The sequence below is a fragment of the Heptranchias perlo genome, chromosome 19 (genome assembly GCF_035084215.1).
Source record: "Heptranchias perlo isolate sHepPer1 chromosome 19, sHepPer1.hap1, whole genome shotgun sequence".
NCBI lineage: Eukaryota > Metazoa > Chordata > Chondrichthyes > Hexanchiformes > Hexanchidae > Heptranchias > Heptranchias perlo.
Genome location: NC_090343.1, coordinates 3,724,268 through 3,796,356, shown reverse-complemented (window position 1 = coordinate 3,796,356; position 72,089 = coordinate 3,724,268). Strand labels below are relative to the sequence as shown.

The 72,089-nt window shown below is 45.7% G+C and overlaps 1 protein-coding gene across 1 annotated transcript; it reads right to left on the bottom strand.

Moving 5' to 3' along the window:
* Nucleotides 1-40,600: 40,600 nt before the first annotated feature.
* LOC137335398 (potassium channel subfamily K member 9-like) lies at nucleotides 40,601-65,448 on the bottom strand. Its single transcript, XM_068000750.1, has 3 exons — nucleotides 65,166-65,448; nucleotides 40,949-41,508; nucleotides 40,601-40,867 (listed from the first exon to the last, which is right to left on the bottom strand). The coding sequence occupies exons 1-3, from the start codon at nucleotides 65,446-65,448 to the stop codon at nucleotides 40,601-40,603; spliced, it is 1,110 nt and encodes a 369-aa protein (XP_067856851.1).
* Nucleotides 65,449-72,089: the final 6,641 nt, after the last annotated feature.

The following is a 72,089-nucleotide window of genomic DNA, read 5'->3' as shown; positions in this document are numbered from 1 at the left end:
TAGAATTCAATAAAGATAATTTCCTGTCTCCTTTCCTCAGTATTGACAAGTTCTACTTTGAGGTTTGTTGTCATGTTGGTGTCTTGTGTGTTAACATTTCCATCACTCTCCACCTCTGGCCCAATCCCTCTTTGGCCTACTCAACATATCAAACACTTTGATGCCAAAGTCAGTGTTTTCCCCTCGGCATATGGTTGTAGAACTCTGTGTAGTGGATCTGCTCGATCCTGTCGGCCAGTGACCCAGTCAATCGCAGTCCTACAACATCACTCAAGAACCGAATCTGAGACAAAGTGATGGATGGTAATTGCACAGTTTGATGTAAATGTTTAAACTGCTAAAGAAACTTTTTTTTCCCAGATAAATGGTGTGAAGTTTCTATTTAGTTCAAGAGTTTGTTGCCTGAAGGGCCTTTTACAGCTGTTTGTAAAACTGGAAAACAATGTGTTTACCCGAACTGAATATTTTACAAAATAAATTGAATGATTAAACTTTGTGGAAGTGTAAAAATTAATATTCTCACTTTCCAGTGGGAGGTTTGAGGCTTGGTATCACACAATGCTTAAGTTGGTTAATCACTGTGAGGAGTTGTTGAAACCACATTCTAGGCTGACACTCTGTGCGGTACTGAGAGAGCACTGTACAATCGCAAGTGTAGCACTGAGGGAGCGCTGCACTGCTGGAGGGTCAGTACTGAAGGAGTGCTGCACTGTCGGAGGGTCAGTACCGAGGGAGTGCTGCATTGTCGGAGGGGCAGTACTGAGGGAGCACTGCACTGTCGGAGGGTCAGTACTGAGGGAGCGCTGCACTGTCAGAGGGTCAGTACTGAGGGAGCGCTGCACTGTCGGAGGGTCAGTACTGAGGGAGCGCTGCACTGCTGGAGGGTCAGTACTGAAGGAGTGCTGCACTGTCGGAGGGTCAGTACTGAGGGAGCGCTGCACTGTCAGAGGGTCAGTACTGAGGGAGTGCTGTACTGCTGGAGGGTCAATACTGAAGGAGTGCTGCACTGCTCGAGGGTCAGTACTGAAGGAGTGATGCACGTCAGAGGGTCAGTACTGAGGGAGCGCTGCACTGTTGGAGGGTCAGTACTGAGGGAACGCTGCACTGTCGGAGGGTCAGTACTGAGGGAGTGCTGCATTGTCGGAGGGGCAGTACTGAGGGAGCACTGCACTGTCGGAGGGTCAGTACTGAGGGAGCGCTGCACTGTCGGAGGGTCAGTACTGAGGGAGCACTGCACTGTCGGAGGGTCAGTACTGAGGGAGCGCTGCACTGTCGGAGGGTCAGTACGTTACAGCGACTCCAAAAATAATCCATTGGGATATACTGAGGATGTGATAGGCTGCTATATAAACACAGGTTCTTTCATCCATGGGTTATTAGCCACATGATGAAACCTCGGCTCCCTCCAGGAAGATTCCAGATTTGATTCCTGGTCTCTGCCAGGGTGATAGTAAGGCCATTATGATGGACCTCAGCATCTGATGATCAGGGAGAGCAAAAATCTGCCCAATCCCAGCTACAAAATGCTATCCCATAACCCACGTGTGGACAGGGCATGTCTGTGGACAACGGCTAAGGATGGCATTGGTCAAATAGCTGGATGACACCCACGGTCAAGGGTCACACAAAGAACGGTCACTTGGGTGTGTCTTGATACCCGAGCACCTGTAAACCACAAACTCATTACATTGTTCCACACAATGCACTGGGACAGGACATGGAGACACACCACCTACAAGTGACATATTGTAGGCTTTCTATTCAGTGTGGAGGGATAAAGCTCAGACTACGTGCTGCTGACTGGAAGCCTCACCCGCTGAAAGGGCATATCGGAAATTCACTGCACATGATTTTCTGACCAGCTTCCAGTAGACGAGGCCCCTCAACACAGCCCAAGGTCGAAAAATTACTCACTGGAAATAAAAATAGAAAATGTTGGACATACATCAGTGTCTGAAAGGCGAAAAGACAGAATCCTTCTTTAGAACTGACTTTCTCAGTCCTGAATTCTACACCCAAAGACATATTGACGAGCAGTTAAATCATATTGGGTCAGTGTTACTTGTTCTTGTGCTGTGTTCAATGCCTGGTGGCTGCAGTTTTTTGGCCCGTTCTCTGTCCATGGTGCTGAATTCAGTATCCGATGGGCTCGGGTCAGTGGAACTTGTCTCTGAGCTGTGAAGAGTATCCTGTAGGTATAATGTAATGGGTCAGTGTTATCTGCCTTCACCGTAGGGTTTTATCTGTTCACAGCACTGAACTTGTTACATTCATCTGATGTCTGACGTTTGCAGCTTTGGGATAACAGAGGCTGTAATGCTCTGTGTGTCCGGGATTGTGACTGAAATTCCCGGCACCTGCTGACTGGGAGGGTGAGACTATACGTCGCTATCTTTTCGAGCTGCACATCAAGTGATTCTACATGAGCTCCATGACATCAGGAAACTGCTTCTCCGAATAAACTGAGAATGTGTTGTCCAAAACGTTGAAATAAATGGAGAATATATCCACATATCCAAACTTGCCGAAGACCCTAAGATAGACAGCATTGTAAGCAGTGTGGATGGAAGCATAAAAATACAGAGAGATATTAATAGATTACTTGAATGGGCAAAACTGTGGCAAATGGATTTCAATGGATGCAAGTGTGAGGTCATCCACTTTGGACCTAAAAAGGATCGATCAGAGTACTTTCTAAATGGTGAAAAGCTCGAAACAGTGGAGGTCCAAAGAGACTCAGGGGTCCATGTACATAGATCATTAAATGTCATGGACAGGTACAGAAAATAATCAAAAAGGCTATTGGAATGCTGGCCTTTGTATCTAGAGGACTAGAATATAAAGGGGGCAGAAGTTATGCTACAGCTGTACAAAACCCTGGTTAGACCACACCTGGAGTACTGTGTTCAGATCTGGGCACCGCACCTTAGGAAGGATATATTGGCCTTGGAGGGAGTGCAGTGTAGATTTACTAGAATGATACCTGGACTCCAAGGGTTAAATTATGAGGAGCGATTACACAAATTAGGGTTGTAGTCCCTGGAATTTAGAACATTAACGGGTGATTTGATCGAAGTTTTCAAGATATTAAGGGGAACTGATAGGGGGGATAGAGAGAAACTATTTCCGCTGGTTGGGGAGTCTAGGACTAGGGGACACAGTCTAAAAATTAGAGCCAGGACTTTCAGGAGTGAAGTTAGGAAACACTTCTACACGCAAAGGGTGGTAGAAGTTTGGAAAACTCTTCCGCAAACGGCAGTTGATGCTAGCTCAATTGTTAATTTTAAATCTGAGATTGATAGATTTTTGTTAACCAAAGATATTAAGGGATATGGGGCTAAGGCGGGTGTATGGAGTTAGGTCACAGATCAGCCATGATCTTATTGAATGGCAGAACAGGCTCAAGCGGTTAAATGGTCTCCTCCTGTTCCTATGTTCCTAAGCAATGTGTGATTAGTTATGTCCAATTGATACATGGCACAACATTTATATACTGGCTGAGGAGAAAACTATGTACACAAATCTTGGAAGGTGGCAGGACAAATTGAGAAGGCTGTTAACAAAGCATCTGGGATCCTTGGCTTTATATATAGGGGCATAAAGTACAAAAGCAAGGAAGTTATGCTAAACTTTTATAAATCACTGGTTAGGTCCCAGCTGGAGTATTGTGTCCAATTCTGGGCACCATATTTTAGGAAGGATGTCAAGGCCTTGGAGAGGGTGCAGAGGAGATTTAATAGAATGGGACCAGGGATGAGGGACTTCAGTTATGTGGAGAGACTGGGGAACCTCAGATTGTTCTCCTTAGAGCAGAGACGGTTAAAGGGAGATTTAATGTTCAAAATTATAAGTGGTTTTGATAGAGTAAATAAGGAGAAACTGTTTCCACTGGCAGGAGGGTCAGGACACAGATTTAAAGTGATTGGCAAAAGAATCAGAGGGGAAATGAGGAGAATTTTTTTTACACAGCAAATTGTTACGATCTGGAATGCGCCGCCTGAAAGGGCGGTGGAAGCAGATTCAATAATAACTTTCAAAATCTTAAAATAAGGGGCTGCTCTTTCAAAACTGAGATGAGGGGAAACTTCTTCACTCAGAGGGTGGTAGGTCTGTGGAATTTGCTGCCCCAGGAAGCTGTGGAAGCTACATCATTAAATAAATTTAAAACAGTAATAGACAGTTTCCTAGAAGTAAAGGGAATTAGGGGTTACGGGGAGCGGGCAGGAAATTGGACATGAATTTAGATTTGAGGTTAGGATCAGATCAGCCATGATCTTATTAAATGGCGGAGCAGGCTCGAGGGGCCGATTGGCCTACTCCTGCTCCTATTTCTTATGTTCTTATGTTCTTAAAAGGGGATTGAATAAAAACTTGAAGGGGAAAAATTTGCAGGGCTATGGGGAAAGAGCAGGGGAGTGGGACTAACTGGATAGCTCTTTCGAAGATCCGGCACAGGCACGATGGGCCGAATGGCCTCCTTCTGTGCCGTACGATAGCATGAATCTAAGTCAATCTTTTTTTTTCTTGAGTAGCCAGTGCTCTGAACATTGCTTGTCCCACTTAGCCGAAACCTTGACCCTCACTGAGAAATCTGTTGCCCATTCTCCTGTGTAGTTGCTTATATTCAAGAAGATTTGCGTGGAAAATAGGAGAAACTGGAATAAAGAAATGGATAAGAACTTTATGCAGGAATATAGGCAAAAGTTTTCCAGCCAGCCAGTGGGAAAAGGAAGCTAGGAGATATTTGACTTAGACTGATTACCAGGTCTTATCGCATTGATTGGTTTAAACTCCATCCTTTCCTTTGACTAATTCCGCCCCCTTCCCCCTCTAGTGCTCTTGACGCTGTAACTGTATTCGCTGAGATGAAATTGCAATCATACTTCGATATTTCCCCCAAATCCTCCGAGCTTGAGGCTTGGCGCTGAGAGTCAACAGACTATTTGACCGTGGGATCACGTGACCCTGTCCTCACCCAACACAAGTACAATATCCCCTCCGTAACCCAAGGACTCCGAGGGCCACCCTCGTCACCTCGCTGATACCCCAGCTGAGATAAGATGACTCAAGGCAAACCATGGATTCAGGTCAGGACCTTCTTACTCTGCAGGGTTCAGCTGCTCGCTGCTTTAACTGGCGAAACCATTGCGGGGAATGCCCAAAAAGTAAAATATACTGAGGATTGAGGTAAAGTTAGATTTCACTTTTATTTCTTCCCATCTCTTGAAAAAGAGAAGGCTGAGGGGTGACCTGAAAGAGGTCTTTAAGATTATGAAAGGGTTTGATAGGGTAGAAGTAGAGAAGATGTTTCCATTTGTGGGGGAGACCAGAACTAGGGGCGATAAACATAAAATAGACACTGATAAATCCAATAGGAAATTCAGGAGAAACTTCTTTACCCAGAGAGTGGTGAGAATGTGGAACTCGCTCCCACCAGGAGTGGTTGAGGCGACTAACAGATGCATTTAAGGGGCAGCTAGATAAACACATGAGGGAGAAAGGAATAGAAGGAAATGCTGATAGGGTGAGATGAAGTAGGGAGGGAGGAGGCTCGTGTTGAATAGTCCACCAAAGCTCATTGTTTAGGGGAACTTGGTTAATTAGGTGCAGTCCTCTCCTCTGGGAAGGAGAGCGGAGAAATACTCTAAAGAGAATACATGAGGAAATGTAACTTAACCGAGGATGAGGATTCAAAATCCATCTGTTTTTTTTTTGGTTAGTTCCGTGTTATAGGATCAGGCCAGTAGGGGGTGTCAGTGTGATATGATCTTATACCTCGATGTAAAATAAAGGAAAAACGGAGTCCACCTTCTGAGGGGAAGTGATCTTCAGATACACAGCAAACCTGCCCTACCCCGCAGACTTCCCTCACCGTTACGCTGCCTATTACCGTAAAAAGATTTTCCACAACATTCACCTGAGGAAGGAGGAAGCCTCCGAAAGCTTGTGAATTTAAAATAAAATTGCTGGACTATAACTTGGTGTTGTAAAATTGTTTACAATCGTAAAAAGAAAGAACTTGCATTTATATAGCGCCTTTCACAACCTCAGGACATCTCAAAGCGCTTCACAACCAATGAAGTACTTTTGAAGTGTAGTCACTGTTGTAATGGAGGAAATGCAGCAGCCAATTTGCGCACAGCAAGATCCCACAAGCAGCAATGAGATAATCTGTTTTTAGTGATGTTGGTCGAGGGATAAATATTGGCCCAGGATGCCAGGAAGAACTCTCCAGTTCTTCTTCAAAATAGTGTCCTGGGATCTTTTACAGTAACCTGAGATGGCAGATGGTCCCACTCCCCTGCTCTTTCCCCATAGCCCTGTAAATTTTTTCCCTTCAAGTATTTATCCGATTCCTTTTTGAAAGTTACTATTGAATCTGCTTCCACCGCCCTTTCAGGCAGCGCATTCCAGATCATAACAACTCGCTGCGTAAAAAAATGTCTCCTCATCTCCCCTCTGGCTCTTTTGTCAATTATCTTAAATCTGTGTCCTCTGGTTACCGACCCTTCTGCCACTGGAAACAGTTTCTCCTTATTTACTCGATCAAAACCATTCATGACTTTGAACACCAGTATTAAATCTCCCCTTAACCTTCTCTGCTATAAGGAGAACAACCCCAGCTTCTCCAGTCTCTCCACATAACTGAAGTCCCTCATCCCTGGTACCATTCTGGTAAATCTCCTCTGCACTCTCTCTAAGGCCTTGACATCCTTCCTAAAGTGCGGTGCCCAGAATTGGACACAATACTCCAGCTGCAGTCTAACCAGTGATTTATAAAGGTTCAGCATAACTTCCTTGCTTTTTACTCTATGCCTCTATTAAAAAAGCCCAGGATCACAAATGCTTTTTCAACAGCCTTCTCAACTTGTCCTGCCACCTTCAAAGATTTGTGTATGTGCACCCTCAGGTCTCTCTGTTCCTGCAGCCCCCTTAAAATTGTACCATTTAGTTTATATTGCCTCTCCTCATTCTTCCTACCAAAATGTATCACTTCACACTTCTCTGCGTTAGAGCTGAGAAAACACTGGGGGCCATTGTCACTTCCCTCGCCTGGCATCAACAGGGGCGGGGGGGTGCCTCACAATGGGGTAACACCAGGCTGGCACCATTTTGAAAGGGGCCTCCTGTCAGGTGTCCAAAGCGCCCACCTGTTTCAGGCAATCGGCCCCTTTTATTATGAAAATCGGGGTCCTACAACATAAATAGGCCCCCGATCGCCATTGTAGGTCGGGACTGGTGGGAGCCTGTGCTGTGCTCACTCTGACCCGTTTCACGGGCGATGGAACTGAAGAGGCCCCAGCCAAAGGCAAGTCTAGAATTATTCTTTGTAGGCCCTGGAAATGCAGGAGTGAACCCACAAAAATAATCTGGGTCTCTCCGCCCCAGGGCCCCCACCCTCTCCGCGATCGCAACCCCCCCCCCCGACCTTCCTGGTGGTAATTTTGGCCTGGTTTCCTTTGCCAAGTCTGGCGAGCATGTGTTGGGGACGCCCATTTGGTGCTTGTAGCTTGTCTGACGAATGTAAATGAGGCCGGAGCCTCAAATTCGGCCGGGGGAGTGAGGGGGGGGGGGGGGGGGGGTGGGGGGAATGGGGCCTCTTCACCGCTGGAATGGGCGGTCGACCAGTGCACTCCACCAGCTGCTCGATTGCCCCAAATTCAAAATCTACTCCATTATATTCTTCACTTTTGCTCCCAGTGTCAGCGCAGGTTAAATGCAGAATAGAGCTGCCTCTGCACTCTCCTAACAACGTGCCTTAACTTCATACTTAGGAGAATACCCCACTACGTCACCAGTGTGGCATCTCATATACTAGACCTCTACCAGCTAAATTGAGACTGCCCTAGACCATTTCACATAGGTGCCTCAGTAGCCAGTAGGAAGGACACTTTTAGCCCATTGGTCTAGGCTGCATTGGAGCCCAAGGCTCATGTGTATAAGGACTGGGTCTAACCCACCGTACCATGCAGTCTATAACTGCACAATACTTCCCGAAAGCTGTCAAAGTTTCTGACCATCGTCGCACTTGTCTAAATGAATCCAGACTCGCAAAGCAGTCAGACCGACACGTGCTCTCTTTCAGAAATTAGTGGTTGCGTACGGTGAAAGGAGCCCTCTCTCAGGAGGAGATCTTGAAGGTGTGGATTGGAGAATACAAGGACCATCTGTTCCAATTGTTGATTCAGATCAGTACCTGGGGGGGTTCCCAGTGGATGTTAACTTCAGTCTGGGACACAGTCCCTTGGGGTCGTGCTGAGAAGGGGCAATGGGCAGATTGGACCTTCTTGCCTCTCTTCAATGGCAGCATAGTCCCAGCTCCCGTCAAGCTTTTGGAGAACAAGACTATTTCCAAATGTTCTCCTGCGAGGTTCAGAACTCTTGGGCGTGCAACAGAACGGTCTCTTGCAGCCCAAGCGTCAAGTTGTGAGGAGGACTTGTGGCAAAAAGTGGCAAAAAGAGGAAGGAAGAGATCCAGTGATCCCGTCTTCACCGACCTATCACGGAGTACGGTGAAGGGGACTAATCTGATTTGCTAAACCGCTACCTAACCAGACAGGTGCACAGTATTCCAGGGCACTGTTGCTGGGAGGGGACAGAGATTCCTTCTATTTGGCTTCAGATAATCCTAGAGCTCAATGTCCAATGGGTAGGGATTTAGCTGGTGAAACCCCTGTAGTTTAGAAGCTTAGAGGGTTAAACTGCGAGCACAGGTTCCATAAACTTGACTCGTATTCCTAGAATTACAGAGAATCTGCAGCACAGAAACAGGCCATTCGGCCCAACTGGTCTATGCCGGTGTTTATGCTCCACACGAGCCTCCTCCCTCCCTTCTTCATCTCACCCTATCAGCATATCCTTCTATTCCTTTCTCCCTCTTGTGTTTATCTAGCTTCCCCTTAAATGCATCTATGCTATTCACCTCAACCACTCCTTATGGTAGCAAGTTCCACATTCTAACCACTCTCTGGGTAAAGAAGTTTCTCCTGAATTCGCTATTGGTTTATTGGTGACTATCTTATATTTCTGGCCCCTAGTTCTGGTCTCCCCCTCAACTGGAAACATCTTCTCTACGTCTACCCTATCAAACCCTTTCATAATCTTAAAGACCTCTATCAGGTCACCCCTCAGTTTTCTCTTTTCTAGAGGAAAGAGCCCCAGCCTGTTCAATCTTTCCTGATAGGTATAAGCTCTCAGTTCTGGTACCAACCTAATGAATCTTTTTTGCACCTTCTCCAGTACCTCTATATCCTTTTTATAATATGGAGACCAGGACTGTTCACAATACTCCAAGTGTGGTCTAACCAAGGTTCTATACAGGTTTAACATAATTTCTCTGTTTTTCAATTCTATCCCTCTGGAAATGAATGGGGAGACCAGAACTAAGGGTTCTTTGAGTATAGGAGATTGAGAGGTGATCTGATTGAGGTGTTTAAAATGTTAAAAGAATTCGATAGGGTGGATGCGGAGAAATTATTCCCGCTGGTGGGGGAGTCAAGAACGAGGGGGCACAATCTTAAAATTAGAGCCAGGCCAATCAGGAGTGAAATCAGGAAGCACTTTTTCACACAAAGGGTAGTGGAAATCTGGATCTCTCTCCCCCAAAAGGCTGTGGATGCTGGGGGTCAATTGGAGCTTTCAAGACTGAGATTGATTTTTCTTGGCCAAGGGTATCAAGGAATATGGAGCAGATCAGCCATGATCTAATTGAATGGTGGAACAGGCTCAAGGGGCTGAATGGCCTATTCCTGTTCCTAATGATCCCATGTTTCGAGTTCCACTGCACACTATGGAGAGTCCCTAAGTCTTGGTGGTTGCTCCCATCCTGGCCTTTCTCACTTGTAGACTTCATTATTCCAATGCTCCCCTGGCCGGCCTCCCATCTCCCACCGTCTGTAAACTTCAGCTCATCCTTACCGACCTGTATTGGCTCAACACCTCAAATTAAAATTCTCATCTCTGTGTTTAAATCCCTTAATGGCATCAGCCCCTTTGTAATCTCCTCCAGCCCCACACCCCTCCCTATCTCTGTAACCCCCTCCAGCCCTACACCCCTCCCTATCTCTGTAACCCCCTCCAGCCCCACACCCCTCCCTATCCCTGTAACCTCCTCCAGCCCTACACCCCTCCCTATCTCTGTAACCTCCTCCAGCCCTACACCCCTTCCTATCCCTGTAACCTCCTCCAGCCCTACACCCCTCCCTATCTCTGTAACCCCCTCCAGCCCTACACCCCTTCCTATATCTGTAACCCCCTCCAGCCCTACACCCCTCCCTATCCCTGTAACCTCCTCCAGCCCTACACCCCTCCCTATCCCTGTAACCCCCTCCAGCCCTACACCCCTCCCTATCTCTGTAACCTCCTCCAGCCCTACACCCCTCCCTATCTCTGTAACCCCCTCCAGCCCTACACCCCTTCCTATCTCTGTAACCCCCTCCAGCCCTACACCCCTCCCTATCTCTGTAACCTCCTCCAGCCCTACACCCCTCCCTATCTCTGTAACCCCCTCCAGCCCCACACCCCTCCCTATCTCTGTAACCCCCTCCAGCCCTACACCCCTCCCTATCTCTGTAACCCCCTCCAGCCCCACACCCCTCCCTATATCTGTAACCCCCTCCAGCCCCACACCCCTCCCTATCTCTGTTATCTCCTCCAGCCCTACATCCCTCCCTATCTCTGTAACCTCCTCCAGCCCTACATCCCTCCCTATCTCTGTAACCCCCTCCAGCCCTACACCCCTTCCTATATCTGTAACCCCCTCCAGCCCCACACCCCTCCCTATCTCTGTAATCTCCTCCAGCCCTACACCCCTTCCTATCTCTGTAACCTCCTCCAGCCCTACACCCCTCCCTATCCCTGTAACCTCCTCCAGCCCTACACCCATCCCTATCTCTGTAACCTCCTCCAGCCCTACACCCCTCCCTATCTCTGTAACCTCCTCCAGCCCTACACCCCTTCCTATCTCTGTAACCCCCTCCAGCCCTACACCCCTCCCTATCTCTGTAACCTCCTCCAGCCCTACACTATGCCCTGAAATCTCTGTTCCTCTGTGTCTGGCCTTGTGCCTCCCCCCGCTTCCTTACCTCCACTATTGAATCCAAAGAGCTTCTACAGTGAATCCAAAGAGCTTCTACAAATACATAAAGGGCAAAAGGGTAACTAGGGAGAGAGTAGGACCTCTTAAGGATCAACAAGGTCATCTAAGTGCGGAACCACAAGAAATGGGTGAGATCCTGAATGAATATTTCACATCGGTATTTACGGTTGAGAAAGGCATGGATGTTAGGGAACTTGGGGAAATAAATAGTGATGTCTTGAGGAGTGTACATATTACAGAGAGGGAGGTGCTGGAAGTCTTAACGCGCATCAAGGTAGATAAATCTCCGGGACCTGATGAAATGTATCCCAGGACGTTATGGGAGGTTAGGGAGGAAATTGCGGGTCCCCTAGCAGAGATATTTGAATCATCCACCGCTACAGGTGAGGTGCCTGAAGATTGGAGGGTAGCAAATGTTGTGCCTTTGTTTAAGAAGGGCGGCAGGGAAAAGCCTGGGAACTACAGACCAGTGAGCCTGACATCTGTAGTGGGTAAGTTGTTAGAGGGTATTCTGAGGGACAGGATCTACAGGCATTTGGAGAGGCAGGGACTAATTAGGAACAGTCAGCATGGTTTTGTGAGAGGAAAATCATGTCTCACGAATTTGATTGAGTTTTTTGAAGGGGTAACCAAGAAGATAGATGAGGGCTGTGCAGTAGACGTGGTCTACATGGACTTCAGCAAAGCCTTTGACAAGGTACCGCATGGTAGGTTGTTACATAAGATTAAATCTCACGGGATCCAAGGTGAGGTAGCCAATTGGATACAAAATTGGCTTGACGACAGAAGACAGACGGTGGTTGTGGAGGGTTGTTTTTCAAACTGGATGCCTGTGTCCAGCGGTGTGCCTCAGGGATCGGTGCTGGGTCCGCTGTTATTTGTTATTTATATTAATGATTTGGGTGAGAATTTAGGAGGCATGGTTAGTAAGTTTGCAGATGACACCAAGATTGGTGGCATTGTGGACAGTGAAGAAGGTTATCTAGGATTGCAACGGGATCTTGATCAATTGGGCCAGTGGGCCGATGAATGGCAGATGGAGTTTAATTTAGATAAATGTGAGGTGATGCATTTTGGTAGATCGAATCGGGCCAGGACCTACTCCGTTAATGGTAGGGCGTTGGGGAGAGTTATAGAACAAAGAGATCTAGGAGTACAGATTCATAGCTCCTTGAAAGTGGAGTCACAGGTGGATAGGGTGGTGAAGAAGGCATTCGGCATGCTTGGTTTCATTGGTCAGAACATTGAATGCAGGAGTTGGGATGTCTTGTTGAAGTTGTACAGGGCATTGGTGAGGCCACACTTGGAGTACTGTGTACAGTTCTGGTCACCCTATTATAGAAAGGATATTATTAAACTAGAAAGAGTGCAGAAAAGATTTACTAGGATGCTACCGGGACTTGATGGTTTGACTTACAGGGAGAGGTTAGACAGACTGGGGCTTTTTTCCCTGGAGAGTAGGAGGTTAAGGGGTGATCTTATAGAAGTCTATAAAATAATGAGGGGCATAGATAAGGTAGATAGTCAAAATCTTTTCGCAAAGGTAGGGGAGTCTATAACGAGGGGGCATAGATTTAAGGTGAGAGGGGAGAGATACAAAAGGGTCCAGAGGGGCAATTTTTTCATTCAAAGGGTGGTGAGTGTCTGGAACGAGCTGCCAGAGGCAGTAGTAGAGGCGGGTACAATTTTGTCTTTTAAAAAGCATTTGGACAGTTACATGGGTAAGATGGGTATAGAGGGATATGGGCCAAGTGCAGGCAATTGGGACTAGCTTAGTGGTATAAACTGGGCGACATGGACATGTTGGGCCGAAGGGCCTGTTTCCATGTTGTAACTTCTATGATTCTATGATTCTATGATTGGCGGCTGTGCCTTCAGCTGTCCAGGCTCTAAGCTCTGAAATTCCTTCCCTAAACTCTACCTCCCTCTCTTCCTTTAAGATCCTCCTTAAAACCCACCTCTGTTTTAACCACCTTCCCAATATCCCCTTCTTTGGCCTTGTGTCCATTTTGCCCCTTAAGCTTTGGTGAAGCGCCTTGGGACGTTTTTGTACCATAAAGGTGCTATATAAATGCAACAAATGTTGTCATAATATTATTATTATTACTTCGTGGGAAAATCCAAAAGAATCAGATCATGGTTATATTTCATAAGTTGTTTACCGTTTGACTGTTTACCTTTTTTGCTTTCTCACTCCACCCATCATTGCTGGGCTGTCCTTGCCCCAGGCTTCTGTTAGTGGTACTGGACAGTACTCAAAGGCAAGTCTTTAGATGCTCTTCACTCCCTGTGAGGAATCCATTTTCTCCGGCCTGGCATCTCCCCATGAAGCCATGATCGAAGGCTGAGATCAGCAACTGGTCATCCAGGGTCTCCCGGGCATGAACCTCACCTTCAACCATCCTTTGGCATGGAAGCGCCAATTGGACAGAGTATATCTTGGCAAACGGCAAGAAGAAAAGTTCCACACCAAATGGCTTGTTACAGGAAGTGATGTGTCGGGACTTCCCGGAGACGATCTAAAGGAGACACCCAGAGGGAGTCACCACTTTGTCCAGTGACCCACACACACAGATACTGACACCAGCATTTACGCCGTTGGACAGAAAGTACGATCAGTGTCGGGGTAAATTGATTATTCCAAACCTCAGCCTCCACCTGATGGTCATTGATTTTAGGTTGTCCAAGATCATTGATTGATAACCCAGTGTGTGGGGGACCCAGTGTGTGGGGGACTTGACCCCAGTGTGTGGGGGACCCAGTGTGTGGGGGACTTGACCCCAGTGTGTGGGGGACCCAGTGTGTGGGGGACTTGACCCCAGTGTGTGGGGAACCCGACCCCAGTGTGTGGGGGACCCAGTGTGTGGGGGACTTGACCCCAGTGTGTGGGGGACCCAGTGTGTGGGGGACTTGACCCCAGTGTGTGGGGGACCCAGTGTGTGGGGGAACTTGACCCCAGTGTGTGGGGGACTTGGCCCCAGTGTGTGGGGGACCCAGTGTGTGGGGGAACTTGACCCCAGTGTGTGGGGGAACTTGACCCCAGTGTGTGGGGGACTTAGCCCCAGTGTGTGGGGGACCCAGTGTGTGGGGGACTTGACCCCAGTGTGTGGGGGACCCAGTGTGTGGGGGACTTGGCCCCAGTGTGTGGGGGAACTTGACCCCAGTGTGTGGGGGAACTTGACCCCAGTGTGTGGGGGACTTAGCCCCAGTGTGTGGGGGACCCAGTGTGTGGGGGACTTGGCCCCAGTGTGTGGGGGACCCAGTGTGTGGGGGACTTAGCCCCAGTGTGTGGGGGACCCAGTGTGTGGGGGACTTAGCCCCAGTGTGTGGGGGACCCAGTGTGTGGGGGACTTAGCCCCAGTGTGTGGGGGACCCAGTGTGTGGGGGACTTGGCCCCAGTGTGTGGGGGACCCAGTGTGTGGGGGACCTGAACGCATGTCCTTATGCTGCGAGGCTCAGCACACCAATATTCTAGCACATTCTGTGAGTATTTTATCTGTTCTCACCTAAACATGGGAGCTGCACACTTTGCCCTCTGTTCGCCCTCCCCTCCTCTTCTGAAGGCACTGACTTGGATACAGTTCCTCTGGCACCGACTGCCCTCCAGTGCCAGGCCCGAGTGCCCATTCTTTGCCTGTGAGCCTAGAGAAAGAGGCCTAGGCTTTGCGGCCCTCTCCTGCCGGTTTGCCAGTGGTTGGGACCCGCATTTCTATCACTTTGGGGAGGGAGGGGTTCAATAATAGAAGGACCTGAGCAAACACTCAGAGTGTTGCCTGGGCCCAGGCCCAGAAACAGCAGGTCCAATTTGCGACAAATTTACATGAAATTATTGTGGTCACGTCTTCCTTCTGGAGGTAGGATCCTGAAGCCTATTGTAGCAAATCTACGTCCCCCTCCTCCCTCCCGCTTTCCCCTTCCATCCCCTTCCCTCCCCTTCTCCTTCCCCCACCTTCCCCCTCCCCTCCCCTTCCTCCTCCTTGCCTCCTCCTCTTCCCCCTTCCCCCACCTACCCCCTCCCCTCCCTTCCCCCAATCTTCCCCTCTCCTTCCTTCTCCCTCCTCCTCTTCACCTTCCCCTCCTCCCCTCCCCTTCACCCCTCCCCCTTTCCCCCTTGTAGTTTCCCCTCCTCCCTCCCCACTTCCCCTTCACCTCACCCGCCTTTCCCCTTCCCCATACCCCTCCCCTTCCCCTCCCCTCCCCTTCCCTCACCTTCCCCCTCCCCCACTTTCCCACCTGCCCCTTCCTCCTTCCCCATCCCCACTTCCCCCATTCCCCTTTCCCCTTCTCCCTCCCCACCTTCCCCCTTCGCTGTCCCCCTTCCTCTTCCCCCTCCCCATCACCCACCTTCCCCTTCCCTATCCCCACCCCCAGTCCCCTTCTCCACTTCTCCCTTCCCCCTTTCCCCTTCCTCTTTCTCCCACCTTCCCCCTCTCATTCCTCGCCACCTTCCTCCTTACCCCGTTCCCCCTCCCCCGGTTTGATGCAACTCCCCAGGCGAAGGCTGCTAAGACCCACCTCCATCATGCAAATGATCCCAGGCTCAGAAGGTCATCCAGGGGTGGATTTGGGGGGGGGAGGGGCCAGTGTTATGGTGGGCGGAAGTCCTGCTCTGCCAGAAATGACTCCCTTCCATCCCCCCCCATCAAATCAGAAAGCCTAGGCGCTCAACATTTGTAGGATATTCAACTACAAGGGGCATCACAGCAACGCCCAATCCCTCCTCCGTCAATTGTCCGCTCATTTTCTGGCAGGAACCCGCGATCAGGAGCAGGGATTCTGGCCCAGGCCAGTTGGTGTTTCTCTACCACCACAGGCTGTGCTCAGTTAACTCATCTCACACCAGTGGACTGGCCCTGGCCTGTGTAGCTCACTAACCCCACTGAGTTACTGGGTTACTAAGGGAGCCTTTGGATTACTTTTACCTTGCCTAGGCTCGACTGCTGTAGCTCTGACCCGAAATAAGAGAAACGGGCGACACGGGCAGAATATGCCTCCTTTATTGATAAAAATATAAAAGTGTCACGGTTATCCAGGCTATATCTTTTCCAAAATGTGTGCACACAGCAAATTGTTTACATCAAATAGAAAACATCTGCGTCTAATTACATTTGTACAAGGCTTCGTCTCGTCCTGGTGCAGTGACGGTGTTTTACAGGTCCCTATCTCATGCACACTTTCATACTCAGCATTAAATATCTACATCAGAAATTGGCCAGCACACAGAGAACCTGAAATACATTAGTGCAAGTGAAATCTCCAGTAATTAGCCTTTTTTTTTTGTGCAGGCACAGCAGCCTGATGCGTCAACACATCGCAGCTCCACACTCTATCTCCTACAAGCCGACAACAGCTTTCCGACAAACGGTTTGGTGATAAACCTCAGGTCCAGGAGTAGAGCTTTCCCATCGCAAGCATTGCTATCAGACTCTGAGACAGCGAGCTCTCTGCCCCGATTTGCCAGTGACAAATGGACTTGTGATAAAATGATGGTCACGTCCCAAATAGATCCAATGGGCTGGATTTTTGCACTGCAAGTGCCTCTTATCGGGCCCCCCAATCCAGAGCAGACCCCTCTCCCGGGCGTCTGGGGACCTGTGCGGGCAGGGCATGCAGCTGTGTATCCCCTTAACCGATCAGATTGAAGCATTTTAATAAGCAGCGCAGACACAGAACCAGGAAGTATAAGTTAGAATAGTGAATTCAACGTAAAATCATTTTCAGAAAGCGAAATAAAGAGAGGGAAAGAAATTGAAAGACAGAGAGAAAAGAGGTCAAAAGAAAAAGTAAAAAATATATTTTTTTTAAATGTCCAACAACAATTAACTCCTCACTTGTAAAAGTAAATTTTCAGTCCTAGAAAGTTTGCTTGGCAAATCATTAAAACTTACCACACTGTTAAAATTTTGGTTACACTTAAAAAAAAATGGATGTACCTTTCTCTGGGGCGATTAGTACGTTTCCCACAGGCAGGGGAGGAACTTCCCGCCGTTGCGGTCATTTCAATGGTTAGTCAGCCGGAGAGATCTCCTTCCCAAGAAACTTCTAGAGGAGCAGGGCATCTGGTAGAGGAACCTCCGGATTTCTGCGTTCAACTGCCGCCAGAAATAGCTCTACCGTTTACCCTGAAATAACAGCGAGCGCTGTTAGGCATCGCCGTTACTGTCAGAGCAAAAACCCGGGCCTTTCTGTTTTCATTTGCTCCCGAGGATGTGAGTGATGTTGATGAGGCCGCATTCGTTGGCCATCGCTAGTTGCCCTGAGAAGGGGTCTGGGCTTCCTTTTATAACTGAGGGGCTTGTTGGACTATTTCAAAGGGCTTTAAGAGTCAATCACATCGGGAAGAGGGAGGGGGTGCAATTTTAACCCAATCCGCCCGACGGGAAACTGATGTGATCAGACACGCGCCCAATTTTACTTTCCAATGAAGGCAGTGTGGGACTGTAGTCACATGTGGGCCAGATGTGGTGGGGGAGGATTCCCTTAACCTGAAGGACGTTAGTGACCCAGTTGGATTTTTTTTAAAACAGCTTTTCATGGTCATTTTCCCATTGCCAGCTCATAAATGACCAGATTTAGTAAATTCAATTTCACAATGGTGGGATTTGAACTCACGACGTCTGGTTTGCTGGTCCAGGACAATAACCGCGACATGACCACAACTTTACACACGATGGTTCCGCTTGTCTTTATATTTCAACAGAAACACAAACAGCTCTGGGAGGTGAAGGAAACCAATTCATTAACAATCCATTCATTTCCAGCTGCTGAAATCTCCGCTGGCTTCACTTGGCAAAGTGCGTTCTGTTGAGATAAAATGCAGCCAGCCACATATTGATGGCAGAGTCAGCGAGACCAGCCTTTCGATCCTGCTGGTTGTGCTCACTGGCTCCAGGGAAGCTGCAGGCTGCTTTTGGCGGGGCTCACAGACTGCCCGGGGTATTTGCGTTTTAGCATTTCGTCCCAGCTTGTCCTCTGTGCTCTTGAATGTGCTGACTCATACTGGAGTTCGGTTGACAGGTGCTATCTGCCTTCTGACAACTCACCACCTCACCAACCCCTCTCCCCTCCCTATCTCTGTAACCTCCTCCAGCCCTACAACCCTCCGTGATTAGTGCGCTCCTCCAATTCTGGCCTCTTGCGCATCCCCAATTTTAATCGCTCCACCATTGGCGGCCGTGCCTTCAGCTGCCTAGGCCCTAAGCTCTGGAATTCCCTCCCTAAACCTCTCCGTCTCTCTCTCCTCCTTTAAGGAGCTCCTTAAAACCTATCTCTTTGACCAAGCTTTTGGTCACCTGTCCTAATACCTCCTTATGTGGCTCGGTGTCAAATTTTCTTTGATAATCGCTCCTAAAGACACAATATAATCGCAGGTTGTTGTTGTTCATTGTTCATGTGTCAACCTAGACAGTCTACTTGACCATGGGGTGCATCACAGCTGAGCCTGACCCCGCCTTTGTCTGATGTCAGCATTGGCCAATTTTAAAAAAAAATCATTCTTGGGGTGCGGGTGTCACTGGCAAGGCTGGCGTTTATTGCCCATCCCTAGATACAACTGAGTGGCTTACTGGGCCCTTTCAGAGGGCAGTTAAGAATCAACCACGTTGATGTGGGACTGGAGTCACATATAGGCCCAGACCGGGTAAGGACGGCTGGTTTCTTTCCCTTGAGGACATTTAATGAACCAATTGGGTTTTTCATGGTCACTTTTACTGAACCCACCCAAGTACGGTACTGAGGCACACGGATCTCAAAAGTCCCAGATTCGATCCCTGGTCCACAATGATTAGTTATCTCAACCAAGACACCAGTGGGGCAGCTATTATTGGTCACTGCGTCCCTGGAGACAAAATAAAAATCACATCAGGTTCCCACTCTTGATTTCTATTGTGCGGCCTCCTGTGTGGGTGTTGGGTGGAGAAAGGATCCTGTTTAAAAAGAAAGAACTTGCATTTATATAGCACCTTTCACGACCTCAGGACGTCCCAAAGTGCTTTACAGCCAATGAAGTACTTTTGATGTGTAGTCACTGTTGTAATGCAGGAAACGTGGCAGCCAATTTGTGCACAGCAAGATCCCACAAACAGCAATGTGATAGTGACCAGTTAATCTGTTTTAGTGATGTTGGTTGAGTGATAAATATTGGCCAGGACACCGGGGAGAACTCCCCCTGCTCTTCTTTGAAGTAATGGCCGTGGGATTTTTTACGTCCACCTGAGTGGACAGACTGAGTTTAACGTTTGATCTGAAAGATGGCACCTCTGACAGTGCAGCACTCCCTCAGTACTGCACTGGAGAGTCGGGCCTCGATTATGTGCTGAAGTCTCTGGAGTGGGGCTTGAACCCACAACCTTCTGACTCAGAGGTGAGAGAGAGAGAGGGAGAGTGCTACCCTCAGAGCCGAGTCTGACACTTCTCTGCGATGCCACAATGATTAAATAGCCCGTCGACATTCACTGTCTAGATTCACACATGAAAATTTTGGCAAAGTACAAATGGACAGCTGGCACGGTTCAGGATAACGAGGAAGAGACGGGGAGGAAATATTAACATGTCGGGAGGAAGCAACATCCGCAAGAGTTAAGTGTAATACCTGAGCCTGCAAGAACAACGGAATCAGGGAGGTACACAACCCAAAACCAACACACGTATTTATGAAGAGCAATATTGCTTCTCCTTGAACATAACTTCAGTTATGTGGAGAGACTGGAGAAGCCGGGATTGTTCTCCTTAGAGCGGAGAAGGTTAAGGGGAGATTTAATAGAGGTCTTCAAAATTCCGTGGAGTTTTGATAGAGTAGATAGGGAGAAACTGTTTCCAGTGGCAGGAGGGTCGGTAACCAGAGGACACAGATTTAAGATAATTGGCAAAAGAACCAGAGGTGACATGAGGAGATATTTTTTTACGCAGCGAGTTGTGATGATCTGGAATGCACTGCCTGAAAGGGCGGTGGAAGCAGATTCAATAATAACTTTCAAAAGGGAATTGGATAAATACTTGAAGGGGAAAAAATTGCAGGGCTGTGGGGAAAGAGCAGGTTTAATCAGGGATAGTCATAGGAACATAGGAACAGGAGTAGGCCATTCAGCCCCTCGTGCCTGCTCCGCCATTTGATAAGATCATGGCTGATCTGTGATCTAACTCCATATATCTGCCTTTGGCCCATATCCCTTAATACCTTTGATTGCCAAAAAGCTATCCATCTCAGATTTAAATTTAGCAATTGGGCTAGTATCAATTGCCGTTTGCGGAAGAGAGTTCCAAACTTCTACCACCCTTTGTGTGTAGAAATGTTTTCTAATCTCACTCCTGAAAGGTCTGGCTCTCATTTTTAGACTGTGCCCCCTACTCCTAAAATCCCCAACCAGTGGAAATAGTTTCTCTCTATCCACCCTATCCGTTCCCCTTAATATCTTATAAACTTCGATCAGATCACCCCTTAACCTTCGAAACTCCAGAGAATACAACCCCAATTTGTGTAATCTCGCCTCGTAACTTAACCCTTGAAGTCCAGGTATCATTCTAGTAAACCTACACTGCACTCCCTCCAAAGCCAATATGTCCTTCCGAAGGTGCGGTGCCCAGAACTGCTCACAGTACTCCAGGTGCGGTGTAACCAGGGTTTTGTATAGCTGCAACATAACTTCTGCCCCCTTGTACTCTAGTCCTTTAGATATAAAGGCCAGCATTCCATTAGCCTTATTGATTATTTTCTGCACCTGTTCATGACACTTCAATGATCTATGTATCTGAACCCCTAAGTCCCTTTGGACATCCACTGTTTTTAACTTTTTACCATTTAGAAAGTACCCTGTTCTATCCTTTTTTGATCCAAAGTGGATGACTTCAGATTTGTCTACATTGAATTCCATTTGCCACAGTTAATTGCCCATTCACCTAATCTATCAATATCACTTTGTAATTTTATGTTTTCATCTACACTGCTTACAATGCCACCAATCTTTGTGTCATCAGCAAACTTAGATATGAGACTTTCTATGCCTTATCAAAGTCGTTAATAAATATTGTGAATAATTGAGGCCCCAAGACAGATCCCTGCGGGACTCCACTAGTCACATCCTGCCAATGTGAGTACCTACCCATTATCCCTACTCTCTGTCGCCTTTCGCTCAGCCAACTTCCTAACCAAGTCCGTACTTTTCCCTCGATTCCATGGGCTTCTATCTTAGCTAACAGTCTCTTATGTGGGGCCTTATCAAATGCCTTCTGGAAGTCCATATAAATAACATCCATTGACATTCCCCTGTCCACTACTTTAGTCACCTCTTCAAAAAATTCAATCAGGTAATGGATTTGTTCAGGGAAGGTCATGCCTTACAAATCTGATTGAATTCTTTGAGGAAGTGACAAGGAGGATTGATGAGGATAGTGCAGTGGATGTTGTCTACATGGATTTTAGTAAGGCATTTGACAAAGTCCCACATGGCAGACTGGTCAGAAAAGTAAAAACCCATGGGATACAGGGAAATGTGATGAATTGGATCCAGAATTGGCTCAGTAACAGGAAACAAAGGGTAAAAGTTGATGGATGTCTTTGCGAATGGAAATCCGTTTCCAGTGGTGTGCCACAGGGCTCAGTGTTGGGTCCCTTGCTGTTTGTGGTATATATTAATGATTTGGACTTGAATGTAGGGGGCATGATTGGCAAATGTGCAGACGACACAAAAATTGGCCGTGTGGTTGATAGTGAAGAGGATAGCTGTGGACTCCAAGAAGATATCAATGGGTTGGTGGAGTGGGCGGAAAAGTGGCAAATGGAGTTCAACCTGGAGAAGTGTGAGGTAATGCACTTAGGGAGGGCAAACAGTAAAAGGGAATATATTGAGAGGGGTAGAGGAAGTGAGAGACCTTGGAGTGCATGTGCACAGGTCCCTGAAAGTGGCAGTACAGGTAGATAAGGTTGTGAAGAAGGCATACGGAATGCTCTCCGTTATTAGCCGAGGTATAGAATACAAAAGCAGGGATGTAATGATGGAACTGTATAAAACGCTGGTAAGGCCACAGCTGGAGTATTGTGCGCAGTTCTGGTCACCACATTGCAGGAAGGACGTAATTGCTCTGGAGAGAGTGCAGAGAAGATTTACAAGAATGTTGCCAGGGCTTGAAAATTGCAGCTACGAGGAGAGATTGGATAGGCTGGGGTTGTTTTCCTTGGAGCAGAGGAGGCTGAGGGGAGACTTGATTGAGGTGTGCAAAATTATGAGGGGCCCAGATAGAGTTGACAGGAAGTACCTGTTTCCCCTAGCGGAGAGTTCAAGAACTAGAGGACATAGATTTAAGCTGATTGGCGGAAGGATTAGAGGGGACATGAGGAAAAACTTTTTTACCCAGAGGGTGGTGGGTGTATGGAATTCGCTGCCCAAATTGGTGGTAGAGGCAGGGACCCTCAACTCTTTTAAAAAATTACCTGGACCTGCACCTAAAGTGTTGTAAGCTGCAGGGCTACAGACCGGGTGCTGGAAGGTGGGATTAGAATGGGCACCTGGTTGTTCTTCGAGCCGGCGCGGACACGATGGGCCGAATGGCCCCCTCCTATGCTGTATCTTTTCTATGGTTCTATGGTTCTATGGGTGTGGGACTAATTGGATAGCTCTTTCAAAGAGACAGCACAGGCATGACGGGCCAAATGGCCTCCTTCTGTGCTGTACGATTCCATGATATATGGGGTAGGATAAAAAGAATATTGAAAGCAGACCATATGAGGCAATCCTGGGTGACATGACCAGTTATGAATGGAATATACAAGTTAGAGTTGAATAAAGATGCACAAAATAGAGAGTATCTTTTTTATATAAAAATTAATTTGTGTGAATAAATACAATAAAAGTTTCCTTACAATTTACTGTTGGTTCAGACCCACTGTACAAAAGATGGTTCAAGATCACAACAGGAAGTAGATTCCCAATGCTCAATTAATAATATAGTTATATAATATTATAAGAAAATATCGCAGTGCTGATTTTAACTTGCAATAGAATTTCTTATCCATTTCGTGTGGAAGGTACAAGATCACTGGGTAAAATCCAGGTACCCCATAATTATTCCTGAGCAGCGACCGGAAAACGAAAACAATCGAAGACCAAACGGAATATTCTGGAGTTGCGCAGCGGCTCGGGCCCACATCTGAACGAGGTGGGACCCATCGCTGAGTATCTCTGGGATCAGTCGCCCCCAAAACGTTAAACTTCCCCTTTTGCTCTTCCAGATGCAAACTCGGCCTAATGTTTATTTCCAAATGTTTTCTGGTTTTGTTTCAGATTTCCAGCATCTGTGTTTTTTTCCCTTTAACAGAAATGACGTGTTAACGTAACGAAGGTGTAGGCCAAACACCTGGAACTGTTGGACCTATTGTGGGGACGGGGGGGGAGGGGGTAGAAATGGTGTTTTGGGGTGTTAAACGGGCATGGTGCTGGCAAACTTGGCAGTGGCACGACCCGTGCACGATCTGAGCGTGTGTTTTGGCCGCCACTAAGTTCATCCGGCCCATTCTTTTAGGCGTTCCAGGAGGCCACCTAAAACAAGCATTAGGCCCTTTCCATATGTTAATGAGGGCCCTAAAGCCCATTTAAGAGGCCCCTCTCGGGAATTCCTTTGGGATGAATGGAGCAAGAGTTGGGCTGTTTTGGGATGAGTGGAACAGAAGTTGGGATGTTTTGGGATGAGTTGAACAGGAGTTGGGCTGAGAAGTGCAGGGGTTGGGATGTTTTGGGATGAGTGGAACAGGAGTTGGGATGTTTTGGGATGAGTGGAACAGAAGTTGGGATGTTTTGGGATGAGTGGATCAGGAGTTGGGATGTTTTGGGATGAGTGGAACAGGAGTGGGGCTGTTTTGGGATGAGTGGAACAGGAGTTGGGATGTTTTGGGATGAGTGGAACAGGAGTTGGGATGTTTTGGGATGAGTGGAACAGGAGTTGGGATGTTTTGGGATGAGTGGAACAGGAGTTGGGATGTTTTGGGATGAGTGGAACAGAAGTTGGGATGTTTTGGGATGAGAAGTGCAGGAGCCGAGCCTGCTCCACTCCGGATTCCTCAGTGGCCTTTGACAAATGGTAAGTTTAAATTAGAAAACAATCATTCTTGTACAGTGAGGAGGAGCAGGAATACTTCCCCTGTCTCCACAGTCCTTGCGAACGCACCCTCCCTCTTGTTACCATTTTAACCCTGCTCCTGGGACTCACCTGTGGGCTTCTTGCTGGTGAGGCCTAGCGGCCCGTGTTCACCTCAGTAAAGTGCACGAATTGCCTGTGGGGGAGCGACAGGCGGTTCCTGCAAAATATGATAATGAGGACCAATTTCAGGCCGGCCTTGGGACTCCCGGTCGGGGTTAGTGCGTCGCTGATTATGGACCCGAATAAACGGGCCATGACCGAATTTCCACCCCGCGGGGGGGAACACTGCCTGAAATCACCAAAAACGCCCGTTGCCCGTGTTAGATTGTCTGCCGTTTTGGTGCAAGGTGATTCCTTTGTACCGTTTGCAACATAAAGAAGTGTGAATTTCTGCAGGTGTTTGACATAACCTCCCGGAGTAACGGTGTGGGCGGCCATATTTAACTGTTTGCACCATCGCTTTGGGGGTTCCACCAATCTCCCACCAGAGACCCTCCCTCCTCGCTCCCAGTGGAAATTCTTGGCGGTTATCTCCTGTCACACAGGATACGTGACTCTCTATGGTCATTTAGTCACTTACCATGTCAAGAGGGAGATTTTAAAAGTCAAAAATAAATGAACATTACTTAATTTCCTATTTTAAAATGCATTCCCTTTGTAAGCTTCCATGTGCCATTTCTAATACCAATGCTGGGAGATGTAGTGGGTATAAATTCACCTGGAGTGGTAGCACAGAATAGGTACTGCTATTTTCGGTGCTCCACCTGATTTTCTTCCCCATGTCAAGTGGAGTGTAAAACGGCTGCCGTTTATCGCCGTTCTGCACTACTGCCCGAGGTGAATTTATAACCCTATATGGGGGGTCCAGCACAGATTCATCCTCCATTACCCCTCCCGACTTGTGCAGTAAAAGAGAGACTTACATTTATATAGTGCCTTTCATGACCTCTGGACACCCCAAAGTGCTTTACAGCCAATGAAGTACTTTTTTGAAGAGCAGTTGCTGTTGTAAAGTAGGACACGTGGCAGCCAATTTGCGCACAGCAAGCTCCCACAAACTGCAATGTGAGAATGACCAGATCATCTGTTTTTAGGTCTTGGTTGAGGGATAAATTATTGGCCCAGGACACCAGGGAGAACTCCCCTGCTCTTCTTCGAATAGTGGCCGTGGGATCTTTTACATTCACCTGCGGGGGCAGGTGCTTTAGCGTCTCATCTGAAAGACGGCACCTCCGACAGTGCAGCACTCCCTCGGTACTGGCGCCGGGAATGTCTGCCTAGATTATGTGCTGAAGTCAGGAGTGGGGCTTGAACCTACAACCTACTGACTCAGGGGTGAGAGTGTTTGTAGTATTTAGTAGCTGCTTCTCACTAGCCTCTGACCTCACAGGATGTGGGAAGGACAGGGAATCACAACTATAACATAGCACACAATATCGGAGTGCTAACAGATGCATCAAAATACCGCCCACAGTTTCCAACTGTTTGAACAATTAAAAGTCGTGTCAACAACACTGTCACACCCCAGTGGTGTTTGTACTATCATCGGGCGTACTGTGCCGCTGATATAAATCAAGAATCTTTAGCAGCTCTCATGCATTTTATTTAGGGCACTCGAAACAGGTTCTGATCATTTTCTCCTGCCTCTTGTCCTTACTTCCCTCTCGGGCTTCAGGAGTTCTCAATAACAACCCACGCCGGACAAAATCCATTTTTCTATATCAGTTTTCAAACTTGTTTCCTCCAAATGTACCCTGGGTCTCCGGCATGAGCAATCTGCTGGCTGTGGTAATTACTTTCAAAGCAGAAAAAAATAACCCCATCCACTCTAAGCTGCCTCGATATTGCACTAAATTAGTGACAGCATTGAAAACTGATGTTTTTGAAATGCTCTCCTATAATTTATGTTCCTCACACAGGACACACACATTTTTCACAACATGGCTGTTTGCATTAAAAAATAATGACACTACCTTGATGGAAGGCCAGACCTGAGGGAAGTTATTATAAGTCATTATTGTTTTCACTCCTAATCCAGTACCTACAGCCTTCCAACAAGATGCAACAGCAACTTGCATTTATACAGCGCCTTTAACATTGTAAAACAGCTGTAGGCGCTGCACACGAGAGTAGTCAGACAAAAATTGACACCGAGACAAAGAAGGAGATATCAGGAAGGGGTGGCTAAAAGCTTGGTCGTAGAGGTAGATTTTAAGGAGTATCTTAAAGACGGAGAGAGAGAGGGGCAGAGAAGTTTAGGGAGGGAATTCCAGAGCTTAGGGCTTGGACAGCTAAAGGCATAACCACCAATGGTGGAGTGAAGGGAGTGGAGGATGAGCAAGAGGCCAGAGTTATCAGATAAGTGGATCCCAGAAATATGAGGGGGGATATTGTACGAGTCAACTCATTGCAAAATTAAGGTACAAGTTTCTACCCTGACTCTGTGCTGAGTTAAAGGATCTTAACTGTGTCGCCAAAAGGGAACTACAATCGACCTGGGCTAGGGAAATGAAATCAATCAGGATTCCTGCTCCGCGAGGCCGATGCCTCGACTAGTAAGCGTACGTCTATATAAATCAGGGGAGGACATGATCAGCCTGGGTTGTGATGTCCTCCACTGTCTAAGACTCTCAGGACAGAGCATTACGAGAAAAGGCCATTGACCCATCAAGTCCACTCCATCCACTGACCATGTCCAAATTGTCCACCACGGGTCCTGCATATATTACAAGAGAGGCAAAAAACTGTCCAAAAAGATAGGGTGTGAAATGTTTCCTTGACCCTGACGGTAACTGAACTGAGATTAATCCAATCCCACAACCCACTCCACTCAACTCTGACCCGTTTGGTTCACAGTTCACTGAACTCCAGTTACTGCAGCCGAGTGGGAGAACTCTCGCTGAAAATTCGCCCCCCGAGAGTTAAATAAAATTCCTTTGAATGTCCAAAGGTTACTTCTCATCACAAGTTTTGTTCATGTGGTGATATTCCTTAAGGTGATGAGAATGAAAGAAAGTTCAATTCACAAAACAGTTCTGATCGTGATCCAGAAAACCGACAAAGGTAAATAAGTAATATATTTGGATGATTACATCAAATACCCTGTGTGACCCTGAGCTGAGCTTCAGACCCCATATCCTCTCCATCACCAAGACCGCCTATTTCCACCTCAGTAACATTGCCCATCTCCGCCCCGCCTCAGCTCATCTGCTGCTGAAATCCTCATCCGTGCCTTTGTTACCTCCAGACTCGACCATTCCAATGCTCTCCTGGCCGGCCTCCCACCTTCCACCCTGCGTAAACTCCAGCTCATCCAAAACTCTGCTGCCTGTATCCCAACTCGCATCGAGTCCTGTTCACCCATCACCCCTGTGCTCACTGACCTACATTGGCTCCTGGTCCGGCAATGCCTCGATTTTAAAATTCTCATCCTTGTTTTCAAATCCCTTTATGGCCTCGTCCCCCTCCCTATCTCTGTAACCTCCTCCAACCCTACAACCCTCCAAGATCTCTGCACTCCTCCAAATCTGGCCTCTTGCGCATTCCTGATTTTCATCGCTCCACCATTGGCGGCCGTGCCTGGGCCCTAAGCTCTGGAATTCCCTCCCTAAACCTCTCCGCCTCTCTACCTCTCTCTCCTTCTTTAAGATGCTCCTTAAAACCTACTTCTTTGACCAAGCTTTTGGTCAGCTGTCCTAATATCTCTTTATGTGGCTCAGTATCAAATCTTTGTCTGATAATCGCTCCTGTGAAGCGTCTTGGGATGTTTTACTACATTAAAGGCGCTATATAAATGCAAGTTGTTGTTATGTATATATATATATGTACATATAAACATATACACACACATATAAATATCTATATATATAGATTGGCATATATCAATAAAAAAATGACTATTATTTTTGGATTGTTTAAAGGTTAATATACACACCCCTGAGGAACAATGAGGAATAACTGAATTTACAAAATATTTCCTTACTGCTAAAATTTGCCGAGAGGAAGAAGCAGGAACATTTGTTGGATGTGGTCAGAAACTGTCTTGGGCAAAATTGTCCTCAGATGTTATTGGGCCAGAAATTACTGCTGTTGGGATGCCGTTCCGTAATGTCTCTCCGCTGGCAAATCGATGAAGCGAGTTCACGAATGCGCATGCGTGTACTAAAACCCGGAAATCGTGAACTTGTTCCCGTTGGTTCGCCAGCGGTTTGACAGCGGTGAATTAAAGGGGCACGCTGCGCTACAATCATGGAAATCATTCAAAAATCGCAAACTTCCCCATCTGCCCAGCTGGAACGAAAATACTTGCGCCACCAAAAGGTACGCTGAAAAATACCAACTCGACACCACACTACTTTTTAAAAGTGCAATGACTCCTAATGACGGCAAAGAAACTAAAAATTAAATTTTAAAAATGTGGAATGTCATATTACTCTTATTTTAATATTTTCTGATCATTAAAACTTTTTTAAAAAATTTAAGTTTTTTTTAACTTCTGTCTGTGTCATTACATTAAATCATTTGCTTGATAAGATATGTCAAATTTTTATTTGCACTGACATAGAGTTATTTACTTTAAATGAATGATTTCTGCTTGCCTGCTTGTGGGCTGGTCTTCCATTCCCACAGACATTTCCCACGCGAATCAACCCACGCTGTTCAGAGGCTGGGCTGATGTCGCGATTTTTTTCAAAGCTTTAAAACCGTGCGAGTGTTCGCCATGGATCCGCGGTCAGTAAATTCGTACGTTCTAATCGTAGGAGCTGCAGTGAACGTTGCCACACCAACGTGAGCAATTCCCGGCCCATTATGTCATAATCTATTCTCTCCCCAGTTAGTAGGATGGGAGATTTATCTGAACACAGCTTATTGTAACTGAACTTACAAACCCTGTCAAGGGGTCTCAGTCAAAAAGCCCCCAACGGACATCAATATGTGACAGAACACATATCTCAGAGCAAAGAGTTGGGTCATTATATATAGTAAATAAAGATCCCCTCTGATTGGTATTTCTATTGAAATCAAAATCACATTTATGAAACTCCAAGTGGTAGGAATCTCCATGGGTGCTGTTTCAACATTCCCTATAATGGGCAAAACTGTGGCAGATGGAATTCAATGTGGGGAAGTGTGAGGTCATCCACTTTGGATCCAAACAATATAAATTGGAATATTTCCTTAATGGTGAATAACTAGAAACTGTGGAAAAGCAAGGATATTTGGGTGTCCAGGTACACAAGTCAATAAAGGCCAGTGCACAGGTACACAAAGTAATCAAAAGGCTAATGGAATGTTGGCCTTTATCTCAGGGAGGTTGGAATTCTAAAGGTGAGGAAGTGATGCTTCAGTTGTACAGAGCCTTGGTCAGACTCCAGCTGGAGATACTGTGTTCAGTTCTGGGCACCGCACCTCAGGAAGGATATATTGGCCTTGGAGAGGGTACAGTGCAGATTTTCCAAAATGATACCAGGGCTAAAAGGGTTAAATTATGAGGACAGGTTGCATAAACCCAGAGGGTAGTGAAAATCTAGAACTCTTTGCCCTAAGAGACTGTGGATACTGGAGGTCAATTTAAATTTTAAGACTGAGATCGGGAGATGTTTGTTAGGTATGGCCATCAAAGGATATGGAGCCAAGTCGGGTAAATGGAGTGGAGGTGCAGATCAGCCATGATCTAATTAAATCATAATGGAAATATAAAAGTAAGGACAGAACATGTGCCTTTTAAATTGGGGACAGAATTTTGTCTGCCCATCCAGGCCCAATTATCCCCTGCCCCCCAACCCCACTTCACCCAAAGGCTAACCTGTCCTGGAATCCCTGGGGGTCATTTTGACTTTGGGTGATAGCGTAAAACGGACGCTATCAATTCAGCCACCCACTGGCTGCAATGGGATATAAAATGGGGAGCGATATATCACGGGCGGCTGAATCAATATCACCGGCATGGACACGATGGGCCGAATGGGCTCCTGTGCCTTAAATTTCTATGAAATGGCAGAACAGGTGCTGTTTGACCTACTGCTGTTCCTATGTTTTCCTAACTGTTAATTCTGCCGAGCGACGCCATTAGATTCAGAATCTGTGGGGAATCTGAAATTTCACATGACTGCATTAGAAGTTTCTCCTCTGAGATCAGAGTTAACGCTCATTGGTAAAGAGGAAACAATCACTTCCTTTTATTACTTTGAAAAACAAATGGTTATTAGTCACTAAATATTCAATACTTGAGGAAGTTTTATGGAAATTCATTAACGTTATTTATTCTTCCCTTCTTAAGAGGTTTTTATAGAAAACCAAGGGTTCATTCCATTGTAAATTATTCAGTATGGATTGTTTGGTTAATGACTGCTTGTAATTACCCATTAAAAGCATGTCCTTGCAATTGAATACAATTTAAAGTCTTGACATTATAAATATTTTTAATTACAACAGTGCCATTGTGAATGTACTTGTCAATGCCCTGTGGCGTTACAAACAGTGGGGGGAGGGGGGTCATTCTGACTTTGGGTGATAGCGTAAAACGGACGATATTAATTCAGCCGCCCGTGATATATCGCTCCCCATTTTATGTCCCATTGCAGCCAATGGGTGGCTGAATTGATATCGTCCGTTTTACGCTATCACCCAAAGTCAAAATGACCCCCAGGGATTCCAGGACAGGTTAGCCTTTGGGTGAAGTGGGGTTGGGGGGCAGGGGATAATTGGGCCTGGATGGACAGACAAAATTCTGTCCCCAATTTAAAAGGCACACATTCTGTCCTTACTTTTATATTTCCATTATAAATTTCGATGTCTAAATTTATAAAGACAACTGCGGTTGATGGTGTGTATATGGACTTTCAAACGGTGTTTGATAAAGTGCCACATAATAGACCTGTTAGCAAAATTAAAGCCCATGGGATTAAAGGGACAGTGGCAGCATGGATACAAAATTGGCCAAGGGACAGAAAGCAGAGAGTAGTGGTGAACAGTTGTTTTTCAGACCGGAGGGAAGTTTACAGTGGTGTTCCCCAGGGGTCAGTATTAGGACCACTGCTCTTTTTGATATATATTAATGACCTGGACTTGGGTATAGAGGGTATAATTTCAAAGTTTACAGATGACATGAAACTTGAAAATGTAGTAAACAATGTAGAGGATAGTAACAGACTTCCGGAGGACAGAGACAGGCTGGTGAAATGGGCAGACACATGGCAGATGAATTAACACAGAGAAGTGTGAAATGATCCATTTTGGTAGGAAGAATGAGGAGAGGCAATATAAACTAAATAGTACAATTTTAAAGGGGTGCAGGAACACAGAGACCTGGGGGTGAATGTACACAAATCTTTGAAGGTGGCAGGACAAGTTGGGAAGGCTGCTAAAAAAACCATATGGGATCCTGGGCTTTATTAATAGAGGCATTGAGTACAAAAGTAAGGAAGTTATGCTAAACTTTTATAAAACACTGGTTAGGCCTCAGCTGGAGTATTGTGTTCAATTCTGGGCACCGTACTTTAGGAAGGATGTCAAGGCCTTAGAGAGGGTGCAGAAAACATTTGCTAGAATGGTTCCAGGGATGAGGAACTTCAGTTATGTGGAGAGACTGGAGAAGCTGGGATTGTTCTCCTTACAGCAGAGAAGGTTAAGGGGAGATTTGATAGAGGTGTTCAAAATCATGAAGGGTTTTGATAGAATATATAAGGAGAAACTGTTTCCACTGGCAGAAGGGTCGGTAACCAGAGGACACAGAGTTAAGGTGATTGACAAAAGAGCCAGAGGCAACCATGAGGAAACAATTTTTTACAGCGAGTTGTAATGATTTGGAATGCGCTGAAAGGGCGGTGGAAGCAGATTCAATAATAACTTTCAAAAGGGAATTGGATAAATACTTAAAGGTAAAAAATTTACAGGGCTATGGGGAAAGAGCAGGGGAATGGGACCAATTGGATAGCTCTTTCAAAGATTCGACACAGGCATGATGGGCCGAATGGCCTCCTCCTGTGATGTACTTTCCATGATGCAATGATACTATGTAAACTCGTCACATTGTAATTACACCCTCCTGCCAGTGGCAGCGCTACAGCCCTCCTACCGGACTTTCTGCTGCGCCGTAACTTTGTCGGAAATGCAACGGAAACTGCGTTTACCCACTTCCAGCAAAGTTACGGCAGCAGAGTGGGGCAACTCCGAGGAAATTCCTAGCTAATATCTATGCCTCTGTGGAAGAAATGATTGCCATTCCCCTTTGAAGTTCCTTTGAAATGACCCATCCTAAACTTCAAATATGCCGTCCTACACACTTCTCCTCCTCCGCATCGTCACTGTGTTGCGATCGAAGCTCAGACACTCCAAGGCTCCACTTCTGCTGTGGAGCCTCATTAGTTATGAGCACTGGTCTGAAATAGGGCTACAACACTGTAGTCTCAATTCTGTACCCCACAGGTTGTATCTAGTGAGGCTCCACACCAGCTGTGGAGGCTCATTGCACTCTCTCTTACTCCAACTCTTTCTTTCCCAGGACTTCAGTCTGGGGACCTCCTGCAGGTCTTTCCTTCCTACAAATGCTGTACAAGGTTTTAAAACCCAACCTTGGCATTGCCTAGTCACTCCTTCCTAATTCATTTTTATCTTCTCTCCTACTTTTTCCAACCTTGACATTTTCCTTGGTCTCAATAAAAAAGGATATCAGACTGACTAACTGCGACTAACCCCTGGCAGCTGATGTTCAAAACCATCTACTCTCTCTGAATACCTTGGCCAGTTCTCCAAAGCGTCACTGAATGGAAGTTCTTAGGGCAAAGAGTTATCAGCCACAGAAAAGCTTTTTCAAAGTGACTTTAATTTGGAACTCACCGCAATTCACTTTCACTCACCAAGGAATGTCAGTTGGATATTGATCAGAGAAAATGAATCCTTAAAAGGAACCAAGGCCACGTTTGGTGCAAAGGTTAATAAGTGAGGGAAGAAGGTGTCGAAAGACTTCATATGGAGCAAAAGAGCAGAGAAACAGTGGGGTCGACCTTGACTTTGTGCGATAGTGTAAAACGGGTGATAGGGAGTCCGCACCCCATTTCTATCTCTCCCAATAAAAACCAGGAGAGATGTAAAACAGGCTATCGATTCACTATCCCCCATTTTACACTAACTAAAGTTAAAATTACCCCTCAATCGGCGAAGGATTGGAGATGAAGGGAGAAACACACTGAAGTCACATGCAACTTACTTTAGATCAACTAATCCAAGGTTCATTGGTAAACAGACAGTGATTGGAGAAGGTTAACACAGTCTTGTGTTTTAGGATCTAAGTTATGAAGAAAGATCAAGGACATTGGCCTTGTTTTCTGCAGAAAAGGAGGACACTCTGGAGACGATCTAGTTGACAAGATTGTGAAGTGGACTGACAAAGTTGATCCAAGCAAATTGTTCACTATGGTGAAGCTCAAGTTAACAATGAGAAAGTTAGGAGTAAGAAGGGAAGTTGGGGCATTAGAGTTATGGAATAAGGTACCAGATAAGACCATCGAAGTAGACAATGTAAATGGGTTCAAGAGACAATAGGATGCCTTTCTGGAAAGTTAAGGGCTATGGTGAAAAGATGGGTAGAGGAGGCTCACTTAATAAAAAGAGATAGGCGTGTTGCGCATAATGTTTTCAAAGAGCAGTACACTTATTGAATAAGTTACCAGAGAAGTGGATAGTATAAATGGGTTGAGAAAGTTAGACGTACTTTTGGACAGAGAGAGATACAATGAGAAGAGATGTAGGTGGGGTCGAGCTTAATCAAAAATGCATAGGTTGTTGGGCCTCACACATTACTAAAAATTATATTATCATCACTAAGCTGTTTCTGAAAGTTGTAATAAATTAAAAAGTATTTCCAAAAAATTATAGAAATCTTGTGAATGGCAAACCAAGAGATACTGGGGAGTGAAACTGGACTTGGGCGGAGACGTAAAACAGGCAAAATCGCATTTGCTGCCCGTTACCCATTACCCCCCGTGCTCGCTGACCTACATTGGCTCCCAGCCCAGCAATGCCTCGATTTTAAAATTCTCATCCTTGTTTTCAAATCCGTCCATGGCCCTCGCCCCTCCCTATCTCTGTAACCTCCTCCAGCCCTAAACCCTCCAAGATCTCTGCACTCCTCCAATTCTGGCCTCTTGCACCTCCCCGATTTTAATCGCTCCGTCATTGACGGCCGTGCCTTCAGCTGCCTAGGCCCTAAGCTCTGGAATTCCCTCCCTAAACCTCTCCGCCTCTCTACCTCTCTCTCCTCCTTTAAGACGCTCCTTAAAACCTACATCTTTGACCAAGCTTTTAGTCACCTGTCCTAATATCTCCTTATGTGGCTCGGTGTTAAATTTTGTCTGATAATCGCTCCTGTGAAGCGCCTTTACGACATTTAAAGACGCTATATAAATGCAGGCTGTTGTTGTTGTTCTACGGCGCACCTGATACTCAATTCTATTGAAGTCGTGGAACTGAATTTGGGTTGGGGACTATAACAGGCATCCGATGTGACACTGCCTGTCTTGCGCCCTGACCCATGTCCAATTTCACCCCCACTCTCTCAATCATGTCAGAGCATGTCTGCTCTTGTGGGTAAATTTCTACCATGTTGGACACTGTGCTGACCTGACTACAAACTGGAGGTTCCAAGAGATGACCATGATACCTTCTCCAGGCGTGCCCGTTCTGTTGAACAATATTGGATTCTCTATTTCCAGTCCTACCTCGTGTCCTTTACTAGCACCACATCCCGGTGGTGTTCTTGCTCTCCCGCAATCACTGCCCCATTCACAAGCTCTCTCTATAATGGTGAACGGTTTCTGAAAGTAGAACTCTATCTGGAAGTGGAGGACAAAAGTAATCGGTTAGTTATTTTTTTTTTCTCAACGTTCTCCCTTTTTCTCACAAAGTTCCTCGGGTGCTGGGTCCCCTCCAATACCAAACCCGGTCTTCATGTATGAGCCTCGGCAGCGAATGTCAACAGGCTATTCGACTGTAAGGAGCTTCCCAGCTGAACCTTGACCCTGCCCTCACTCCATGCACACCTTCCAGCAGTCGGTAATCGGCATGGGAGCCCTGGCGAGTTCCTCCTTTGCCCGGCCCAGGGCCACGGGCCAACGGGAGCACGACTGTCTTGGTGGAGACCGGCTATCTTAGCACCTTCCAGAAATTAAGCTGGGACCTTCCTGGTCGTTCCAGTTCTCCACCACGCCACATTACTCACTGAGTCTTTAGGGGGACCCGAAATAGTTTCGTCTTGTGGCCTCGAAATTCCGAGGGTTGGAGATGACGGAACGCAAGATTTCCGCCTGTGGAGGGCTAGGGATTTGGGGTGGAACCCGGCTAGACCGGGATTCTGTCCTGTTTGCACCGGGAGTGGGAGTGGGAGTGGCTGGATCTTTGGCCTGTCCTCACTAGGTCAAGGGGAGTTCCTGGACTTTACTTAAAAGGCTTCAGGCTGACTCATGCCAGCTGAGAGCTACTGAATCCCCACGGAAGGCCCAAGAGAAAGATGGATACATTTTTTCGTAAAACGAAGCTTGGCTCCCGTCAGAAATGAAGACATTTTTACCTATTAGTTCTTTGGCTCTGGGTTGAGTCATGGGGGTCGCTTCGCGGAGTGGCTTTGGGCTGCTCTGCCATCCAGTGGACGGATCAGGGTGGGTGGCTCACTGAAGCACCCTTGCAAGCGCTGTGTGGCGGCCCCGTCGCGTAAATAACCCCATCCACTGGACTTGGAATGGGGGTCTTTGGCTTGGGGCTAGGTTGGATGGGGGGTTTCACTCAGTTGCTCTTGTGCTGGTGGAGCAGACCACCAGCATTCTCAAGGCCCTTTGCATTTTCAATTGCAGGGATCTGATTCCTCCCACACAATGATTAAAGATTGCTGCTATCATAGAGCCAGTAAACAAAAACATCTAGTCACGAGATCATTCTTTCGTTTCCAAAATAAGTTTACTGTTTACATGATTGTCAAGAATGATTAAATGTGCTTGTTTCAGAACCTGCATTCCAGTGTAATGATCAAGTATTAGTCGTCAGAGATCTATTGGGAATCCCTCCTGAAATCTGGAATTCCCTCCCTAAACCTCTCCGTCTCTCCACCTCTCTCCTCCTTTAAGACGCTCCTTAAAACCTATCTCTTTGACCAAGCTTTTGGTCACCTGTCCTAATATCTCCTTATGTGGCTCAGTGTTAATTTTTTGTCTGATTACACTCCTGTGAAGCGTCTTGGGAAGTTTTACTATGTTAAAGGTGCTATATAAATGCAAGTTGTTATTGAAATGAGTCAAATAACTGAGATCTGATGGGTTGTAAAAGACAGGGTAAAGGTACATTCTCTAATTCTAGATGTCAAGTTACCATGGGTTCCATGTCATTGCTGCACTTTATCCAAAATCATTACGGTTTTTGTGAGCCAGCCTTTGGCTCAGTGGTAGCAACCCTCCCGTCTGAGTCAGAAGGTGCAGCGTTCAAACCCTCGCTCCGGACAGTCCCGGCGAGGGGAGACCGGAGCTCCGGACAGTCCCGGGGAGCGGAGACCGGAGCTCCGGACAGTCTTGGGGAGCGGAGACCGGAGCTCCGGACAATCCCGGGGAGCAGAGACCGGAGCTCCAGACAGTCCCGGGGAGCGGAGACCGGAGCTCCGGACAGTCCCAGGGAGCAGAGACCGGAGCTCCGGACAGTCCCGGGGAGCAGAGACCGGAGCTCCAGACAGTCCCAGGGAGCGGAGACCGGAGCTCCAGACAGTCCCAGGGAGCAGAGACCAGAGCTCCGGACGGTCCCGGGGAGCGGAGACCGGAGCTCCGGACAGTCCCGGGGAGCGGAGACCGGAGTTCCAGACAGTCCAGGGAGCAGAGACCGGAGCTCCGGACAGTCCCGGGGAGCGGAGACCGGAGCTCCAGACAGTCCCGGGGAGCAGAGGCCGGAGCTCCAGACAGTCCTGGGGAGCAGAGGCCGGAGCTCCGGACAGTCCCGGGGAGCGGAGACCGGAGCTCCAGACAGTCCCGGGGAGCGGAGACCGGAGCTCCAGACAGTCCCGGGGAGCGGAGACCGGATTCCGGACAGTCCCGGGGAGCGGAGACCGGAGCTCCGGACAGTCCCGGGGAGCGGAGACCGGATTCCGGACAGTCCCGGGGAGCGGAGACCGGAGCTCCGGACAGTCCCGGGGAGCGGAGACCGGAGCTCCGGACAGTCCCGGGGAGCGGAGACCGGAGCTCCAGACAGTCCCGGGGAGCGGAGACCGGAGCTCCAGACAGTCCCGGGGAGCGGAGACCGGAGCTCCAGACAGTCCCGGGGAGCGGAGACCGGAGCTCCGGACAGTCCCGGGGAGCGGAGACCGGAGCTCCAGACAGTCCCGGGGAGCGGAGGCCGGAGCTCCGGACAGTCCCGGGGAGCGGAGACCAGAGCTCCGGACAGTCCCGGGGAGCGGAGGCCGGAGCTCTGGCTCTGAATTCTGGGTCAACATCCAGAGGGATTCTCGTGTCCGGTGGGTATGGGTGGTTCCCCCCCCTCGTTGTATGAGTTGTGGGAGCCCATAAAAGCCTCTGCCTGTATAGGACTAACCCCCTCTATCGGCCAGAATAAAGATGGTTACGGCCACGGAAGGAGCGTTCATTTCACGGCCTGACAGACTGTTAATCAGCCTGCGAATCCTCCCACTGCCTCTCACTGTTCTCCAAGGGGAGAGAGTGAAGATACAAAAACAAGAACCATCGTTCAACTAGTGTGGAGTTCAGCCCTGTTGACCTCAATCCTGTTCCTGTTCCATTAATCTGCAATGGAATAAATGAGAATGATCCCCATCCCCAAATTACGCTCTCAGTTTTCCCAATTTGTTGGGGGGTGGGGTTTGACCCTGAGAATGGAGGCTGCAGGTTACAGAATTTTTTTAAAAAGCTGTTTTGGATTTAGAACAATTATAATGGAATCTGTTCTTAGGGCCCTTCTTATTGCATTCTTCCATTTGCTACACACAATTAACCCTATGGATTGTCCTTCTGTCTGAAGTACAGGCAGTTAAATGAGCAACTGTAAATTATAATCTGGCAGGGATTCTGCTGCTGGAAATGGCAGTTCTGAATTACTGACTGCTGGGGAATTCCTTGTAATTGGCACCCCTGGATCATGCTGGACTTAGTTATGTTTACAGGCTCATTAGACCGACAATGTATAAATATTCATGCAAAAAATGGCTCTAATATCATGGCAATACTAAAAGTAATATTATTCTTCACAACAGCCTGGAATCATCTTTCTCTTTAGACTTGTTGCAAGTCCGTGGCTCAGATTACAATCAGAACGCTGTTGAAATCTCACGTATATCCCAGTCTGGGAACCTGTCTTTAATGGATTCCTTCCATAGGTATTTTCCTATTTTCACAACACACAAATTCTCCAAAATAAACCTTTGGACTTCTTAACTTCATACAAATCCGGTATTTGATTTCTCGTTTTACGCACTCCTCCAATTCTCCACGTTCTCTGCAATTTATTGAACTGACCTGATACATCCTCGCCCCAACCCCCCACACCTGGCTTCTCAACATTTGTGCAACTGCTCTGATTAGCTCCTGAATTTACAATCTTGATCGTTAAGTAGCTCTGGTTGTGTAAAATTTCATCGCTTTATTCCAACAGGGTCGTTTATCCCTCGAGAAAAAACGGACTTATTGATGACTTGAGTTAAAATAGCACAGGGAGGAATTTTATGCAAGGATATTAACTACTGTTATCAGAGGAAATTAAAACCCAAATGGGATGAAATCGCACTACGTGATATTAGAGTATAAACTTTCATATCAATTCCGTTATCGGCTATTTTGACACTGGCTTTTACCAGTTTGTACTAAAACAGGTTAACACCTCTGTTAGAATAATAGACAATGGAATTTCACACTAACACCTTGGGGCGATTTTAACTCCCTCTGCCCGGTGAAAACGGGGCAAGGGGCGGAGATGGAATCGCAGTGGGGGAGGGGACTCCCTGTCCGCGCCTGCTGGGTTCCAGCTCACCACCATATTACCTCTGGGGTTTGCAGGGGTGACTGAGGCACCTGGCTGAATCGGGTGGGAGATCCGTGAATCCACGCATGTCGAGGTGGGGGGGGGGGGAGGGGGAGTTGTCCTACGATCGTAGGACCCTCCCCCTCCCCCGAGGGGAATTTTAACCGCCTGCTGGGCAGAGCGTGTGTTGTTCTCACTCCACTCCGTAAAACACTGGAGGTCAAGAGGAAGAAGTGTTAATATTATTTTTGGGGAGCCTGGAGGGGCAGGAGTGCTCCTCGGGGCTCCACGCGAACAATGTGGGCCGCTGCCTCCGTAATCGCAGCCCCACTCCACAACTCCTCCGCACCACACTCCCCCTCCCCCCCCCCCCTCTCCCCCGGACCAACCTGTCTGCCGACCAGATCAGCCTCTGTGCCGCCTGATGTTGTGTCAGCTGGCGAGCTGCAGTGGGACCCCCCCCAGCTCGGGGCATCCAGCTTGCTGGATGTATGTTAATGAGGTCAGCCCCTCAAAATGGACCAGGTCTCCCAGATCACCTGGAGATTAAACCCCCCCCCCCCATTACCTCCATACAATAGCATTGATCTCAATCCCAGGAGCCAGTTTGGTACCAAACCCAGAGACAGCGTAACCTGGCACATTCCCACCAGGATTCTACTGACGTTACCACTCTGCAGCGACTGAATCTATCGTCTTTTCATCTCCACAGGAAGTCGAGCCTTGCGAAAAGTAAATGTGGGTCTAACTTTTTTGTTTGTTTGCTGTTGTTGTTCTTGTTGCAGTAGTATACAATTCGGAGTCTAGACAGCAAACAGTCCAATACAAATGGCAGATCACTTTGCCAGGAGCTGTATTTTGAGACAGCTCCCAGAAATGTCCGAGAAGTTGAATAACTTGGGAGTTACAGCATGCAGCCTACTGGCAAGTTCGAAGTGCGTGCCAGACTCTGGAGGACTCTTGGCTTCCATTGGCAAGACCAACTGGTTAACTCTGATCTCACATAATCCAAACGGATAGGTTTTGACATTGAAGAAAACCCAAATGAATAATGGGTTATCTCAGACTCGCGTTATCTAATCAGGTAATCAAATTCTGGTTGCATTAAAGTTTATCTTAACCTGTTTTTGAAGTGTACAGAGTAGGTTTCACATCTGTGACTACTGGAGTCACATGTCGTTTAGACACCTTTGGGAGGCTTCACACGTTCTGACCCTTCTCTTGGGGCGTCTCCATTTTCCCAGTAGCACAGACGAGCTGTTACTGAGGTTTGGTGTGCAATAGCCATGCTTTGGCGCTGGTTGCCATGCTGCTGCCGCCAGTGCGATGAGCGTTTCCACCGAACATATTCCAGCTAGTGCACATGCAGTGGGCTCACACCGATCTCCGGCGGCTCCGGAGGCGCTCGTTGAAGGTGTGGTATCCAAGAGAGGTGGCGCTGCCGGGGGAGGAGAAGACAAACTTCTCCCGTGCGCTCAACGACATCTCGTCCACCTTGAAGGAGATGGAGTTGAAGTAGACGGGGTTTGTATGGGCGCTGAAGGAGCCATGGTGGGATCCAGTTGGACTTTCGCAGTCCTGAGATCTGTAGCACATACAGGAGCAAAGAGATCCAACATCTGAGACAGGGTCTGGTAGGCTCTCGCGTCTAATCTCCACCTCCCCTTCCATCAGGGGGATCAGATTGCTCCTACTCCGGCCTTCCTCCATGGGCAGTAGTACAGTGCTCCTGCTCTGAATGTCCTCTCCGATTGTCATAGCCGTGTGATCCTTATTCCCGGCACGCTCCTCCGCGTCCCTCTTTTCATCTTCAGAGTTCATAGTGAGGAACCTCAACACCACCAGGTTCAGAAAGGCTCCAATCACGGTCAGTCCTACTAGAATGTACATAAAACTGAAGGCTACGTAAGGAGGCCTCTTCTGCAGGGCTTCATTGGTCTGTAGGGCCACAAAATCTCCAAACCCAATGGTGGTGAGAGTTATAAAGCAGTAATAATATGCGTGGAAGAAGGTCCATTCCTCAAAGTGGGCGAATGCCGCTGCTCCAATGCACAGGGTGCCCAGACACGAGAAGAAGCCGACCGTCACCATGTTCTCCATGGAGACCTCCGTGTTCTTCATGCCTAGGCATTTCTTTATTCTCTTCAGCAGATATCTAACGAAGGTGTTCATGCGTTCTCCCAGACTCTGGAACATCACCAGAGTCAGCGGGATCCCCAAAACAGCGTAAAACATACAGAAGGCTTTGCCAGCATTGGTGCCTGGCGCTGCGTGGCCATAACCTGCATCAGGTCAAAGAGAAGAGGGCAGCTGTTAGCATAATTATAAAAGAATATATATGTAATATACACACAGCAGCTCCTTCAATGGCTCAGCTAGTTAATGCACTAGTTAGTCTCTAAACCATTACAGAACAGGAAGATACAGGAGGCTCAGTCATTGAGTACATTCAAAACAGAGAGCGATAGATTTCTAGATATTAAAGGCATCAAGGGATATGGAGATAGTGCGAGAGAATGGTGTTGAGGTCGAAGATCAGCCATGATCTTGTTGAATGGCGGAGCAGGCTCCTACTCCTACTCCTGCTCCTATTTCTTATGTTCTTATGCATCTGATTAGATCACAGTTTGAACTAAGTTGGCAGATCTCACAATGATGCTACAATTGGCCAAGTGCCCTGGAATTAATCTGCCAGAATTCCAGCTCTTCGTCCTTATCTAATGAGCAGGTGCGGAGTTGGGTGAGGATAAGATCATAGGAACAGGAGGAGGCCATCAAGAACATAAGAACATAAGAAATAGGAGCAGGAGTAGGCCATACGGCCCCTCGAGCCTGCTCCGCCATTCAATCAGATCATGGCTGATCTTCTACCTCAACTCCACTTTCCCGCCCGATCCCCATATCCCTTGATTCCCTTAGTGTCCAAAAATCTATCGATCTCAGTCTTGAATGTACTCAACAACTGAGCATCCACAGCCCTCTGGGGTAGAGAATTCCAAAGATTCAGCCCCTCGAGCCTGTTCCTCCATTCGATTAGATCCTGGCTGACCTGTACCTCAACTCCATTTACCCGCCTTTGCACCATATCCCTCGATACCCATACCCAACAAAAATCTATCGATCTCAGTCCTGAAGGTGCCAATTGTCCCAGCATCCACAGCCATTTTTTGGGGTGGGGGGGAGCGGAGGAGGAGGAGAATTCCAGATTTCCACTACCCTTTGTGTGGAAAAGTGCTTCCTGATTTCATTCCTAAACGGCCTGGCTCTAATTTTAAGATTGTGCCCCCTTGTTCTGGATTCCCCCCACCAGAGGAAATAGTTTCTCTGTATCTACCCTATCGAATCCTTTTATCATCTTAAACACATCAGGCTAGTCTGTGATGCCCTCCCACCCCACACCACACTTCCCATCTAGGCTGACACCTGAAGTCCACCTGCCCGTGGAACTGTACCTCAGTCCGTCACTTTCAGGATACGAGAAAAATCACTAGCGTGTTTACCAAAAAGGGAGATTAATTTACAAATTGAGATTTTTAATTTGCGAAACACTGAATAAAACAACCAAAGATGTTTCTGGGAGTTGCTGTGAGAGAATCCCTCACACTTTGCTCATTATTGCTTTTTGATTTTGTGAAATTAGTACATGTATTTGAAATGGAGATTAGGGTATTTTTAACTGACTAAAGTAGTAATTTAACTGGTAATTGTAACAAAAATATCACTGCAAGAATAAAGTAATGCTCTTGAGATCTGTTGTAAACATTTACATAACCACATTAACAGCTCTCCAGAGACACAAATTCTGTTTAATAATTATGAAAAGCACCTCCAGATGGCATATGTTTTGATATGCTCATAATATCATTTGTTTACAATATAGTCCAAATGATTCATTTTCCAATTCCTCCCAGTTGCTGCCTTCCCTTCCTGAAGCCTTGCACCAGGTATGGTTCCGAGTCAGTACATTGTCCAAGTGAGCAGTCTTCTCGTGTGGACCCAGACAGTGGGCGCTGCCAGCTGTTCAGCTGTGAGAGGCTTGAGAGCCTGAGAGCCGAGCACTATCCTGTGTCCTCTCAGGAACCGTCACGTCCCAAGCAGGGGTCACTGGTTGACTTTTCCCTCCCACTGACCACCGCCCCCCACAACCTACCATCGCCAAGTACTAAGACCGATTGTAGTGTCCTAACTAGTTCTCTGGCTGAGATCTGCTGAGGCAACAGAGACTCCAGCCCGAGAATTGGATAGGTAGGGACTGTTTGTATGGGACAGGCTTAATGGATGAGTTGGTCTTTTCCTGTCTGGCATTTCTGTATGTTTGTAGCTTCCTAATCTGTGTCTCTGTTCCAGCCCAGACATTTAGCCGCTAAAGCTGTCCTGGGAACACTATCACAGCTTTTAATAGAGAAATACATTTTTTTACAGCTAACAAAGTGCAACCTGTAGTCAAAGATATCGAGAGATGGCGTTTACTCGATGTTATTACACGCCATTTCCTGGAGAAGCTGAAGCTGCAGAAATTGTCACGAGGAACACAATCTACTCTCGAGAAATAAAACAGACATTTGTAACAGAAAGAAAGAGAGAAATAGCATTTATTTAGTGCCTTTCATGACCTCAGGACCCCCCAAAGCGTAAATACTTTTGAAGAGTAGTCACTGTTGTGATGTAGGAAACACAGCAGCTAATTTGCGCACAGCAAGATCCCACAAACGGCAATGAGATAATGACCAGATAATCCGTTTTTAGTGATGTTGGTTGAGGGATAAATATTGGCCCAGGACACCAGGGAGAACTCTCCTACTCCTCTTCCAATAGCGGCTGTGGGATCTTTTACATCCACCTGAGAGGGCAGACAGGGGCCTCGGTTTAACGTCTCCTCCGACAGTGCTGCACTCCCTCAGTTCTTGCACTGAATTGTCAGCTTGGATTTTGTGCTCAAGTCCCTGGAATGGGACATAAACCCACAGCCTTCTGATTCAAAGACAAGAGTGCTACCCACTGAGAAGTAATGAGTAGGTGTTTGAGATGCTTTCTGAAAGGTATTTGTTCTCCTAGTATAAAGTCCCCATTATATTGTCACGTTAAGCATCACTTTGACCCAAAGCTGGAGGGGAAATGGTGCGAGAATGAATGGAGCAGACAGTCTCATACCATTTGGGTTTAACATTGCATGGAATATAACTGCAGTGATGTGTCAAACCTGGTTTGAAAGGTGCTCACAGAATCCGTTACATAGAATTACATAGAATGTACAGCACAGAAACAGGCCATTTGGCCCAACGGGTCTATGCTGGTGTTTATGCTCCACACGAGCCTCCTCCCTCCCTACTTCATCTCACCCTATCAGCATATCCTTCTAATCCTTTCTCCCTCATGTGTTTATCCAGGTTCCCCTTAAATGCATCTATGCTATTCACCTCAACCACTCCTTGTGGTAGCGAGTTCACTAAGCACTCTCTGGGTGAAGATGTTTCTCCTGAATTTCCCATTGGATTTATTAGTGACTATCTTATAACTTACATGTGTTCTCCCTCACAAGTGGAAACATCTTCTCTACGTCTACTGTACCGAAACCCTTCATAGTCTTAAAGACCTCTATCAGGTCACCCCTCAGCATTCTCTTTTTTAGAGAAAAGAGCCCCAGCCTGTTCAATCTTTCCTGACAGGTATAACCTATTCGATCTCTTGGATAACACAAGCATGAGAGTTTTATAAAAATTGTCTTTTTTTCCTGAGAAAAGGGGGCCTGCGCTCTCAAAACATTCGTAATTTAGTGGCTGAACATAGACCTTTAAGCATATGTATAATCACATGTGCAAAGAACTCTTTCCTGACTGGGATAACTTGACCGGGAAGAATAAACAAAGTCCTGTGTGACTAAAACCAATAACGTAGCTACTGATCTCAGACTAGCTCCAATATAAACCCTAAAACAAACACTAATAATCACAAAACTTGTACAAGCATCACATTGTATAATGCGGCAACTTAATTTGAGCAGATGTCATCTGCATGGACCTAAATAGAATTACATTAAAATCTTTTGTGAGTTTGGAGTTTTAAGAGTAACCACTGCCTGACTTGAAATGTGGGTTTTGAATCTTTCAAGTGTTTATTCCTTCTGTCTCTGAAGGAAAAGAAATGAATTGCAGCTTATCACATCTCTCAGAAATATTTCAAAGCCCTTCACGTACAATAAGTCATTTTGTTGTTATGCAGGCAAAACCTGAAGCCACTCCATGTGCAGCAAGGTCATAAACATCCATAAGATGAACGGCCCGTTAATCTCTGTGTGCTCCTGTAGAATTGGTTGACGGAGAATGTTGGCCCAGACACTAGCAGAAATCTCTGAATGGAACTTTATCAACTATTTGATGCTAAAGAAAGGAATAAAAGGATATGCTGATAGGGTTAGATGAAATATGGAGGGAGAGGGCTCGTGTGGAGCATAAACGCCGGCATGGACCAGTTGGGCCGAATGGCCTGTTTCTGAGCTGTAGATTCTGTGTTATTCTATGCAAACCTCTCCATTAATCCAGAGAGATAACATGACATTTGTGTCACAATGAAAACTTTTCAAATGATCAGCTCTCATTAAAGGCATTTCAGAGACCAAACCAATCAGTCTTCCCAACAGTTACTTCTCCTGTTTTCATGCTGGAATATGACATCTTGGTTTAACAGATATAGGATCATAGGAACAGGCGGAGGCCATTCAGCCCCTCGAGCCTATTCCACCATTCGATTAGATCATGGCTGATCTGTCTCTTAACTCCATTTACCTGCCTTGGTTCCATAACCCTTAATACCATTACTTAACATAAACCTATCAATCTCAGTTTTGAAATTTTCAATTGACCCCCAGCCTCAACAGCTTTTTGGAGGAGAGGGTTCCCGATTTGCTGTATTATCGTTTGTTTTGTTTTGGTGTTTTGGGTGTGTTACAAATAGAGGCTAATCAATCCTTGGTCAAATTTATTTTTCCTTTCAGAACTGAAATGTGATTTTTAATTTTGTGTGAAGAAGTGCTTCCTAACATCACTCCTGAACAGCCTGGATCTAATTATAAAGTTATCATATCATAGTATCATAGTGTCATAGTACGGTACAGCACAGAAGGAGGCCATTCGGCCCATTGTGCCTGTGCTGGCTCTTTGAAAGAGCTATCCAATTAGTCCCATTCCCCTGCTCTTTCCCCATAGCCCTGCAAACTTTTGCCCTTCAAGTATTTGTCCAATTCCCTTTTAAAAGTTATTACTGAATCTGCTTCCACCGCCCTTTCAGGCAGCGCATTCCAGATCAGAACAACTCGCTGCGTTAAAAAAATGTCTCCTCATCTCCCCTCTGGTTCCTTTACCAATTGTCTTAAATCTCTGTGTCCTCTGATTACCGACTCTCCTGCCAGTGGAATCCTTTTCTCCCTATTTACTCTATCAAAACACCTCATAATTTTGAACACCTTCTCTGTTCTAAGGAGAACAATCCCAGCTTCTCCAATCTCTCCACATAACTGAAGTTCCTCGTCCCTGGTACCATTCTAGTAAATCTCTTCTGCACCCTCTCTAAGGCCTTGACATCCTTCCTAAAGTGCGGTGCCCAGAAGTGAACACAATACTCCTGCTGGCACCTAACCAGTGTTTTATAAAGGTTTAGCATAACTTCCTTGCTTTTGTACTCCATGCCTCTATTTATAAAGCCAAAGATCCCATATGCTTTTTTAACAGCCTTCTCAACTTGTCCTGCCACCTTCAAAGATTTATGTACATACACCCCCAGGTCTCTCTTTAAAAGCACCACCTTTGAAACTGTACCATTTGGTTTATATTGCCTCTCCTCATTCTTCCTTCCAAAATGCATCAATTCACACTTCTCTGCATTAAATTTCATCTGCCATGTGTCCATTTGATTTGTTAATCACTGCTCTACAGTGATATTTTGAATGCCAAGTCTACATAAACTCTCAGGTCTCCGTCAACTTCACCGCTAGTTATTTTGACATAATTCATGCAGTGTTTATATTTCCCATTTATCGTTCTGTGTTCAGTACTTTAAACTTCTCAATATTAAATTCCAATCTGCCATTTTCCCATCCTTTTACATATAGCTCCTGTGCTGCCTCATCTAGTTTGGTATCATCTGTGAATTTGACCAGGTCGCATTGAGCTTCTGATTCTAAGTCACTAATATAAATTAGAAACAGTGGGGCTCCCAAAACCCATCCTTGGGGTAACCCGTTCATCATGCCAGCACTTCCTGATATGACTTCTCTAGCAATTACCAACTGCTTCCTACCTTTCAACCAATTTCTTACTTGCTTGTAGGTTTTACCCTGAATATCCACGGCCTTCAGTTTAAGTGACAGTCTTTGGTGTGGAACCATGTGAAATGGTTTTTTAGAAGTCAAGATACACCACATCAGATGGCTTTCCACATTTCACTCAGAATGTAATTTCCTCAAGAAAGTCAGAGGTTAGATCAGGAAGGATCTTCTTTGTCCTCAATCCACATTGCCTACTGATTACGAGATAGTCCTCAGGTTTGCTCCTTATAATCAATTCCATTATTTTACCCAATACTCATGCAAGACTGATTGGTTTGTAATTGCCTGATCTATTTTGTCGCCCTTGTTGAAAATGGGCACCATGTTAGTCTATTGGGATCATGCTGACATTGATCGACTGCTACATAACGGCCATCAACAACTCTCCCCATATCAACACATCAGGCATCTCACTCCTGGTCTCTCTGAGTATCAACATCTCACAAATCTTATTCCTTGTCGGTTATACCTATCAGCAAAGATTGATCAGGCTGAGGCTCTTTTCTCTAGAAAAAGGGAAGGATGAGGGGTGACCTGATAGAGGTCTTTAAAATTATGAAGGGGTTTGATAGGGTAAATGTAGAGAAGATGTTTCCACTTGTGGGGGAGACCAAAACTAGGGGCCATAAATATAAAATGCTGGAGAAGCTCAGCAGGTCAGGCAGCATCTGTGGAGGAAGAAACAGAGTTAATGTTTCAGATCGAAGACCCTTCATCTTTGACCTGAAATGTTAACTCTGTTTCTTTCTCCACAGACGCTGCCTCACTTGCTGAGCTTCTCCAGCATTTTCTGTTTTTATTTCAGATTTCCAGCACCCACAGTATTTTGCTTTTGCCATAAATATAAGATAGTTGCTAATAAATCCCACGAGGAATTCAGGAGAAACTTCTTAACCCAGAGAGTGGTGAGAATGTGGAACTCGCTCCCACAAGGAGTAGTTGAGGTGAATAGTGTAGATGCGTTTAAGGGGAAGCTGGATAAACACATGAGGGGGAAAGGAATAGAAGGAGATGCTGATAGGGTGAGATGAAGAGGGGAGGAGGCTCGTGCAGGAGCATAAACACCGGTATAGATCAGTTGGGCCGAATGGCCTGCTTCTGTGCTGTACATTCCATGTAACTCCTCACAGTCTCATCCCTTGTCTTGATGAAATGATCAATGCAGTTTCTGTTGCTCATGCCATTAATTTTCTAAGGGTTTTTAAAATAAAAATCCTGGAGTAGAATTTCTAAGGAGGTTCCTCGATTTCCTGCCATAAATTCGGCAGGAGATTAACGGAAACAAGGAGGCTCGAGGATAGGGAAATCCCCGCTGGAAATTATCGGTAGTTTTTGGGCATGTTTGGATATCACAGGCTCACTGTAGACATTTTTGCTGAACTTGCACATTGATAAGAGCAGTCAGGCCCCCTGTCCACTCAAATACCCAAATGGAAGGGACTCCTACTGAAAGCATGTAGATCAACAATTGTTGTCTTGCATTAAAATTATCCAGGCAGGCTCATACTATGGATTTTTTTTTATAGTTTAAAAGTAATTTTTTATAAGGAAATATTGGGCCATCACATTCTGTATTCAATACACCAATATTAATATCATATGATATATTACTGTCAGAGTGCAAGGGTGCAATTATACTGATAATCTTGCAACAATCTGCAGATGTTGCGTCAGTACAAGAAATGCCAGAATAAGTTGGGAGTCAGGTGTTTTTAGCTGGAGTCCACATGCAATAAAAACCTGCCCTCATCTCACACCGTTTCCCATCCACGCTGGCTCTGTTAGAGCACCAGGCGGCTGAGATACAGCACTAATAAAAAAAAAGAGCGACCAGTCAGAGTGAAGATCTGTGTGTGAATCAAAGTAAGATGATCACGCGTGGCAAACAGCAAACAGCAAACAGCAGTCTCGCATCAGTAGCTGCAGGAAAGCGACAGAAGGTCCCTGCAAATTATTTCAGCGCCTATTTGAAGTTAATTCCGCAGGTGTAAATTCTCTCCTACCTCTCCCTTCAAATCTCTATCTCTGTAGAAGATTGGCCAGAAAAGATTGTTTGTGTTAATCACGTTCAAGTAAAACTAATCTCAGCACACTAATGCTGTCTATTAAGTGAGCAGCAATCGCTCTTTGAGAGCAATGTGAATGTTACTGGTTTATTAACAGCCTCCCTCGTGCCGTTTCTTGTTAGTGCTTTTTAAGTGTTAATCATCAGGTCGAGCAGTCAAACTTCACACATCATATTTTCTCCTCAATCCAAAGAGATTCAAATAGATTCTAAATGAAATCAGGGCGAGGAATGGGCACAAATCGAGTTTCCTACATTGCTCCTGAGACTCGGGGTGATCTGTCCCAACATATCCGGCAATTCATCACCAGTGTTACTGCTCACGGCTATTTCACGACTTGAAACTCCAGTTGGTCCAAATAGTCTAGGTCTTTGCGTCTTTGTAGGAACCCAGGCTGGAGAAGAGTGTCTGATTTACACTAATCCAATAGTCTGATTTACACTAATCACCCAGTCTGATTTACACTAATCCCATAGTCTGATTTACACTAATCCCCACTCTGATTTACACTAATCCCCCACTCAGATTTACACTAATCCCCCACTCAGATTTACACTAATCCCCCAGTCTGATTTACACTAATCCCCCAGTCTGAATTACACTAATCCCATAGTCTGAATTACACTAATCCCCCACTCTGATTTACACTAATCCAATAGTCTGATTTACACTAATCCCATAGTCTGAATTACACTAATCCCCCAGTCTGAATTACACTAATCCCCCAGTCTGAATTACACTAATCCCATAGTCTGAATTACACTAATCCCCCACTCTGATTTACACTAATCCCCCAGTCTGATTTACACTAATCCCATAGTCTGAATTACACTAATCCCATAGTCTGATTTACACTAATCCCATAGTCTGAATTACACTAATCCCATTGTCTGAATCACATTAATCAGACAATCTGATTAACATTAATCCCACCATCTGAATTACACTAATCCCATAGTCTGATTTATACTAATCCCATAGTCTGAATTACACTAATCCCATTGTCTGAATCACATTAATCAGACAATCTGATTAACATTAATCCCACCATCTGAATTACACTAATCCCACAGTCTGAATTACAGTAATCTCACAGTCTGAATTACACTAATCCCATTTTCTGAATTACACTAATCCCACAGTCTGAATTACATTAAGATCATAGTCTGAATTACACTAATCCCACAGTCTGAATTACACTAATCCCATAGTCTGAATTACACTAATCCCACAGTCTGAATTACATTAATCCCACACTCTGAATTACATCGAGATCATAGTCTGAATTACACTAATCCCACAGCCTGAATTACATCGAGATCATAGTCTGAATTACACTAATCCCACAGCCTGAATTACACTAATCTCACAGTTTGAATTATACCAATCTCACAGTCTGAATTGCATTAAACCCACAGGCAGAAATACACTAATCCCATAGTCTGAATTGCATTAGTCCCATAGTCTGAATTACACTAATACCACAATCTGAAATACATTAATCCCACATTAAAGGAAATCTCAGTTTAGAGGGAATTTAGAAGGATTAGACTCAAAAGAATTAAATAGTTAAAACTGCTGTCCTGTAAAACCTACTGCTCTTTGACCAAAATGCCATGTGCAGGTTAGCTAGGGGTTAACAGTGATAAAGAATGATACCCTAAACATGAGTGTTTGAGGTCAAGCAATCGAGACCACAGATAAACCTGTCTAAACAGACAAGCCTGAATTGGTCTGTAAAGCACAAACTCCCCAGCATTAGGGAAACTCTCTGGGAGTAGAGCTGAGGTGTATCCTGTTATCAGATCTTGTGGGTCACGATGAGAAAGATGCTGAGACATGAAGCTGTCAACAAAGATGTTTTATTAGTCAGAGTCGTGTGTACTAGGGTAGTGTTGTAAAATGTTCATCATGAACCAAGGAAACGGGGGGAAGGAAGTGGATGTGAGATAACAAAGGGATCACAACTGTTCAGGGCATAAGGAGGCAACTCTGAATCAACTCAGAGTAGAAGAGAAAGAAAGAAAGTAAAAGTGAGAGGAGTGAGAAGCGGACACACCTTCTACCCAGGATGGAATGGGTCGTATAATTTTTGTTCTGTACTGATAACTACTGCTTAGACACTTGAATGTGTTGATCCTTGTGTGAAGTTAATAAATTGTAAACAATTTTACAGCACCAAGTTATAGTCCAACAAATTTATTTTAAATTCCACAAGCTTTCGGTGGCTTCCTCCTTCCTCAGGTGAATGGTGTGGAATTCACCTGAGGAAGGAGGAAGCCTCCGAAAGCTTGTGGAATTTAAAATAAATTTGTTGGACTATAACTTGGTGTTGTAAAATTGTTTACAATTGTCAACCCCAGTCCATCATCGGCATCTCCACATCGAAGTTAATAAAATATCACTATATCCAATTGGAGTCAGATCGAATCTTCATTAAGTTACTGGCGACCGTGGCAGGGCCTGACTTATAGTGATACTTGTTTTCTTTAAACGAGGTCCCAGGGCTGAGCTATTTGATCAGTACGTCAATTTGGGAAGGAAATCTTAGGGGTGTGCAGGCAACCTGCCAGTAGTCAACTTGTTCCATAATGGCCAGCTCTACGGAGGTGGAGAGGGCATTGTTAAATCAACTAGAGAATCTAGGCGTAGCGGAATTATTGTCTATGATGGGGGATGGAGGAAAAAACCTATAAAAAAGTGGTTGATTATGTCCAGAAACGAGTGGACGAGAAAACGATTAAAATGGAGAAAGGTGGACAGTTGTTGGTCTATGCTGCACATCTCAATGTGCATCAGGACGACCAAATAAGAGGCGACCTGGAAAAGGAGCTTTGCCAGGTGAAACAGATGTTAGTACAAGTCACTAGCAGTCAATAGGTCACAGGACCTATCATTTATGTTACAACAACAGCATTATACTAATGTGAGTAGTGAGGAGGATGCAAAGAGGCTTCAAGGGGATATAAACAGGCTAAGTGAGTGGGCAAGAACATGGCAGATGGATTGTAATGTGGAAAAATGTGAAGTTGTCCACTTTGGTAGGACAAACAGAAATGCAGAGTATTTTTTAAATGGTGAGAGATTGGGAAACGTTGATGTTCAAAGGGACCTGGGTGTCCTTGTACATGAGTCACTGAAAGCTAACATGCAGGTGCAGCAAGCAATTAGGAAGGCAAATGGTATGTTGGCCTTTATTACAAGAGGATTCGAGTACTGGAGTAAAGATGTCTTACTGCAATTATACAGGGCCTTGGTGAGACCGCACCTGTAGTATTGTGTACAATTTTGGTCTCCTTACCTAAGAAAGGATATACTTGCCATAGAGGGAGTGCAACAAAGGTTCACCAGACTGATTCCTGGGATGGTGGGATTGTCGTATGAGGATAGATTGAGTAGACTCGGCCTGTATTCTCTAGTGTTTAGAAGAATGAGAGGTGATCTCATTGAAACATACAAAATTCTTACAGGGCTCGACAGGGTAGATGCAAGGAGGATGTTACCCCTGGCTGGGGGGTTTAGAACCAGGGGTCACAGTCGCAGAATAAGGGGTCGGCCATTTAGGACTGAGATGAGGAGAAATTTCTTCACTCAGAGGGTGGTGAATCTTTGGAATTCTCTACCCCAGACGGCTGTGGAGGCTCAGTCATTGAGTACATTCAAAACAGAGATCGATAGATTTCTAGATATTAAAGGCATCAAGGGATATGGGGATAGTGCATTAAATGGCGTTGGGGTAGAAGATCAGCCATGATCTTGTTGAATGGCAGAGCAGGCTCGAGGGGCTGGATGGCCTACTCCTGCCCCTATTTCTTATGTTCTTATGTTAATAGTAGTTCTACAGCAGCCACACTCACAGTTTAGGCACAAGAAACTAAGGAGGAAATCAGGAAGTTAGAAAAGGCTAATGGTGATTTGAGGTGAGAATTGGAGAATGTGAGGGAGCCCTTAGCGAGATGCTAGATAAACCAAACAGGGAGGCCAATCACACGAGTTACAAGGGAAAGTCTATGAGTTACAAGGGAAACTGGGATGCCAGTCTGCCTTAGTGTCGTCCATCACTACGGGGAGTCCAGGGGACGGTATAGACTGGGATCAACTAGACAGGGAGGCTGCACGTTGTCACAATCCAAACTGGGGCAATTGGGAAATTCCTGTGAGTGTAATTGTGACCCGGACAACAACCCCCCAAGGAGGAGGAGCAGTCACAGTGGTCCAGGAATCCGTCCCTTTAAAACCTGACTCAGCCCAGGCGTTGGTGAAGGAATTGGGACTTATCAGGGACGGAGACAATCCTGTAGTGGGTACTCGGGCATGGGGAGATTTTAAAAGAGCTCACAGCGAACTAGGAGATGCAGTCCTTAAATGGGTGCTGGCCGCTGTAGAACTACTCGGTCCATGGCCTCGTAGGTTACGGCACTTCAGGTGCACATCCAGGTACTTTTTAAATGAGTTGAGGGTTTCTGCCTCTGCCACCCTTTCAGGCAGTGAGTTCCAGACTCCCACCACCTCAGCTCCCCTCTAATCCTTCTACCAATCACTTTAAATCCATGCCCCCTGGTTATTGACCTCTCTGCTAAGGGAAATAGGTCCTTCCTATCCATTCTATCTCATAATTTTGAACACCTCAATTAAATCACCCCTTAGCCTCCTCTGTTCCAAAGAAAACAACCCCAGTCTATCCAACCTGTCATCATAGCTAAAATTCTCCAGTCCTGGCAACATCCTCGTAAATCTCCTCTGTATTCTCTCTAGTGCAATTACATCCTTCCTATAATGTGGTGACCAGAACTATATACAGTACTCAAGCTGTGGCCTAAATAGTGTTTTATACAGTTTTAGCATAACGTCCCTGCTTTTATATTCTATGCTTAGCTAATAAAGGAAAGTATCCCGTATGCCTTCTTAACCACCTTATCTACCTGTCCTGCTATCTTCAGGGATCTGTGGACATGCACTCCAAGGTCCCTCACTTCCTCAACACCTCTCAGTATCCTCCCATTTATTGTTTATTCCCTTGCCTTGTTTGCCCTCCCCAAATTCATTACCTCACACTTCTCCGGATTGAATTCCATTTGCCACTTTTCTGCCCACCTGACCAGTCCATTGATATCTTCCTGCAGTCTACAGCTTTCCTCCTCACTATCAACCACACGGCCTATCTTTGTGTCATCCCCAAATTTCTTAATCATGTCCCCAGTTGAGATCTGTTAAAAGGAGGAACTGAGGTGTGTGAAGGAAGCCTAAAAGAGATACGACAGGTTTTGCTGTCCGCTGATGATCTGGTGACTAATGACAGGAAGAGGCAGGAGACGATTAATGCACTTATTGGATAGGATGCCAGGGCATCCAGTGATGCCTCAAAAGGGGTCACCTGTAGTGTACGGAGGATTCATGTTATCCCAGGTCCAGCAAGGGCTAGATGACAGTAAAGAGGGGAGAATACCTGCTTTTATAACAAACAACAAGAGAAATGGAACATTCAGGGACATAATACCACTACTTGTGAGTTAAGAGGGTTTAGGGAAGGTGTTCCCGGTGCATTGCTCATGTCATTACAGACACAGGGGGACTCGTAGGAGTCAGCCTGTTAATGCCGATTCTGACCGGCCATGAGGTGCATCGCATATGGGCAGTGGATTCTATTGGCACCCTAGAAGGTGATACCCATAAGGAATACAAGCCCTTCACCAAGAAAGTAGTCAAGATGGGCGAGACCTGGCTGGCCCAAGACTTGACCTGTTGTACTCTGGCCCAGGACACATGGATATGCCGATGTGACATGACTGAGGTAAGTGTCCCGGCATGTGGATTCATGTGGGATGAAGGGACACTGAATCGCACCGTGGCAATCCAGAAATGGCATAAAGATCAGACCAGGCACAGTTATGCAGGCAAAGGCAGGTATTGCATTACCACCATAGCCTCTAGTTTTGGGAATGGGCCCGTTAAGTGTTCGGTCAGCACTCCCTCCGTCTGTTTTACCCCCAATGAAATAGTTAGAATTGGATATCTGGTTCTATCACCAGTGCACCTTCATAACCAGACGAAGATGGCAGTGGACGTAGGGTTACAAGCTGAGGCCCCAAAGGCCTTGGCACAGTACAGATACCCAATACCACCCCTAACCCTAGCCCTGGCCAAGATCGTCAAGTGAACTGAAACTTCGGTTCGCCACTTACATCAGCTTCATCAGGACGACAAGCACCTCCTGTCCAAAATTAGGAATCTCAGGAGGCAAGAAAGGTGGGAGGTAGCAGAAAATGTCGGGCAGAATTGAAGGGTAAGGTTACTCTCATGTGGCTTTGTGCTTGTCCAGGGGATCATGATAGTTGTTTTAATCATACCCCAAATACATATGAAATGGGCCCTGAATAAGTCAACCATTGTCAGCAGACCTTAGAAAGCACAGCTTTGCTCAGAGGAAAATAGGATTGGTGCGAGAGCTCGAGAGCCAGACTCTCTCGGCCTCAAGGTGGGGACTGTAAGGAAACCTCGGTTTAGAGGGAATTTAGAAGGATTAGACTCAAAAGAATTAAATAGTTAAAACTGCTGTCCTGTAAAACCTACTGCTCTTTGACCAAAATGCCATGTGCAGGTTAGCTAGGGGTTAACAGTGATAAAGAATGATACCCTAAACATGAGTGTTTGAGGTCAAGCAATCGAGACCACAGGTAAACCTGTCTAAACAGACAAGCCTGAATTGGTCTGTAAAGCACGAACTCCCCAGCATTAGGGAAACTCTCTGGGAGTAGAGCTGAGGTGTATCCTGTTATCAGATCTTGTGGGTCACGAAGAGAAAGATGCTGAGACATGAAGCTGTCAACAAAGATGTTTTATTAGTCAGAGTCGTGTGTACTAGGGTAGTGTTGTAAAATGTTCATCATGAACCAAGGAAACGGGGGGAAGGAAGTGGATGTGAGATAACAAAGGGATCACAACTGTTCAGGGCATAAGGAGGCAACTCTGAATCAACTCAGAGTAGAAGAGAAAGAAAGAAAGTAAAAGTGAGAGGAGTGAGAAGCGGACACACCTTCTATCCAGGAAGGAATGGGTCGTATAATTCTTGTTCTGTACTGATAACTACTGCTTAGACACTTGAATGTGTTGATCCTTGTGTGAAGTTAATAAAGTATCACTATATCCAATTGGAGTCAGATCGAATCTTCATTAGGACACAGACTGAATTACACTAATCCCACAATCTGAGTTACACTAATCCCACAGACTGAATTAACTAATCCCACAGACTGAATTACACTAATCCCATAGTCTGAATTACATTAATCCCACAGACTGAATTACACTAATCCCACAGACTGAATTACACTAATCCCATAGTCTGAATTACATTAATCCCACAGACTGAATTACACTAATCCCACAGACTGAATTACACTAATCCCACAGTCTGAATTAAACTAATCCCACAGGCTGAATTACACTAATCCCACAGACTGAATTACACTAATCCCATAGTCTGAATTACATTAACCCCACAGACTGAATTACACTAATCCCACAGACTGAATTACACTAATCCCACAGTCTGAATTAAACTAATCCCACAGACTGAATTACACTAATCCCACAGACTGAATTACACTAATCCCACAGTCTGAATTACACTAATCCCACAATCTGAGTTACACTAATCCCACAGACTGAATTAAACTAATCCCACAGACTGAATACACTAATCCCACAGTCTGAATTACATTAATCTCACAGTCTGAATTACATTAATCCCACAGACTGAATTAAGATAATCCCACAGACTGAATTACACTAATCCCACAGTCTGAATTACACTAATCCCACAGTCTGAATTACATTAATCCCACAGTCTGAATTACACTAATCTCACAGTCTGAATTACATTAATCCCACAGTCTGAATTACACTAATCCCACAGTCTGAATTACACTAATCCCACAGTCTGAATTACACTAATCCCACAGACTGAAATACATTAATCCCACAGTCTGAATTACATTAGTCCCAAAGTCTGATTTGCACTAATTCCTAAATCTTAATAACATTAATTCAACATCTGAATTTCAGAAATCCCACAGTCTGAATTACACTAATCCCACAGTCTGAATTCTATTAATCTCACAGACAGAATTACATTAATCCCACAGTCTGAATTACACTAATCCCACAGTCTGAATTCTATTAATCTCACAGACAGAATTAGACTAATCCCACAGTCTGAAATACATTAATCCCACAGTCTGAGTTACATTAATCCCACAGATTGAAATACATTATGGAGATGGCTCGGGTACAGTATAGGTACATTCCCACGAGGCAGAAAGGTAGGGCAACTAAAGCCAGAGTTCCCTGGATGACAAAAGAGAGTGAGTAAGATGAAATGGAAAAAAGGGGCGTATGACAGATGTCAGGTTGATAACACAAGTGAGAACCAGGCAGAATATAGAAAGTTCAGAGGGGAAGTGAAAAAGGAAATAAGAGGGACAAAGAGAGAGTATGAGAATAGACTGGCAGCTAACATAAAAGAGAATCTAAAACAGCATGTAAACAGTAAACGGGTAGTAAGAGGAGGGGTGGGGCCATTAAGGAACCATAAAGGAGATCTACTCATGGAGGCAGAGGGGATGGCCGAGGTACTAAATGAATATTTTGCATCTGTCTTTACCAAGGAAGACGATGCTGCCAGAGTCTCAGTAAAGGAAGATATCGTTGAGATACTGGATGGGCTAAAAATTGATAAAGAAGAGGTTCTAGAAATTCTAGCTGTACTTAAAGTAGATAAGTCACCTGATCCAGATGGGATGCATCCTAAGTTGCTGAGGGAAGTAAGGGTGGAAATTGCGGAGGTACTGGCCATAATGTTCCAAACATCCATAGATACGGGGTGGTGTCAGAGGACTGGAGAATTGCAGGTGTTACACCCTTGTTCAAAAAAGGGTGTAAGGATAAACCCGACAACTACAGGCCGGTCAGTTTAACCTTGGTGGTGCGGAAACTTTTTGAAACGATAATCCGGGACAAAATCAACAGGCACTTGGACATGGGTGGATTGATCAGGGAAAGCCAGCACGGATTTGTGAATTATGTTAAACTAACCTGATGGAGTTTTTTGATGAGGTAACAGAGAGGGTAGATGAGGGCAATGCAGTTGATGTGGTTTACATGGACTTTCAAAAATCGTTTGATAAAGTGCCCCATGGTAGGCTTATCATCAAGATTGCGGCCCATGAAATAAAGGGGGCTGTAGCAACACGGATACAGAATTGGCTAAGGGACAGGAAGCAGAGAGCGGTGGTGAACGGTTGTTTTTTGGACAGGAGGGAGGTGTACAGTGGTGTTCCCTAGGGGTCGGTGCTGGGACCACTGCTTTTTTTGATATATATTAATGACTTGGACTTGGTTTTACAGGGCACAATTTCAAAATTTGCAGATGACACAAAACTTGGAAGGGTAGTGAACAGTGAGGAGGATAGTGATAGACTTCAAGAGGATATAAACAGGCTGGAGGCATGGACGGACACATGGCAGATGAAATTTATCGCAGAAAAATGCGAAGTGATACATTTCAGTAGGAAGAACAAGGATAGGCAATGTAAACTAGAGGGCACAACTTTAAAGGGGATACAGGAACAGAGAGATCCGGAGGTTTATGTACACAAATCATTGAAGGTGGCAGGGCAGTTTGAGAAAGCGGTTAAAAAAGCATACGGGGTCCTGGGCTTTCTAAATAAAGGCAAAGAGTACAAAAGTACGGAAGTCATGATGAACCTTCATAAAACACTGATTTGGCCACAACTGGAGTATTGTGTCCAGTTCTGGGCACCGCACTTCAGGAAAGATGTGATGGCCTTAGAGAGGGTGCAGAAGAGATTTACTACAATGATTGCAGGGATGAGGGAGTTTAGTTATGTGGATAGACTGGAGAAGCTGGGGTTGGAACAGAGAAGTTTGCGAGGAGATTTGATCGAGGTATTCAAAATCATGAAGGGTCTAGACAGAGTGGATAGAGAGAAACTGTTCCCATTGGCGGAAGGGACAAGGACTAGAGGATATAGATTTAAGGTGATTGGCAAAAGAACCAAAGGTGACATGAGGAAAAACTTTTTTTACACAGTGAGTGGTTAGGATCTGGAATGCACTGCCTGAGGGGGTGGTGGAGGCAGATTCAATCATGGCCTTCAAAAGGGAACTAGATAAGTACTTGAAAGGAAAAAAAATTGCAGGGCTACAGGGAAAGGGCGTAGGAGTGGGACTAGTTGGATTGCTCTCGCATAGAGCCGGCGCGGACTCAATGGGCTGAATGGCCTCCTTCCATGCTGTAACCTTTCTATGATTCGATGATTAATCTCACTGTCTGAATTATATTAATCACACAGTCTGAATTACATTAATCCCACAGGCTGACTTAGATTAATCCCACAGTTTTAATTACATTAACCTCGCAGACTGAATTAATCTGATCCCACAATATGAAATTCACTAATCTCCCAGTCTGAATTACACTAATCCCACAGTCTGAACTACTCCCATCCCACAGACTAAATTACATTAACCTCACAGACTGAATTACACTAATCCCATAGTCTGAATTACATTAATCCCACAGACTGAATTACATTAACCTCACAGACTGAATTACACTAATCCCACAATATGAATTATACTAATTTCACAATTTGAATTACATGAGTCACCCACAGTATGAATTGTATTAATCAAACAATCTGAATTACATCAATCCTACAGTCTGAATTACATCAATTTCACAGTCTGAATTACACTAATCCCATAGTCTAAATTACACTAATCCCCCAATCTGAGTTACACTAATCCCATAGTCTGAATTACACTAATCCCATAGTCTGAATTACACTAATCCCACAGTCTGAGTTACACTAATCCCACAGTCTGAATTACACTAATCCCACAGTCTGAATTACACTAATCCCACAGTCTGATTTACAGTAATCCCACAGTCATAATTACACTAATCCCACAGCCTGAATGACACTAATCCCACAGTCTGAGTTACACTAATCCCACAGTCTGAATTACACTAATCCCCCAATCTGAGTTACACTAATCCCACAGACTGAATTACATTAATCCCACATTCTGAATTACACTAATCCCATAGTCTGAATTACACTAATCCCACAGTCTGAGTTACACTAATCCCACATTCTGAATTACACTAATCCCATAGTCTGAATTACACTTATCCCACAATCTGAATTACAATAATATAAATACATAAGAACATATCCCTTGATTCCCCTAGAGTCCAAAAATCTGTCTATCTCAGCATTAAATATACTCAACGACTCAGCATCCACAGCCCTCTAGGGTAGAGAATTCCAAAGAATCACAAACCTATCAGTGAAAAAATTCCTCCTCATCTCAGTCCTAAATGGCCGACCCCATATCCAGCGCTATGCCCTCTAGTTCTAGACTCTCCAGTCGGGAAACAACCTCTACCCTGTCAAGCCCCCATAGTCCCATAGACTGAATTACACTAAGCCCATAGTCGGAATTATACTAGTCCCATAGTCTGAATTACACTAATCCCCCAGTCTGAAATACACTAATTCCACAGTCTGAAATACACTAATCCCACATGCTGAATTATATTAATTCCACAGTCTGAATAATACTATTCCAACAGTCTGAATTACATTAGTCCCATAGTCTTAATTACATTAATCCCACCCTCTGAATTACATTAATGCAGTATTCTGAATTACACTAATCCCACAGTCTGAATTACATTAAATACCCACAATCTGAATTACACTAAACCCACAGTCTGAATTAAACTCATCCATCAGTCTGAATTACACTTTTCCCAAAGTCTAAATTACATTAATCTCCCAGTTAGAATTGCAGTAATTTCACAGACTGAACTTTACTTATTACACAGTCTGAATTACACTGAAATCCCCAGTCTGAATTATACTAATCCCATGGTCTGAATTACACTAATCCCACAGTTTGAATTACACTAATTCCACAGTCTGAATTACACTAATCCCACAGTCTGAATTACACTAATCCCACAGTCTGAATTACACTAATCCCACAGTCTGAATTACACTAATCCCACAGTCTGAATTACACTAATCCAATAGTCTGATTTACACTAATCCCATAGTCTGAATTACACTAATCCCACAGTCTGAATTACACTAATCCAATAGTCTGAATTACACTAATCCCACAGTCTGAATTACACTAATCCAATAGTCTGATTTACACTAATCCCACAGTCTGAATTACACTAATTCCACAGTCTGAATTACACTAATCCCACAGTCTGAATTACACTAATTCCACAGTCTGAATTACACTAATCCCACAGTCTGAATTACACTAATCCCACAGTCTGAATTACACTAATCCCACAGTCTGAATTACACTAATCCCACAGTCTGAATTACACTAATCCCACAGTCTGAATTACACTAATCCCACAGTCTGAATTACATTTATCGCACTGTTTGAGTTACATTAATCATACAGTCTGAATTACTCTAATCCAACAGTCTGAATTATACCAATCCTACAGTCTGAATTATACTAATGCAACAGTCTGAATTACATTAATCACCCAGAGTCCGATTTACATTAAACCCACACTAGGAATTACATTAATCCCACAGTCTGAATTACATTAATCACAAAGTCTGAATTACACTAATCCCAGTCTGAATTATAGTAATTCAACAGACTGAATAACAATAATCATACAGTCTGAATTATATTAATCCCACAGTCTGAATTACATTAATCCCACAGCCTGAATTACATTAATACCACAGTCTGAATCACATTAATCCCACAGTCTGAAGTTTACTAATGCTACAATCTGAATTACATTAATCACTCACAGTCTGAATTACACTAATCCCACAGTCTGAATTACTTTAAACCCACACTCTGAATTACACTAATCCCACAGTCTGAATTACTTTAAACCCACACTCTGAATTACACTAATCCCACAGTCTGAATTACTTTAAACCCACACTCTGAATTACACTAATCCCACAGTCTGAATTACTTTACTTATTTCACAGTATGAATTACACTGATAACCCCAGTCTGAATTTTACTAATCCCACGGTCGCAATTACAATAATCCCACAGTCTGAATTACATTAATCCCACTGTTTGAGTTACATTAATCACACTGTTTGAGTTACATTAATCCCACAGTCTGAATATTAGTAATCCCACAGTCCGAAAAACACTAATTCCACTGTCTGAATTACAATAATTCAACAGACTGAATAACAATAATCATACAGTCTGAATTACATTAATCCCACAGTCTGAATTACATTAATCACACAGACTGAATTACATTAATCGCACAGACTGAATAACAATGACTTTACAGTCTGAACTATATTAATCCCACAGCCTGAATTAGATTAATCTCACAGCCTGAATTACAGTAATCCCACAGTCTAAATTACATTAATCCAACAGTCTGAATTACACTAATCCCATAATATGAATTACACTAATCCCACAGACTGAATTATACTAAACCCACAGTCTAAATTACAGTAATCCCACAGTCTAAATTACATTAATCCCACAGTCTAAATTACATTAATCTCCCAGTTAGAATTGCAGTAATCTCACAGTCTGAACTTTACTTATTTCACAGTATGAATTACACTGATAACCCCAGTCTGAATTATACTAACCCCATGGTCACAATTACAATAATCCTACAGTCTGAATTACATTCATCTCATTGTTTGAGTCACATTAATCACACTGTTTGAGTTACACTAATCCCACAGACTGAATTACACTAATCCCACAGTCTGAATTACACTAATCCCACAGTCTGAATTACACTAATCCCACAGTCTGAATTACACTAATCCCACAGTCTGAATTACACTAATCCCACAGTCTGAATTACACTAATCCCACAGACTGAATTACACTAATCCCACAGTCTGAATTACACTAATCCCACAGCCTGAATTACACTAATCCCACAGTCTGAATTACACTAATCCCACAGTCTGAATTACATTAATCCCACAGCCTGAATTATATTAATCACACTGTTTGAGTTACATTAATCCCACAGTCTGAATATTACTAGTCCTACAGTCTGAAATACACTAATTCCACAGTCTGAATTACATTTATCACACAGTCTGAATTACAGTAATTCAACGGACTGAATAACAATAATCCCACAGTCTGAATTATACTAATCCCACAGACTGAATTACACGAATCCCACAGACTGAATTACACGAATCCCACAGTCTGAACTATTCCCATCACACAGTCTGATTTACATTAATCCCACACTCTGAATTACACTAATCCCACTGTTTGAATTACACTAATCACACAGTCTGAATTACACTAATCCCACAGACTGAATTACACTAATCCCACAGTCTGAATTACATTAATCCCACAGTCTGAATTACACTAATTCCACTGTCTGAATTACAATAATTCAACAGACTGAATAATAATAATCCTACAGTCTGAATTACATTAATTTCACAGACTGAATTACATTAATCCCACAATCTGAATTACACTAATCCCACAATCTGAATTACACTAATTCCACAGTCTGAATTACATTAATCCCACACTCTGAGTTACACTTATCTCAGTCTGAATTACACTAATTCCACAGTCTGATTTACACTAATCCCCTGTCTGATTTACACTAATCCCACAGTTCGAGTTACACTAATCCCACAGTCTGAATTACACGATCCCTTGGGATGATGAACAGAACATGATGTATTAATAAATGCTCGTTATAGGATCTGGGATATGATATTTGAGCAGCGCGCAGCTGAATTAAAAGGACAGTTAATGGACCCTGGTGAGTACACTTCCGCAACGCTCCCTCTCTTTCAATTTCGATGCGATTTCCTGCACCGCGAGAGCCTCTAGCTTTTAAAATAATGACTGGTTAATGGGCTAACTGAATCATTGAAATAATATCAACAGACGGTATCTCAATGCCAGCATTTAAATTCCTGCCCCTTGGCGTTAAAAGTTTGTCATTACTTGGAGAATGTTTTTGCTGTTGATCTTTAAACAGCCCGGACTCCCATCTCTCAGCTTCTTGGACCGAACCGCTCGCCAACTTGACTGACAAGTGGCCAAATCCGCCAGCCAAAAGTGGCCGTTTAGGGTTCGTATACTGGGAAAGACTGGGGTCGCTCGGGATGGTCTCTGAGCCTCTTCAGAGATAAAGCAATGAACCTTTTTGCAGTAGATTTTCCAGCTGGTCCTCCTTCTGCCATCCTGGGAGTCGCATGATACGACGGCAATGGAGTTGTTTGACAAATCAGAGCAATCAATCTCCATTAAATAGTCTCCAACAGAGTTCAGTTCTCTTAAATTCCATATTTACCAAACTTTCTCCCAGTTGTGCCCCCCAGGTCTGTGTTCTGGAACTCCCCCCGCTACCCCCCCACCCCACCCCCTCCTTTAGCCTCACCGCCACTCCTCTGAGTGAACCTCACTCTCGGACCTTGTCTCCCTCTCTCACCTATGGTCGTGATAACGGTGATGGCGAAGTAGAAGGAGCCGGCGAATTTCCACTGGTGACCAGCCCGGTGCGGCTCGGCTTGGAGAACCACCCATTCCAGCTCCTTGTAGTCCTCCTCGCTCATCCCGTACTTGCTCTTCAGTTCCATCCGCTTGGAGTTGAGCAGCCGCTTGCGGGAGGTCTCCGAGTCGGACTCGAGGGCGTCGAAGACGGCGGCGCCCACCAGCAAGTAGGTGAACATGCAGAGGATCAGGGAGAGAGTCCGCACGTTCTGCCGCTTCATGGCCACCAGAGCCCGGCTCCAGCGCGCCGCATCCCCGCCTCCCCCGCCCACAGCACCCCGGGCGCTCCGGCCGCGGGGACGCGCACTCCCCCCGCGCGCGCTCCCGGCAACGTGCCCGCGCCTTACAATAATGAATCAATTGTGAGACCGGAGAATCGCTCTAACCGGGAGCACGGCTGCGGGAGGGGAGCCCGTGGTGGGGTTTGGTTGGCTTGGTTTGGCCCGGATTGGGTTAGGTTGGCTTGGGTTGGGTTGGGTTGGCCTGGGTTGGGTTGGGTTGAGTTGGCCTGGGTTAAGTTGGGCTGGCCTGGGTTGGGTTGGGTTGAGTTGGCCTGGGTTAAGTTGGGTTGGCCTGGGTTGGGTTGGGTTGGCCTGGGTTGGGTTGGGTTGAGTTGGCACAGGTTGGATCACTTCGGGTTGAGTTGGCACCGCTTGAGTCGGGTTGGCTTCTGTCCGGGTCTGGTCAGTTAGTCCCCCCCTCACTCGGTCCTGGTCGGCTCCGCTCCCAGTTGCAGGGTGCCTGATCTCCGGCCTTGGTTAGTTCAGCGATGGTCCAGGTAAACCCCCCCTAAACAAACAAGCTCCCCAAACCTGCCCGGGGTAGCGCCTCGCCCACTCCCCCGACCGGCGGGCTCCCCTCGGTCTAACTTTCTGTCTGTAGTTTTATCCCGGGGCTGTGGATGGGCCGCTAGCTCCAGGAGCCGGATCGGTTGTCCCGGGTTAAGATCAGATGGTCCCAAATGTTCTTTCCCGGTTTAAGGTTTGTCCGTCCAGGCGGCTCCCTTATCCCGAGCCTCTCTCGGGTGCTGGAGGACCCTCACGGGCTAAACAATCCGGTCCACAGGCGCTGAGCTCCCGGTTGGATCCAGGTTCCCCCCGGTGTCCTGGACGGAGCCGGTCCCTCGCCTTCCCTTCGCAGTTGCTCTGATAAAATCCAATTTCTCATTCTGTCTCCTCCCGGTCTGCGAGACTCCGAGCTGCCGAGATCCAGCGGGGTGAAGACCCAGTCCAGAGATAGTTCGGGCGGGGCGATCAGCCAGAGCCCACAGACCCGAGCTCTCTGCCTCCCTCTCCTCTCGGCATCTCCCCCGAGTGCGAGGAACACGCACGGTCCACAGCCCCGGCGGGCGCGGATCTACAAGTGTCCCCGAGTCAGCAGCCGAGTTTCTCAAAGAGTTAACCGTGCGCCTCGGCGGATCTCACTCTGCGGAACACAAGCCCATAAACAACAGGGCTGAGCGGGGAGTCGCGATCACATCAAAGCATCTTCGTATCTGGAGTGAGGTGCACGCTAGACCAGACTGGGCAAACGTTCAATAAACGCACAGGGCGTTATGCACACAGGTACCCACACGCAACCACATACACACCAACACACACACACACACAAACACACACCCACACACAATCGTACATACACTCCCAGCAACACACACAAACTCTCACACACACACACACACCCATCCACACGCAATCTCTCACACACCCAATCATACATTCTCATCTAAACACCCCATCCATTCATACACACTGATCCATATCCAGGCTTACACATATATCTACATACAGTCATACAAGTCCAAACACAAACTCTGACACCCTATCAGATACACCTACATCCATTACACTCACAACACCCACACAGTATTTTACACACACACTGACTCCCAAACAGAATTACACCCATAGACACACAAACTGACACTCATGCACACAATATCACACACATGTACACTTATAAATATATCACATACAATGATACACACATACACGTACTACCACATGCACAGATGCAGACACACAAAACAGAATCATAGAATCATAGAAAGGTTACAGCACAGTATGAGGCCATTCAGCCCATCGAGTCTGTGCCGGCTCTATGCAAGAGCAATCCAGCTAGTCCCACTCCCCTGCCCTTTCCCTGTAGCCCTGCAATTTTTTTTCCTTTCAAGTACTTATCCAGTTCCCTTTTGAAGGCCATGATTGAATCTGCCTCCACCACCCCCTCGGGCAGTGCATTCCAGATCCTAACCACTCGCTGTGTAAAAAAGTTTTTTCTCATGTCACCTTTGGTTCTTTTACCAATCACCTTAAATCTATGACCTCTGGTTCTTGACCCTTCTGCCAATGGGAACAGTTTCTCTCTATCTACTCTGTCTAGACCCTTCATGATTTTGAATACCTCTATCAAATCTCCTCTCAACCTTCTCTGTTCCAAGGAGAACAACCCCAGCTTCTCCAGTCTATCCACGTAACTAAAGTCCCTCATCCCTGGAATCATTCCAGTAAATCTCTTCTGCACCCTCTCTAAGGCCTTCACATCTTTCTGAAAGTGCGGTGCCCAGAACTGGACACAATACTCCCTATTTACAAAGCCCAGGATCCCGCATGCTTTTTTAACCACTTTCTCAACCTGCCCTGCCATGTTCAATGATTTGTGCACATATACCCCCAGATCTCTCTGTTCCTGTACCCCTTTTAGAATTGTCCCCTCGAGTTTATATCGCCTCTCCTCGTTCTTCCTACTGAAATGTATCACTTCACATTTTTCTGTGTTAAATTTCATCTGCCATGTGTCCGTCCATTCCACCAGCCTGTCCATATCCTCCTGATGTCTATCACCATCCTCCTCACTGTTCACTACCTTCTAAGTTTTGTGTCATCTGCAAATTTTGAAATTGTGCCCTGTACACCCAAGTCCAAGTCATTAATATATATCAAGAAAAGCAGTGGTCCCAGCACCGACCCCTGGGGAACACCACTGTACACCTCCCTCCAGTTCGAAAAACAACCGTTCACCACTACTCTCTGTTTCCTGTCCCTTAGCCAATTCTGTATCCATGTTGCTACTGCCCCCTTGATTCCACCTTGATGATAAGCCTACCGTGCGGCACTTTATCAAACGCCTTTTGAAAGTCCATATACACCATCAATAAATACCACACACATGCACACGGACAAACACTCACCCGCATCTATCAACCCAATTATCCCTCGCTCGCTTTGGCAATGGATACCCGGTGCAGTTTGCTCAGTGTGATATAATTTACCTTATTGTTACAACTGATTCTGTTGGACCTGATCGGTGTCCCTCTCCTCAATAACAGAAAGCAGTGGCATTCCCATCACTTTTACATTTTTGAGACACCAGTTAGCGGAGGGAGTGGGAGGTGCCACGGTGTACGCGATATTGAGTCATATTTCGATTATTTCCCAAGGTTTGTAAGTCGGCGCTGATAATTTTTTTTTGTTGATGTTTAATGAAGATAATCCGATAAATGGCAGACTTCATTTGCACCTGAGGCGCCCACACTAATAGGTTTTAACACAGCTCTAAATACTAATTAGATATCAGCGATGGTGAAAACAACCACCTGTATTTTGGGGCTAATTTTACCTGTTTCTGGAGTGGAATGGGAAGCTGATTGTACAGAATCAGTCCACATTCGGCGTGTAGTGTTAACTATTTTATACACTGCTTTTAACAGACAGAAGTGGTGAAGAGCGAACCGACAGACAATTTTAAATGAGATATTCGCACTTCCAAAATATTTCACAAAACTGAGAGGACAGACTGGCATCAGTTTTATTTTCCCCCCTGTCCATTCTCGCCTTTTAGTTTCTACTTTTTAATTATTTGCTGACGCTGGATTTTCTGGCGAGATCAGAAGCTATAACAAAACAAAACCATGAAAAGGCATAATTCAGCTCAGGGCTGTCCTTGGTCCTGAAAGCGACTCCAAATTCGAGAGACTCAGTGTCCCAGGCGAAGCCGTTCAGCACCAGAGACAGCGACCGCGGCAGCACGTACAATATCCACCCAAAAAAAAACCCTGCCTCGGTTCATTAAAACATGGACCATTTCAATAACGGTAATTCCCATTAAAAACATTTTCTGAGCTCCTCCTGCGGGTTCAGTGCTTGGTCAGCGAGGCCCCGGATTTCATCCCCATTCAATGCTGCATAAAATCATCTCAGGCAATACAAAACCTCGGTACACCCTGGACGGCAAAGTAAATCAGCCTGGGATCCAGCCTTGATAATTGGTGGACATGAGCTGAGGATAGGACCTGGGCTGGGCTGTTACGATCACTATTGTCGAATAGCCGGTAAACACTCCCTGTCTAGGCTCGGACATAGAGTTAGGTGCTCGGAAGTGCAAGTCTTCCAGTGCCTCTAACACCAACATGAGTCACAATCACAGAAACGTAGAACCGTACAGCACAGAAGGAGGCCATTCGGCCCATCGTGCCTGTGCCGGCTCTTTGGAAGAGCTATCCAATTAGTCCCACTCCCCCCTGCTCCTTCCCCATAGCCCTGCATTTTTTTTTCCTTTTCAAATATTTATCCAATTCTCTTTGGAAAGTTATTATTGAATCTGCTTCCACCGCCCTTTCAGGCAGCGCATTCCAGATCATCACAACTCACAGCGTAAAAAAAATTCTCCTCATCTCCCCCTGGTTCTTTTGCCAATTACCTTAAATCTGTCCTCTGATTACTGAACCTCATGCCAGTGGAAACCGTTTCTCCCAATGTATATCAAAACCCCTCATAATTCTGAACACCTCCATTAAATCCCCCCTTAACCTTCTCTGCTCTAAGGAGAACAACCCCAGTTTCTCCAGTCTCTCCGCTTTGAGAAGGAGACAAAAGAAGAGTATTTTTGTTGGAGAGGTTGATGCTTGCATCCACTAAAGATTTCTTTAGTGGATGCAAGCATCAACCTCCACTAACTTTACTTTAGATCTACAAGCATCTCAATGGGTTGCAATACATTGAATTATTCTTACACCAATATTTCCATCATTAGATTGAGGGCTATGCTCATCAAATTCCGTAACAGACACCACAGCAATACCTGTTATACCTAATATTTGCGGACCTTAAGCAGACTCTCTGATAGAGAGGCAAAAGAACCAGGGGGGAGATATGTTTTTACTCAGCGAGTTGTGATGATCTGGAATGCGCTGCCTGAAAGGGCGGTGGAAGTAGATTCAATAATAACTTTCAAAAGGGAATTGGATAAATACTTGAAAAGGAAAAATTTGCAGGGCCATGGGGAAAGAGCAGGGAGGAGTGGGACTAATTGGATAGCCATTTCAAAGACCTGGCACAGGCTTGATGGGCCGAATGGCCTCCTTCTGTGCTGTGAGATTCTATCATTCTAGAATGTGTTTGTCTTTGTTCCTCTTGATGTTTGAAGTCAAAATCTGGGCCCAGAAATGTCATTGTGCAGCGCCCGTTTTTTTGGGCGAGAAACCAGTGCTGAAGGGTCCAATATGGCGTGCAGCGTGCACTGGAAGTGCACCGGAAGTGCACTGCACACCATATTGGTTCGGGTGGGTGCTCTATAATTGTTCCAGGGTGCCTGCCTGAAACAGGTGTTGGGCCATTGCCTATGCAAATTGGGGGTCTAATGCCCATTTCAGGCTCCTGTGCCAAACTGGATGGTGACTGAGTGTAGTGAGTGCTGTGCTTGCTATGGTCAGTTTTCTCGGGTGCAAATCCAGATCAAAGTGACAGCTTAAAGTGACTGCTGGAGGCTGCCACCAGAAAGGTAAGTACAAAATGTTATACCTACCTGAATATGGAACCAGGAGGAACATTCCTGCACCTTCTGGCCCCACATTAAGACTGTGGGATACTGACGGCCTGTACCCACCCCCCCACTGTGATTCCCTCCCCCCCCCAGTGATTGCTCCCCCCCGTGGTTGCCTTCCCTCCCCCACGATTCCACCCCCCCAGTGATTGCTCTCTCCCCCCCCCCCCCGTGATTCCCTCCCTCTCCCCGTGATTCCCCCACCCCATGATTGCCTCACTCCCTCCCCCCCCCATTCCAAATTTACCCTCGATCGGCATCCAACCAACTGATCTCGCACCTGGGGTCTCAACTGGTGACCGCAGCTCGCCAGTAATATACAAATGAGGCCAGCGGACCAATTTCTCGTGGTTCTGCCACCTGAATTCGGGTGTGATCCAGCGGCCACTGTACACACCTAGAATCCTGTGGCCACTGCTCCTGGATCATACCCGAATTCAGGCATCATCCAATTTCTAAATCAGGGGAGCTCTCTTGCTTGCGTTGTATATTTTCTGTGGGGCCCCTTTATTGGTGCAAGTTTGACATCGCCACAGGAATTCTCTTGGTCCCTGTTGCAGATAACATCACTATAGCAACAAGGAGGCTTCTGAGAAGCTAGTTTTGGAGGGGGGTCCATGACCTGTTTGTCCTGTGTTGCATATTCATTCTGACATGTAGCCTACCTTTGATAGATCATACGCTCATGCCAAGATGCATTCAGAGCAAAGTATTCATTCTATTTAAAATGGAGGAGAAAGTGGATTGTAGATATTGCAATCATTCCAGCATCTAATGGACAGACTGAGATGATAGACTGCCTCTTAGTCTACTTAGTTCAGCTCCTCAATGGCACAGCTGATAAAAGCCGTGAAATGCTGAGCCATAGAGACTAGAAAGATCCAAGTTCCATCTGCCTTCTGCACTGAGAGAATTGATCTCATTTGGGCTGGGAGAATGGGTGCTAACCTGGGCTGGTGTTTGGAAAAATTAGCCAGATTTCTACTCCTGATCATTATTCAGTGACTGGAAAATGTGGGTGCGGGCCATTGGGTGAGAACAG

Coding starts and splice junctions, on each gene's coding strand:
- LOC137335398 (XM_068000750.1), bottom strand. CDS start 65,448: ATGAAGCGGCAGAACGTGCGGACTCTCTCCCTGATCCTCTGCATGTTC. Junction 41,509..65,165: donor CACCGTTATCACGACCATAG/GTGAGAGAGGGA, acceptor GACCTGATGCAG/GTTATGGCCACGCAGCGCCA. Junction 40,868..40,948: donor ACATTCAGAGCAGGAGCACT/GTACTACTGCCC, acceptor ATTAGACGCGAG/AGCCTACCAGACCCTGTCTC.